This window comes from Miniopterus natalensis, chromosome 17 (genome assembly GCF_054644295.1).
Source record: "Miniopterus natalensis isolate mMinNat1 chromosome 17, mMinNat1.hap1, whole genome shotgun sequence".
Taxonomy (NCBI): domain Eukaryota; kingdom Metazoa; phylum Chordata; class Mammalia; order Chiroptera; family Miniopteridae; genus Miniopterus; species Miniopterus natalensis.
In genome coordinates this window covers 18041987-18112588 of record NC_142097.1, presented here as the reverse complement: position 1 = coordinate 18112588, position 70602 = coordinate 18041987, and the positions used below count along the sequence as shown (strand labels likewise).

General features: G+C 52.2%; 1 protein-coding gene, 1 long non-coding RNA gene and 1 other non-coding gene across 3 annotated transcripts; all 3 read right to left on the bottom strand.

The window, feature by feature from the left end:
* Positions 1-18342: 18342 nt before the first annotated feature.
* LOC107533040 (uncharacterized) lies at positions 18343-22196 on the bottom strand. Its single transcript, XR_001602817.2, has 3 exons — positions 21071-22196; positions 19234-19333; positions 18343-19010 (listed from the first exon to the last, which is right to left on the bottom strand). It is a non-coding gene; the product is annotated as an uncharacterized LOC107533040 (long non-coding RNA).
* A 21365-nt stretch (positions 22197-43561) lies between these two features.
* On the bottom strand, positions 43562-43633 carry TRNAT-CGU (transfer RNA threonine (anticodon CGU)). The gene has a single exon. It is a non-coding gene; the product is annotated as a tRNA-Thr (tRNA).
* Positions 43634-56265: 12632 nt separating this feature from the next.
* On the bottom strand, positions 56266-68741 carry RAB11FIP4 (RAB11 family interacting protein 4). The gene is made up of 12 exons (XM_016207625.2): positions 68328-68741; positions 65978-66172; positions 65285-65419; positions 64916-64951; positions 63633-63732; positions 63271-63374; positions 61958-62098; positions 59805-59886; positions 59206-59343; positions 58971-59129; positions 57708-57851; positions 56266-56626 (listed from the first exon to the last, which is right to left on the bottom strand). The coding sequence occupies exons 1-12, from the start codon at positions 68618-68620 to the stop codon at positions 56510-56512; spliced, it is 1644 nt and encodes a 547-aa protein (XP_016063111.2). The 5' UTR covers positions 68621-68741; the 3' UTR covers positions 56266-56509.
* Positions 68742-70602: the final 1861 nt, after the last annotated feature.

Genomic DNA, 70602 nt, shown 5'->3' with positions numbered 1-70602 from the left:
TGTGTCCAGTGGATCTATGCAAATATCTATGTGATATCTATGTGAATATCTATGCGAATGCTGCTTCCTGGAGTTGTGCAATGTAGCAACTGTATCCCAGAACCTAGAATATGCCTGGTACATGGTAAATGCTCAGTAAATATAGATAAATAAGTGGGATGGATGGAATAGATGGTGTTATAATATAATCCTGACTGAGAGGAGGCTCATGTCAGTAGGCTCTGGTTGGGGCAGAGATGTGCTCTAGAATCCAGACCCCATTTATTGCCTTCCCTCTACTATTTTAGTTCTCAGTTAGGTTAGAAAACACACACAAATCTAGCTTTGAAGCCCCTGATGATTTCATGATCTATTCCTATAATCCCATGTGGCTCCTGCTGCAGTGGTGCGTTCTGACCCAGACACCCCACCCTGCCCTGGCCCATGCAGGCCACTGGCTGCTCATGACTCTGCCTTTAAAAATGTTGAAGAAATAGCATCCTAGAACTAAAATAATAACAATTACTATAATAACTAGCATCTCTACAGCACTCTACAGGTTGCAAGGTGTTATTTGTATAGATTATCTCAATTATTCAATCTGGTGACATTATCATTACTATTATGTCACTGATGTTTAGAGGGGACCTTAAAAAAATGACCTAGTGCAGGGATAGCAAGCCCTGACGCATGAGCCAACACCCTCTCATCTGCACCCATGGCAGACATCATTAATCAGTTAAGGTACTCTCTCCTGTTTAGCCCAGCCTCAACCCCAGAATTCTCAACATTGTGACTCAGGCAACCACTTCCAATCAATCAGAATGATGCACAGAACAGAAAGCATTTCCCCACTGGGTTGGCCCATGTCCCACACTTTGCATGAGTGGAAACTGGGGACTAGAGATTCCAGTGCTAGCACCTTAGACTCTTGGTCCACGTGTAGCCAGGGGCCTGCAGACTGGTCCCTGCATATGGTTCAGGATGACCAGGATTCTGATTTAACTTGGCCTTGGCTTTTAAAGGTCCCCAGAAGACTCTACCTTGCAGCAAAGGTTGAAGGTTTTTTCTGTCTATAATAGTGTTGACCATATTTTCCTGATGTGAGGAATTACCTGTTAAATGTATAATGCGTGTAAATAGGTCTCTTCCCTGGAAAATATGATTCAGGAGGTCTGCCCTGGGGCCCAGGAATCTGCATGTTCATAAGCATCCCAGGTGGTTCTGATCACCTGGGAAGTTGGGCCATATCGCTCTGAACAGGCTGAGCTGGGACTTTCTTTGGAAAATCCAAGAATGAAGCCAGTCAGCCCCTGAGTGCTGGGAGGCAAGGAGTGATCTGGGCTTTGTCTCTTTAAACAGTTGCAAAGACTTCTGTCCATTTACCAAGCAGTTGCCTTTCTTTTTCAAGTTTCCAGTCTAAGTTATTACATAATCCATCTTGAGAATTTATAAGAATAATATTGTCCTCGTGCCTGGCTTATGTAGAAAAAGGGCCAGCAAGGAGATAGATAAAGTAGAGCACAGAGGCACAGATGAAATGAAAATTATTTGTCTAAAATAGACAAGCAATTTTCTCTAATGTTCTGTTCTCTTGTTTGGTTGTCCTTCTGAGAGCTTAAGGGCCTTTTAAGGTGGAGCAAATCTGGGGGTGGTTTTGAAGGAGGCAGTTCGCCTTGAGTGGCTGGAACTGGGGGCAGAGATCTCTGGGAGCAGAGCCCGGGGGAAAGGAGCGTTCAGTGCCGACACCTGGGCCCGGAGACCCCCTTGCACAGCACCTGGCCCCGGGAGGGGTGGGACGAAACTAAAGTGCTGAGTTTCATAGTGTGTCAGACATTGGGCTGGGTTCCTTTCACCAGCAAAGTACTGTTAATATCTCCATTCTACAGATGAGCAAACTGAGGTTCAGGGAAATTACGCTGTCTTTGACTCAATCTAGGAACTTCTTTTCTCACCCTAGAAGGAAAAAACAATTATTAACCCAATTCCTAATACTCACAGGAAGAGCCAGGCACGCTGGAATATCAGAGTGAGAATGTTATTAGCATTTTAAAAATGGAAACTAGAGTCCTTTTTTATCTCTCTCATCATACATATTAATGTAAAGAAGTGGTCTAGAGAATCACAAACAGCAGATTCACCACCTACATTTATTTGTCCTTGAGCTAAGGCTACAGTGGGAGGCAAATCTAGAGCGTGAAAGAAGTAGGTCTGAAACCAAGAGCGGGCCACAAGTACGCGCCCAAAGCCTTAGAAATGCACATACCCTCTGATCCAGCAGTTTCACCTCTAGGAAGTTATTTTCCCAAAATAGCTGAGCAAATGAGCCACGAAGTATTGACAAGGCAACACTGTTGACATTCTGAAAAGCTAGAAATAACATAATTGTCCAACAACAGACTTAATGCAGTATAGCACATTCATAGAGGCAAATACCATATGACCGTGAAAAACAGCGATAGAGATGTGTGTCTGTTGACACAGAAAACCCTCCATCGCACATTTGCCGAGTGAGAAGAAAAGCCTGTGTTGGAGTAGCACGTAGGATATGATCGTGGTGTGTCAAACACACAAATATTCCGGTAGCAATTACAGATATATACATATATCACATATACACCAAAACTTTGACAGTGGATTGTTGAATCATTACCTCTATATAGTGGGATTAGAGAACATTTCGATTTGCTGCTTTTTTCCCCATTCACCCTAACAGGCTGACTATTTATACCTAACTCTATTTTTCCCCAGTTTTATTGAGATATAATCGACATAGAGCACTGTGTAAGTTTAAGGTGTACAGCGTAATGACTTGACTTGCACGTACTGTGAAATAATTACCACAGTAAGTTTAGTTAACATTTCTCATCTCATATAGATTTAAAAAAATGTTTTTTTCCTTGTGATGAGAACTCTTAAGATCTGGATCACGCATCAGAGTTAGCTGTAGTTTTCCTGTACATTACATCCACAGGACTTACCTTATAACTGGAAGTTTGTACCTTCGACCATCTTCCTCCAGCTCCCCCACCCCCACCCCACTCCCACGTCTGGTAACCACAAATATCTCTTTTTCTGTGAGTTTGGTTTTGTGGTTGGTTTGTTTTTTAGATTGCACTTATAAGTGAGATCATACAGTATTCTCCTTTCTCTCTCTGACTTGTTTCCCTTAGCATAATATGTCCTCAAGGTCCGTCCATGTTGTAGCAAATGGAAGGATTTTCTTTTTTATGGCTGACTAATATTCCCGTGTGTGTGTGTGTGTGTGTGTGTGTGTGTGTGTGTGTGTGTATACCACAACTTTCTCCATTCATCTGTTAGTGGACACTTAGGTGTTTCCTGCTTTTTTTTCTTTTTCTTTTATTTTTTTTAACTGTTTATTTCCCCCTAATTTTTTTTTTCTTCCAGGAATATATGTCACTTGCATAATTAAATGAAAGTTTAAAAAGTCTTTCAAAGATAAGTGCTCACAAGATCCTGCATAACTGACCCTTGTCCATGTTTTCTCCAGAAAGAAAGTGCTGGACTGGGCCCCTGGGGAAAGGGCTTATTAATGCCACCAGTGAAGGGGGGACAGACCTGGGGGAGGGAAAGAGTTGGGGAGTCTAGGCCGGACCATGAATAGGGTGGTGTGGAGGCCTCATCCATGACCATGGGCCCACCTCACAGATAACCCAGCCTACGAGCCACATGCTCACGCTACATCGTGTCCTTTAAGCTGGTCCCTGGCCGGTTTGTGGCATGTGGAGTTTGGTGCGTGCCACACCCCTGTCCCCAATTATGTATCTGTGTGGATCAGCTGGTTTCTGTAGGGGCTGAGAAGCCTCGGGAAGAAACACATAAACCTTGAACCACTTAGCATAATGTACACAGGTCGGGGCGTTCATGCTGGAGACGATGGGCTGGGTAGAGAACGGGGATCTTTGAGGAGAGTTCGTGGAGAAGTGCGGGCCTCCAGCACAGGGAGCCCCCCTTCGAAACAGCCTTGGTGGCTGGCGAGGGTGATCCCGTGCATCACACGGCAGCCGCTCTAGCCTGGGGGGTCTGCGCTCCAGAGCGAGCATGTGCGCACGTGTGACACTCAGGATGGGGAGGAACCCACTGCCGCTGTTTCTTAAAGGCTGCAAATGGTCATTGCTGGGGTGAACGAGCAGAGACCTCCAGACTTTGGGGCTCCCCCGGGGAAGCCCATGTGGAGACTGCGGCCAGCAGAGATGGCTGCTGCGGAGTCACCAAGGAAGTGGCAGTGGCCCAGCAGGAGAGGCAGAGGAGGACAGACAGGGCGGCCTAGGATGCATGTGAGTGGCATGTGTCCATGGTAGTGTGGACAGTATTAGTTTCCTGCTGCTGCTGTAACAAACCACCATAAACTTAGTAGCTTAAAACAACACAAAGTTATTCTTTTACAGTTCTGGAGGTCAGAAGTCCCCAGATCAAGGGGTTGCAAGGGCTGTGTTCCTTCCAGAGGCTCTAGGGGAGAATCCGTTTGCTTGCCTTTTTCCAGCTTCTAGAGGCTGCCCACATGCCTTGGCTCATGGCCCCATCCTCGGATCACTCTGACCTCTGCCCTCTCTCCTCTGCTCCTGTCATTACACCGTCTTCTCTAACCCTAACCCTTCTACCTCCTCCCATGAGAACCTTTGTGATTGCATTGGGCGCACCTGGTGATCACATTTGCAGATTTTCTTGCACCGTATACAGTAACATATTCCCTGGTTTCAGGGGCCATTATTAAGCCCACCACCTAACCTAAGACAGCAGGGGGGACATCTCCTTGGGGACGCTCAAAAAGATTGGAGGCATTAGCACTGTAGGGAGTAGAAGTGGGGGCTTGGAGTCAGTAGGCTTTGGGCGTAAATGTTAAGTGGTCATTCAGACTCACAGGTGAGTGAAGCTTCGGGGCACAGGGTTCAATACAGATGTGGAAACTGAGGCCCCAGAGGAACTAAGGATCTGTCCAAAGTCACAGAGCTGGTTCTCTAGCTTTTCCCAATGCTGTCTCACTTAAATGACACTCAAAAAAGGTGGTGGTGGTGTTTGTTGTTGCTGTTGTTGAAAGAAAATAGGATAGAATCTACCAGGCTTTGTTTTGGGTAGGGGTTGCTTTGCAAGGGAAAGCCCAGAGCCCGCTGAGTGTGAGCATCCTGCAGAGACTTGCTGTGTCTGCGCTCTGGAAGGTTCTCCCGCACTGGGGCTGTACACAGAGGGGCCAGGGGCTCCCAGCGCTGCCTCAGAGAGCGGTGGCTAATGGTGGGCTCCCCTGAGGCCACCTGGCCGCTCTTGGTCATCCATCGGCTATTTCTTCACAAAGGGAGCTCTTCCTCCTGCTGGAAATGTGGATCACGGGGTGGGTTCTGGGGACGAAGGGAAGGCACTTGGGACCCACCCAGCAAGAAGGCATTTCTCTCCTTGAGCCGCCGAAGAACCCACACGTGCGCGTGCCTGGGTGGCGAGTGGGAGGGAGATGAGACCCTGTGCTTTAATTTCTCCTTTCTCTCCATTCTTGACTCAGCCAGTTTCTCAGTGCGTTTGTCAGAAAGAACCACCAACATCGAACACCTGGGTTTAGGCCTGCCCCTGCTTCTCCCTCAGCACATGACTCTCTGGGCCTCAGTTTCCCCATCTGTAGAATCCAGGGTTGGACTGGAAGAGCTTCAAGATGCCCTCTAGGATTTGTCCAGCTCAGGTCTGAATGCTTATGCCAACGTCCCCTGGTCGCCTCACTTCTTCCGGTGCTCCTGGGATCTCAAGCACAGCCGGTCGCTAGAATAACCCCCCTGACCAAGCAGCCTTTGCTCCCCACTGTGCCCCAGTGGCTGGCCTGCTGCCTGGCCCTCCACGATCATATAGGGACTGACTCAGAGGACGGGGTCGGGGCCCAGGGGCCAGTGCCACACTCACCGTGCACAGGGAGGGGACACCCTTCGCTTCGGCTCGTTCCGCATGGGGACTGCGGGATCCCAGGAAACTGGTTGTTAGGGAGCCGGCAGCCAGCTACCAAGTTAGATAATGAGAGCTCCGGTTTTCCTACCCTGTTTACCCTGTGCTGAGTACACGAAAATGATGTCATTTCTGCACCCGTCCAGCTGGCACAGCTGACAGGCTCTCTCTGGGCCCTCTCAGGGGCTCCTCCCCTCCCCTCCCCAAGATCTTCACCCTTGAGTCTCCTTCATCCCTCACACTGTCCTCCTCAGCCTCAGGGAGCCCCTCACAACTCTTCCCCCTGTTCCCCACCCCACCCCTGTTCTCTCCTGTGTGCTTCCGTTGCACCTTGCTTGGAAGAGAAAAGTTCATCACACTTGGAGACTGTCAGAGGTGGTAAAATCTGTGAGGCTCAGAGAAGGCCCCGAGGTCTGTTGGTCACCTTAGGAAAGACCTGCGTGGGGTGGAAGGAAGGAGAGGCTTCCAGAAGGAAGGGGTGGAGCCAGAAATGCAAGAGAGGCCAGGGGAGCCCCTCTGGGGGTCAAGGCAGTGAGAATCCACCTCATGTTGACCCTAATAACCTCTACCAGTCCCTCCCCCCAACACTGCCTGGCTTTGGGACAAGGGCCTGAGCTCTTGGACAAGGTCCTCACAGCCGCTTCAAGCATCCTCAGGCTAAGTGTGCACTGGGTCAGTGACGACAGGCAGAGCAGGGAAGGGATAACCTGCACTTTGGTCAGGGGATGGGCATGGTGGACCAGCAGGTGGTCACAGAGGCTCTGGAGAATGGTCAGATCTGGGCCTGAGGAAGAAACCAAGGGCTGGGGGGTGGCCCCCATGGAATACAAAGGAAGGAGTGAGGGCTCCTTGCACACTGTCTGATGGTGGGGGCAGATTTGCAGGATTTACTGTGGCCCTTGGCTGGTTTCCTCTCAAGTGGCCCTGGTAGGCTCAGTTGGAAGGGTCTCCTGCTCAGGAAATTGGTTCCCACCAGAAAGACCAAGGGCCTGGAGCTCACAGCCTCTCTAGGAGCTGCGTCCCTTCTTGGTTTTTGAGTATCTGCTCTGTGCGCAGACCCCATGCAGCAGAGCCCCCCGGAAGAGGCTGCTGCAGTAGAGGCAGTCCCAGGATGGGGACCCCCCTGGGCCCACAGGAGGAAGAGACGAGAGGCAAGAGGCTCTCCTGAGCACTGCTCTGTGCCAGGCTCCAGCCAGGCCTGGAGTTACAGGGGGAACAAGACACTCTCTCCACTCTGTCCAGTGCATACACAAATACAAAGCACAGGAATCCTTCAGTTGGATCAGAGATGCAAGCTCAGCCAAGTACAGGTGGGTGGGTGCTCCATAAAGAGATGGTGACAAATGCCAATGGCTAGTGTCATAATGTTCACTCCTCATGGTACCCCTGGCAGGGTTCTGAGCTCCCATTTTACACACTTGTACACAGAATACACACTTGTGCACACACTCAGAACCAGGCAAGTACCTTACTCATGCTGAACCTCAGTTTTGACTTCTGTTAAATGGGCTCATTGATACCTATGTTACAAGGCTTAATGAGACTGGACAGGAGCTATCCTGGCCACAGGGCAAGACCATAGGTGGGAGCAGGGAATTTGGACAGATGACACAAGTTAGGACCCAGTACAGGAAGAGTAGGGCGTGTTCTCTGGGGCCAAACTTCAGGATGCCAGCCAGGCCTCACTACGTTCACCTGCCCTCTTCCCACCCTTCCAGGCCCACCGCCTCCTGTTGCTCAGTTCATGGGTTGTGTGGGCTCTGGGCTCATTGTCCCGGCCTGTCCTAGCCTTGATTGTTCTGAAATGGGAGAGCTAGCCCAGTTCGCTGCTGGTCTGCAAACCCTGCAGGCAGGCAGAGGGGCTGGTGAGGCCTCCCTTCGTCCTGGTCCTGGACCTGCTGCTCCCATTCCCCTGACTCTCCGGCAGCGGAGGCCACTTCCTCCCCACCAGGCCGGGCCAGCAGTTACAATGCCTATAAATAGAAGAGTGAGATTCCTCGTGGCCCAGGGAATGGCCCTGACATCCTGCCTCGCCTGACTGAGCCCTGAGTCACAGCCCCCGCAGGAGGCCCGCCCGGGGTGGACCAGGGCCTGCACCACCGACCTGGCCTCAGAGGAAGCGCTGGGGCGGCGGAGAGTCCCTGGGGAGGCTGAGAGAAATGTGGCTGGCATTTCCTCCCTGAGGTGCCTGCCAGGCCGGGCACTGGCTGGCTCAGGAGTGAGTGTGCACGGGTGTGTGTCAGGTGGAGGTGCCCGGGTCTGGGAAGCACAGCAGCCCCTCTCCTGAGTGCAATGGGCAGGGGGATATCCTGGGAGCCTCACTGTTCTCGGGGCACTCTTGCTCTGGCTTTGCTAATGTCAAAGCCAAAAGCAAACCCACACAGAGACAGACACATCCACACCGGCTCAGAAAATCAATGGGAAGCCTGGGCACGGGTAGGAACCAAGACAGCTCAGAGGGCCAAGTGGCAGGAAGGGCGGGCATGGACCCAGAGCAGGAACCTGTGGCAGGAGGCAGTGGGGTCACTCTGCCCGAGTCAGAGAGAAGGAGGTTCTAATTGGCCATGCTGGGGTCCCATGTCCACCGTGTGGCTGGGGTAGGGTGGAGGGAGACTGGTAGGCTCTGTCAGTGGGAAAGAGGTAACACCCCAAAGAAATCAAATGTCCAGGGTCAATTCTCAGCTAGAGTGCCGCCGTCTCTGAGAGGTCTTCCCAGCCCCACGTCCAGCAAGTTCACCCCACTCACACTTCGCTATTCTCGGTCCCCCACTCCAGTTGTTGTCTTTCTGGCCCAGGCCACCATCTAATTTATGGGATGTGCCTGGTTTTGTTTTCCTGTTTATTTCTCTCTCTCACTAGATCCACTAGATTAGATGCTCCCTGAGCACAGGGGCTAGGTCAGTGCTTGGTTACTGCTGTGTGCCGGGCACGGACTTGTTAGATGAATGAACGAACAGCCTGTGTGCTTGGGGTGCACACACTCACCCTCACACCATTCACCCACTCACACTCACATAATCTCATACACAGACTCACTTGCACACACACTTGCACTTCTCACATCCATACACACACACACACACTCTTGCTCACACAGGCAGGCCTCTTCAATTATTTGAGAAGCTTGAGCAGCCCCCTGTCTTACTGTCTTTCCCACCTGGGTGCCACTGGGGCAAGAAATCCCAGCTGAGGGATTGCATACTCTGCAGTTTTGACCCCGAGTCCTTCCTAGGAACAGTGACACATTCTCCTGACTCATATATGGGAAGTCAGTGATTTCTCAGTCCAGAGGGACTATGGGGCTGGGAAAACCTGCTCCTGTGCCATCTGGAAATCCCTGCTGGAAATCCCATCCCTGTTATCTACAAGTTGTGTTGCACCCCTGCTACACCCTTGGGTTTTCAGCCCAGGCCACAGCTTGGGGCTGCAGGGGACATTTGCACTTCTCCAAACAGGCTGATCCTTCCACATAGAATGTGTTCAATGCCCCCCACCCAATCCCCATACCTTGCTCACCTTGCTCACCTTGCAAACTCCTAGTTATGCTTCAAGACCCACCCAAATATCACCTCCTTGCAAGACCGAGCAACATTAACAATTTTTGCCCCTTCCTTCTCCAAGTTGTCCTGAATTCTCTAGAAACACAGGTGCACAGAACTATGGTCTTGGCGATGTCCTTAGAGATCCATAATAGCATGGAAATGTGTTGGGCACTTTTTTGTTGCCACAGTGACAAAGACTTATGCTGGGACAGGAGTGCTAACTAGGAAGTACTGTCCATCCCAAAGGTCAATAGCAGCCCACTGAGAAACACTGAGCTGCCCCCTGTCAGATGGGAAACCCAAGGCCCAGGGAGGGAGGTGTCTTGTCATGGTCACCAGCAAATGGGGTTCCAAGGTGGTTGATGCCCATTCCCATGGGGGAGCACTCTGACCTTCCAGGTCCTCGGGTCCTGGCCTGGCCACACTGCAGTGCCAGGGATGCCGTGAGAAGTGTGACTGGGAGTGCCCGGAGCTCCCACCGGCTGCTGCACCTTCCCCCGCCCATGCTGGCGGCCTGATGTGGCTGTGGCCAGGGATGTGCCTGGAATGTGGAGCCAGGATCCCCTGGGGAAGGGAGAGCCGGGCTTGTGGGCTGTGGCCAGAGGTCTACAATGAACAACGTCCAGCTCTGTGAGCTCATCTAGACACTGAGAAAGTCACCCTTTAGATCTGAGCCTGGGCACTAGTGAACATAACACTCCAGGGCCCAGACTGGCCACGGGAGGTGGAGAGGGAGAGGCAAGACCTGGTGTCCCCTAAATCAGCCCCTAGCCCTGCTCCAATAAAGAGTGGCTATCCTTCCCCCGATCTTCCACCATCAGCCTGGGCCACCTTGGACCCCTGGAGGAACTTCTAAAAACTTTCTAAAAACTGCAAATTATACACAAAACCAGAGACTATAATACAACAAACCCCCACATCCCTATCACTCAGCTGTGACAATCATCAACCTGTGGCCCATCCTGCCTCATCCAGACTCCCCCCCCCATTATATCATTTTGAAGTAGATCCCAGGCATGACATCATTTCATCCATAAATATGTCAGTGGGGTGTCTCTAAAAGGACTCTTCCTTATAAACAAACAAAACCATAATCACATCATCATTATCACACACAAAATTAGTAATAATTTCTATGTTAACAAAGAGCCAGTAAATGTTCAAATTTCCAATTGTCACACAATTGCTTTTTTACAGTTTGTTTAAATTTCAATCCAAATAAGGCTTGCGCATTGCAATTGGTCAGTATGTCTTTTGACTCTCTATTGGGCCTAGAGTTTCATTTTGTTCCTTTTTATTTATTAGTTGGAAGGAACCGGTGTTTGTCTTTCGGCATTTTGCTCCAGCTGGACTTTGCTGATTGCTGCCCCGTAGCTCAATCTGTTCCTCTAGCTGATAAATTGCTAGTTAGAAGCAGAGTCTTGATCAGATTCAAGTTCGATTTTGCTTTTGGCAAGATTATGTCAATTGGAGGTGTTGAGTTCTAGTGGGTTGTACACGGTGTGTGATTCTCTCTTTTTTGTGATGTTGGCAGCCATTCACGCAATTCATTTATTAGGGACTGCAACATAGTGTTATATTCATTCTCTCTGCATTTATTAGCTGGAATCTGTCTATAGAAAAAATTAACTCTTTTCTATTATTTGATTATGCAGTGATTCTGTTTGAAATGACTTTTAAAGTTTATCCACTCCCACATGGCCCCTGGGGTGAGTGGTCTAGAGAGGGCAGATCCCTCACTAAAGGACACAGCACATTGGGAGCAGGCCTAGAACTCAAACCCAGGGGTGTGCGGGGCACTGGTCTGGAGGCGGTGTGCTGGAGCCGAGAGGCGTCAGTTCTGGAAACGAGAAGCCCGGCCTTGAATCTAGGACCTGCCACTTAGAACCAATGGGACCTTGGGCAGATCACTCAGCCTCGATGGTCTCTGTAATGCAGGGATAATTCTATCACCCTTATGCAGCCCAAGTTCACCAACTTTTCCTTCTGTAAGAAGGGACTTGGGGAAACCCAGCCTCTCCAATGGTTACATTCACAAACCAACGCTAAGGTCCATGGCCTCTCACTTTAATCTCATGGCTGCTTCAGGGCCCACCTAAGGACCATGACTTTCCTCCCAAGTGCCCAGCAGGTGCCTGTGGAGAGACTTTCTCAGAAAGCTAAGGCCTCTATCAGCACAGTGGTGAGCTCAGGACTAGCCACATGATTGTGGGGCTTTTGTTGAAAAATGATTATGAATTTTGAGACAGAGCAAAGCATCAAACCAAGCAAAGGGCCCTTCTGGGACAGACCCTGTGCAACTTGCACAGGCCATTGGCCCACGAAGCCAGCCCTGGTGGAGCTCTGTCCCCGTGGCATGTGGGTGCATCACATCCAACTCAACAGAATATTGAATGTGTACGGGGGGACACTTCAGCCATAACCAACTTAAACCCCAGTCTAACTAGCTTTGGTTAAAATACAGTCAACAGCTCTGGTCAGGTGGCTCAGTTGGTTGGAGCATCATCCTGTGCACCAAAGGGTTACAGGTTCAATTCCCCGGCAGGGCACATACCTAGGCTGCAGGTTCGATCCCTCACTGGGGTTCCTAGGGGAGGCAACTGGTCAACATCTCTCTCTCTCTCCTTTCCTCTCTAGAATCAATTTAAAAAATATCCTCGGGTGAGGATTCAAAGATAAGAATAAAACACAGTAAATAGTATTTCACAATTACGGTCATGCAAATGCTTTTTCATGGTTTTCAGTCTTTTGAGTCAACATGGGGACAAAGCAGGAAAAACTTGTTGTGGAGAAAACATGAACGTCAATGACACAGAATGAAAAACCTATCTCCAACCAAGGTGGCAGGTAAACAGGCAGAGGAGGTGGTAGGGACACCCATATTTATTCTTAACCTAAAGAGAGCGGGCCGAGAAAAACTGCCTCGAGTCAAACAAAAGAAATAGATATCTATATACAGGTAATCAGTAGATATCTACTAGATGTACTTTAAATTTCAAAGTTGAGAAGGGGGGGTAGGGGTGTAAGTGAGCTTAAATTCTCACGTACCTTACAGAGAAGTCAGTAGATTTGGTCTAAAGTTATAAATCAAGAAATAAGCGTACAAGCATATTATCTAGAGTTATGGGGGTAACTAACCATCAGGAAAAGATAGAAAAGGGAACGTGTTGAATAGTTTAACTCCAGGATGAAGACGGAAGAATAGGGTGGAGTCTGGGGCTTTCTTTTATAAGCTCTTTTGTACTATATTTTGTTACCATGTTCCTATATTATTTTGATGATAATTAAGAGTTGTAAAGCTGGTGGGAATCAATTGCCGGACAGAGAAAGACAGAGGGACTGACCTCAGCTGACTGCTTCAGGGCCTCTTTCTCCCAGGCCACTGACAGCTCTGGAGTCAGATAATTATGGCTCATGTTCCAAGGGGGAAAATGCAGAATATTCCAGGGAAGGACTCTGATTGGCTCACATGCCCACCTCTTGGACTGTGATTGGCTTCACCAGGATCATGTGACCAACTGGTTGCCAGGAAGGTTGAAATACTCCCAAGACCAGAGCTTTAGAGGAGCATTTCTGGAGGGAAGGGCGAGGCTGTCATTGGAAGAAAGGGGGAAAGAAAGGATGCTGGGGGACAAACTAACACATGCCCATGACGCTGAGACTACATGGGCCAGACTGTGGTACAAGGTGTGGAAGACCTAGTGGAGATGACTGCAACATGGGGCTCTTATTGGGAACTGGGATGAGAGATGGAAGCAAGGAAATGATTTGCTGTTACCCAAGGGAGAGTGTGGAAAGAGCTCCATGATATTCACAGACGGTTCCATGGGAGCCAGCAGACGATCATGCACACTGCCAACTGGGGCATCAAGAAGTCTTATCAGTCCCAGTGGCCTCCCCGAGGTTCCCAGCGTCAGCACAGTGACTTGGGTCCAGATTTCATTTCTTCTCAGGGAAGCTTCTTCACCTCTCTGAGCCTGTTTCTCCAGAAGAATAGGACAAAGATTTCAATGTAGCACTTAGATTGGTTTGGGAAGCTGCAGTATAGAGCTTGGCACATAGTAGGCACTTTCTTACCCTTCTAGTGTCCCAGGGTCACCCACCCACATTGCCAGTTTTTCTTTGAAGATGGATAAACTGATTAGGTCCAACTTAGCTTAAAACCAAAAGACAGTCCTTAGAGTCGTTTCAGTATCCAGCCTATTATCCAAATGCCTAAAATAACCTAATTGTACAAAAATTGTCAACATACATCCCCACGAGAATAGAAGCTCCCTGAAGGCAGGCAAAGTGTTATTCATTTTTGCATCTCTCCCTGGTGTACCTAGCATAATGGAACCCCTCCCCCAAGTTGTGTGGGTTTTTTTTAAAATAAATCTTTATTGATTTCAGAGAGAGGAAGGGAGAGGGAGAGAGAGAGAAACACCAATGATGAGAGAATCATTGATCGGCTGCCTCCTGCACGCCCTCGACTGGGGACCAAGCCCGCAACCCGGGCATGTGCCCTGACTGGGAATTGAACTGTGATCTCCTGGATCCTAGGTCGATGCTCAACCACTGAGCCGCTCCTGCCAGCCCCCCCCCCCCAAGTTTTATTGAAATATAACTAACAGCACTGCATAAGTTTAAGGTGTACAGCATAGTAACATATATATTGTGAAATGATTACCACAGTAAGTTTAGTAATCATCCATCACCTCATATAGGTACACACACCGAAAAGGGGGGGGGGAGTTTTCCCCTTGTCATGAGAATTCAGGATTTACTCTTAACTTTCAAACAGACCACACAGCAGTGTTAACTATAGTCGTCACATTGTACATAACACCACCAGCACTTACTTGTCTTATAACTGGAAGTCTGTACCTTTGACCACCTTCCTCCAATCCCCCACCTCTGTCTCTGGTAACCACAAATCTGATCTCTTTTCCTCTGTTTTTTGTTTTTAGATTCCACATGTGAGATCATACAGCATTAGTCTTACTCTGTCTGATTTATTTCACTTAACATAACGCCCTCAAAGTCCATCTATGTTGTCACAAATGGCAGGATTATGGCTGAATAATATTCCCTTGTGTGTACACACCCACTCACACACACATCTTACAAGTTCTTTATTTATCCCTTGATGGACTCAGGTTGTTTCCATGTCTTGGCTATTGTAAAAAATGCTGCTATGAACGCGGGGGTGCATATATCTCCTTGACGGAGTGTTTTTGTTCCCTTTGGATATATTCCCAGAAGTGGAGTTGCTGGATCACATGGTAGTTACATTTTTTATCTTTTGAGGAACCTCCACACTGTTTTCCATAGTAGCTGCACCAATTTACAGTCCCATGCACTGTGCACAAGGCTTCCCCTCCGTCTGCATCCTCTCCAGCATTTGTTACCTCTCGTCTTTTTGATGTAGTTATTCTGACAGGTGTAAGGTGATACCTCACTGTGGTTTTGACTGGCATTTCCCTAATGACATGTGATCTTGAGCATCTTTTCATGTATCCCTTGGCCATTTGGTATCTTCTTTGGAGAAATGTCTGTTCAGGTCCTTTGCTTATTTTATTTTTATTTTTCTGCCCATTTTAATTAGATGATTATTATTGCTATTGAGTTACGTGAGTTCTTTATATATTTGGGGCATTTATTTCCTATCAGATATATGATTTGCAAGAATGTTTCCCATTCTATAGGTTGTCCTTTCATTTTGGTGACTGTGCCTTTGCTGAGCAGAAGCTTTTTAGTTTGCTGTATTTCCACTTCTCTTGTTGCTTGTGCTTTAGATGTCCTATCCAAAAAATCATTGTCAAGGCCCATGTGAAGGAGCTCTTTCCTATGTTTCCTTCTAGGAGTTTTATAGTTTCCGGTCTTACATTTAAGTACTTAATACGTTTTGAGCTGATTTTTGTGCGTGGTGTAAGGTAGGGATCTACACTGGGCATTTTAATAGATTTTTAAACTGAATATATGAATGGGTAAAGGGATAAATGAGGCCCTAGAGAGAACACTGAAAATAAGAGATCCGTTTGCCAAGACAGACTCCTGGCAGGCAGCCCAGTGGGTTCAGGTGTCAGCCAAGGACAAACAGAGAGGACAAATGTGTGCCCGGTGTGGGGGCTAGGAGTCAGAGCACGCTGGAGGAGACAGTGGGCAATGGGCCTACTTCTTTGTTCATTCAACAGATGTGATGAACCACCTACCCTGTGGTGGACCCCAGGCACCTGGGATTTACCAGCAGCAAACATGAGTCCCCCTGCCCTCTGGAAGCTGATACCCAAGGCATTATGTGCGAGAGCAGCAGGGGGCCCTGGGGACCCTGGGCGATGCATCCCCGTAGCTGCATCTTCCTGCTAATGCGCTTCTACTACTACTAACTACAGTCACAGCAGCAACACTTACAGGGAACCAAGTGTCTTAGTCAAGATCATTTCAGTTTTAATAGAAACTCAACTTGAACCGGCTTAAGCAAATAAAAAAGACATGTTTGGTTTATGTATTAATTTCTAAAAATACCAGGGGCTCACTAGATTCTGGCATGACTGGGTCCAAGGGCTCCGAAGATATCATCGGACTCTGTATCCGGCCCCATCTCGTGGCTCTGCTTTCTCCAACTTCACATTGCTGACTTCATTCCCAAACGGCCACACAGTAAGAATGGCCTCTGGTAGCTCCAGGCTAACGATCTCAGCAAAGAGGAAGCACCTCTTTCCTTACTGCTCTGCAAACTTCAGAGCACTGTTAGAGGGACCCGTCCAACTTTGGTCTGATGCCCAGGCCTGAGCCAGTCCTTGCAGTCAACACTGGGATGTGCTGATTGGCCGGGGTCTGGCGGTAGGGGTGGGAAAGGGGGCAGGGATAGGGGACAGGGACTGAGAATGAAGGGAGGTGGTCTCCAAAAGAGAGCAGGGCTGTCACTTGCTCAGCAAAGCCCCACACCTCCTAGGCTCAGGCACAAGGCCAAGTGTCAGTTGAGCCTCCCAGCAGTCCTGGGTGGTGAGGCCATTCTGATCCCCACTTACAGGTGCAGGAACTGGCTCAGGGAGGCTGAGTACCTTGCCAGGGTCACACACCTAGTAAGTAGAGGGTCAAGGAGCGTGGATTCTTTTGTACCAGACAGAGGAGTTAGTGGGGAGGCTCTGAAGCACAGCAGGAGGTGTGTGTGTGTGGGGGGGTGTCACTGATTCAACCTAGTGAGCGGAGGGGGAGATAAATGGGAATAATCTGATGAGTGCGGCACTACCCTTGTCCCCCAGCCCCACGGCAATGACATTTCTCCTGTTCACCGTTCACTGAAGCAGGCGATGCAGACCCAGGCTGCCCGGAGCCCCTAGAAAACACACAGCCTTTGGTAGGGGATTGAGTGCCGACGCTAACTTGGAGGCGGAATTCCAGGGCAGCGAGGGAAAAGGGGGGGGGAGCAACGCAAGATGATGTATAACCGCACTGCCACGGCGTTACAACAAACCGCAGATGGAAAACGTGCCTCAAAGGGTCCAAGGTGGGGAGAAGGAATATCGTCCTCCCACCTGTCTCCTCCTGCTCAAAGGTCGTCCCCAGAGCTAACTCCCTCCACGCTCGGGGTTGAGTTCTCCAGCCCCCTCACACCGGGGTGCGGTCAGGGAGGGATCAGCTGCTGGAAGGCAGCTGGTCAGCTTCCACTGTGGGCCTGTGAGGACCCACAGAGTCCTTTACCCACAGAGGCAGAGCAAACAGGAGTCTGATGGACCGGGGAGCTGAGAGAATCTTCAGGACACAAGATGTGACACTCACATTGTAGCTCTGTGACTTGACTTCTCCATGCCCCAGTTTCTCTGAGTAAAATGGGAATACCAGTACGTCCCCTAGAGTTGCTCAGAGGATTTGAGATAACTCATGCAAAGCACTGTCTGGCCCCTAGGCGGTCAACTGGGCTGGCCGTCTTGATTGTGCCTGGAGGAACTCGGGGTGCTGTCCTGGCTGAGCTACATTAGCCTGGACTCTTTCCATTGCAACGTGGCTCATATGAAGGAAAGGATGTATTGGCTCACAGAACTGGAAGGCCTGGAGGTGATGGCTTCAGCACAACTAGACCCAGGGGTCACTCAATCCCAAGGGATGTGGCCCACAGTGAGCTCACTACATGAGCTTTGGGAAAACACTCCCACCTCCAAGGGCTGGCCTGAGCAGAAAGAAGACCGAGAAGGTCTGGCTGAAGCACCTGTGAAATGAGAAGCTGGGTCTAAATTGGGGGTTACCAATTTGACATCCTCTGGACTTCTAGGATGGGTCCATGATTTGTTGGTCCCAAGCCAAAAAAAAACCAACCCAAAAAGCAGATCTCCGTTTTTTGGTGAGATCTCAACTCATACAAGCTTGCTCATAGTGATTGTCAGCTCAGACACGTAGTTCGTCTTTACAAGTTTAAGAAATACATTTGGGGAAGTGGATTGTGGCTTCACGAATGCAGTATGTTTAGAAGATGTAATCTTTCAACCCGCAGTATCCACAGGGGAAAAACAACTGACATCAGTCCAGGGAGGTGAAAAGGTGAGGACCATGGCTACAGCTCATCTAGACAGTCCTTCCCAGCAACCACATTCTTGGATACCAGGATTTGAGGAGCTCCTTCCCCAAGCAGTCCCTGGAGGCCCTTTATTAAGGAACCCAAATACCATGCTCCATTTCTCCAGCCACATAATTGTCCTTACTGTGTTCCTGATGTAAGCCCCAGGGCTTATCAGCTATGTGACCTTAGACAAGTCATTCTACCTCTCTGAACCTGTTGCCTCAACTATAAAATGAGACTGGTGTCTAGACACAAAAATCAAAACATGCCCACACAAAAGACTTGTATGTGAATATTAAATCAGCTTTATTTGAAACAGCCCAAATGTTCATCTGATAAATGAGTTAACAAACTGGCACATCCATACAATAGAACATTACTTGGCAATAAAAAGGACTGAACTGTGCACGCAACATGAATACATCTCCAAACCATGTTGACTAAAAGAAGCCAGACACAAAAGAGCACACTATATGATATTTATATGAAGTTGTAGAAAAGGAAAAATGAATCTCTAGAACAAAGGTAGGTCAGGGTTGGCTGAGGTTAGAGGAAGGAGGGAACTTGAATTAGTCTTGGTGGTGGTGGTAGTTGCAGGGGTGTACATGTCTGACAAAACTTATGAATTGGACACTTAAAATGGGTGGAATCTATTGCATGTAAAGGATACCTCAAAGTTGACTTTTTAAAAATGAGATCAAAGGAAAACATTGCCTTTATTAGGACCCTTTCTAAGACAGAAACCCAACTCCGGGTAGTGTTGGGGAAAAAACTGCATTGGCTCATATAATCAGGTCAGTCCAGAGGTGCAGCTGGCTTCAGGTATGGCTCAATCCAGGGGCTTACTGACGTCTGGACAGTGGGTGCACTCGCCTTCTCTTAGCTCTCTTTACTCCTTGTTGGCTTTATCTTCAAGTAGAGAACAGGGTGGCCACCAGTAGTTCCAAGCTTGGCAACTTCTGTCAACTTGGCAACTCCACAAAAAACGAATGCCTCTTTCCTCGCAGATGCTGTAAAAGTCCCAAGGGTGAGTCTCAGTGTCCATCCTGGGAAACATGCCTCTAAAGCTAGGGGGTGAGATTGGCCCCACCTGAACCCCAAGGGTTCAAGGCAGGAGAGGGGTGGTCCCCTGAAGGTATTATCAGAAGGGCCATGGATGCTGGGAAGGAAAAGCCACCCAACAGCTAGCACCTCTCTCCACATACCCGGGGCAATGCCATCACCTATTCCTACCTCCAGACACGCCTCTGCAGTGGCCAGGTCATCAGGGATAGGGCTCCAAATGCATTCGAGGTCCAAGGCTGCCTTTCTGCGATGACACAGGGCTCTTTGCCTGTTAGATACAAGAGTCAAAACAGAAATCAAGTGCTAATCTCTTCCCCACCAGCCAAGCCAAACAGAAAGCCCTTCCTGCTTGTGCTGGGCTGTCTGCACCCTGAGGAGGTGGGCGGGGGGGGGGGGGGGGGGGACACACACACACACACTCTGTAGCGGCTACTCTGGCCCAGAGGCAATGCCTTAAAACGGAGCAGCCGGACTTGTAGGATGAACCTTGAGGGGGCAAAGGATGCCTCCCCCTGGGCCAGACCAGCAGGGAATGCAGGGCAAAAGGGTGAGGAATATAGCTTCTCAACCCAGACCCACCATCCTGACAGGGTCTGGCCAGGGCAGGAGGGCCAGAGAGAAAACTGACGAAAGGTAGTCCCTGCAGAGATCAAGGACAGGAAGGTACCATCCAACACCCTGGAACTCAAACCTCACTTCCTGAGCTGTGCAGTGCAACTAGCGTTAAAAGAGCATCTTCTCCATGCCAGACACCACCCCGAGTTCTCTGCTGAAGGGGAGGGGAAGGGAGTGACTTCATATCTATAGTCAGAATCAGCCTACAACAGAGACACCTTCCCTCGGGGCACTACTGTGCCCAAACAAACGAGGCAACAGGCTCAAAGAGATGGGGGCTTTACCTAGGGCCCTAGCTAAGTAGCTGCCCTTGGTCAGACTCCTGGGCAAAGGCTTGTCTCCCTGCCCTACCCCAATTCCAGGAGCTCAAAGCTCTTGGCTCAGTCTGACTGCTCAAGGCTGCGAGATGAGCTGAGATTATTTCTGATGTAGGTAAGCAAGGCAGTTTAGGACTATCTCCCGATCAGCTCCCCAAGGGATATGGACAAGAGAAGCAGGAACTGAGGCCTGCCGCCCTGTTTTCCATCACGGGGCTGGCGGAGTCGGCCTGCCCGGTCATCCTGCTTTCTGGGAAGCAGGTTAAATGGGTGTCGTTGCCAAGAGTGTATGCTCTGCCGCAAAAAGCTGGGCGGGGAGCAGGGCGAGAGCCAGGCAGAGGAAGGAGAGCCAAGGCCCAGCGAGGGAAGGTGGTGGCCAACGCCTGGGCCCTCCCTGCCAAAGGAAGCCCGTGGGCCTGGCTCACAGCCGCTGGGCTTTGGGAAAATGGTGTTCTCAGCTCTCAACTGCCATCTCTGCCCTCCATGTCTAAGGCAGGCTGGCCCTCCGGCCCTACAGACTGGCCGGGGGAGCAGCCAACCACTTCCTGGGGCTGACAATGTGCCTGCCCATTAGTTCCCTACACTGGCATGCTGCCCAGCTGCCCCTCAGGCCAGGTCCTTGGAGTCCAGCTCTGTAGGAAAGAGGGAGGGGTAGGGACAGCCTTATGCAGACCTAGGCACCTCAGCAGGGGTCCTGATCCTGAGGGCCACCAGCTTGGAGCAGGGCCCAGATGAGCAGGAAAATCAGTGGCCCCCTGCCACCCACAGCTGTGGGACCTGGGCCACACGCCTCTTGCATGTTCTGAAAATGGGGCTAAATCCTGCCCTCCCCAGAGCTGGGATCATTGGCAATGCAGAAGGCTGAGGGTCCAGGAGCACATTCAGCACTGGGGAAACTGAGGGACAACAACCCAGACCCCCTGTGGGGCAGATACCTTCTCTAGGAGAGAGTAGCACCCACCCACCTCAAGTATTTCATCATCACAGTAACCTAAGTATTAGTAAGCATTGTGATATGATTATAATTACATGAGCTAATTACAAATAATAATAATTACTGAAAGACCACTGACCTTGGTAGTCAGGAGCCACAGATCTAAACCCCAGCTCCGCCACGTCCTAGCTGTGTGCCCTCCGGTAAGTCTCCTGATCTCCTTGGCCTCGGTCCTCCTGCTGTAAAATGAGGATCTAAGGATGACTCTGAGCAGCAGAGAAAATAAAGGGAGTGAAAATCTGCCAGCTGCAAATAGTCACATCGCCTGATCAGGCTCCGAAGGCAGAGCTGGAGGAAACCTCTCCCGTCTCTAACTTGTGGGCATACAGTGGATAGTTCTCTGCCTGCTTCAACAGAATCAGCTGAGGAACATCAGAAAAACAAACACAGATAATCCCAGCGGCCCCAACAATTCAGATCCAAGTGGCCTGGAGTGGGGCCCAGGCTGTGGAGATTTTTTAACACTCCCAGGGATTCTTAGGTGACCTTGGTGGACAAGCAATGCAGTAGCCCACTTAGAAAATCAATCAGGACGTAGCCCGCATTTCTAGCTTCCTCCATCTGTTTGGGGAGAGATGCAGTGTGCTGCTGTAAGGTCTCTGAGCTCCCTGGCTGGAGGCGAGCTTCAGACCATGGTCCATCCACTTGGCAAAAAGAAAATAGAGACTTTCTGGCTCCCGAGGGCAGAGAGCCATCACTCAAAAGGGTTTCGAGCCTCGCCCATTTTAAAAGCCCCAATCCTGCTACCTGGATGGGGTGGGGGTGGGGGGGGTTCATGCACAGGGAAGAAATGCTGGGAGAATATATTTCATTAGCAGACATTATCCGCACCTCTGAGCATTTATGAGCCCTACCATACTTTTGGTATTTTCTAAATGCTCTATAGTGCAAGGCAGTTCTTTTATATCTTGGGAGAAACAGTACTGTTTTTTGATGTATTGCCTTTTTAAACATTGATATAGTGCCTTCTGAAAATGTTTTGGGGGTAGAGACTGAGGAACATGCTCAGGAACGAGGAGTTTTGCAGGGGAGGGAAGGGCAGGGCAAAGGGGCCTTAGGAACAGCTGGCTTGAAAGTAGCAAATGCTGCGCCGATGAGAAGGGAACGTGTTGTATCGCCCCGTGCCCGCTGTCAGCCGTGGGAATCTCATGCCACGGAGCTCCACCCTCCTACCAAGGAGGGACGAACATCACTCCCCCTCAGCCCCCTGATGACTTTACCTTGGAGCTGCCCCTTCCCTTGGGCAGAAAAACGGCGAGGATCGGGTGCAAACCCAGTCCCTTACATGGGCTCCGGGAGAGCTGGTGTGGAGCAGGCTCAGAGGGCCAGAGCCCAGGCAGCAAGGGGCCTGGCTGGCCAGGACTGAGGATCAGGGTTCCACAGACGGTCATCTTCTTGAGTGATGAGAGCTTTCGAGTCAGAACCTGGGAGGGAACCTGAGCAATAACTGGAGTTTGAATTTCCCCTGCTGACCTGTGAGATCAACGGGACCACAGATGGGTCTTGCAGCCTCATCTGTCTGTCCATAGGCAGGCCACGGCTCAGCCTCAGCAAGCAAGGAAGATTCTGTTGCTGTGGGATATGGTGACATTAAAAATCAATAAAAACATTTTGAGAGAAACAGCGATTGGCTACCTCAGGTACACACCCCGACCAGGGATCGAACCTGCAACCTGGGTATGTGCTTTGAATGGGAATCAAACCAGCAGCCTTTCGGTGCCAGGACAACGCTCAACCAACTGAGCCAGGGCAGATTTGGTGACATTCTTGTGGACTGGTGTTCTTGGGTTAAGGGGTGGGTATGTCACAAATTGGTAATTTGGCTTCTTAACAATCCCCCAAGAATCCCAAATCCACCAAAGATAAGGCCTTGGCTTAGCCACTGTATCTGTGGGGTGGGGATAGAAAACACCCAGCAAGCTCCAGGGTCACAGCAGGGGGTTGGGGGGGGAAACGATCTTGAACCCACTGCAGGTGTATTTGCAAAATGGCCAGCTCCCTGGGTCTCAAGGAGTGGTCTGAGGCCCTTTCTGTGTTAAGGTACAGTGCAAGTTCCTGCCCAGGGGCCCCTAAACCGTTCCAGCTTCTCAGGAAAGGCGGGGCACCTGGCCAGCCGAACACTGTGGCTCTCAACATAAGTGGCCCAAAGCTGTCCTTCCCTGTGCCCTGCATGTACAGCTGGGCTCTTCTGAATCTTTACCACACAAACCAGGGAGACCCTCCAGTCCACAAAGGAATATCTTGATGCCCAATCCTCCACCAAAAAATTGTAAAAATATATGCAAAGCAATGCATAGGCCCAACAAAATTGTTTTCATAATCAGCAAGTCCCAGTTGGACCCCAGGAAGCCCTTCCCATCCCCTAGCGGTAAGGTGAGTGAGGGGTGGGTCGCCAGCCACTGCTCGATGCCCACTGCAAGAGCAATAAGGATTTTTAGGGGCATTATGACTTGAGTCAGAATACACAGCTGCCCCTGAAAGTCCCTTATTTTTCTTGCTGTCCTTCAATACTCCAGGTGAGTCAGCAGTCGACTGGCTGGCCCAGGTGAGTGAAGATGGTGTCCCCTCACCTGACACTGGCCCACCTCCCCACAGCCCAGGGGAAGCTCTATGGTGGGTGGGTGGCTGCAGGGTCTCCACAGTGACAATTTTCTCCAGTGCTTGGTCTGGCCTCACTGCCCCTAGGACATGCCCAAAAATGACTAGCCTTTGTTCCACCCAGAGACAAGTCAAAACCCAGTGCCTTCTGCCCATGGGAAGCCATGGATTAGGGTCCTGGAGGAATCTCGAGTGGACAGGTGCAGCCCACGAACCAGGGAATGCAGTAAGACCAGGAGAAGAGTCGTCAGGACCTACCCTGCAGAGACCGAGCTCCTAAATGACAGTCACGGGCCTCACACTGACACATGAACAGAAGAGAGCCAGCGTTAACTGCCTCAGATGCCAGGCCTGGTTCAGGTAGAGAAGAAAACCCTGGGAAGTGCCCCAGAAGACCAAACCGAGCCAGAAACCCTGGGGGGGAGCCGCTCCTCTCCCTAAACCCTCTTAAAACAACAGCTTAAAGACACAAGATTCTGAGCAGACAGGACCTGAGCTCTGGCTCAGCTTCCCTCCAGCCGGCGTGGCCTCGGTCACCCTGTCTGTAAAACGGGCCCAGAAGGAGCTAAGCTCCCACTTCAAAGGAAAGGCAAGAGGAAATGAGAACATTGCAGCTGTCACATCCAAAGGAACTGTTCCTGAAAAGCTTCTAGTCACGATCCTCTGTCTCCAGTGGGAGGCAAGAGGCTGCAAACTGAGAACAGCGCGCCCTGGGGGAGCTGCAGCCTGAGCCGATCTCAGTCCAGTCCCACCCCCATCAGAGGAGCTCTGGAAAAGGCAACAGCTTCCCGAGGGCCTGAGTAGGAAGGCAGGTCCGCCCCCTCCACCAAAACAGCCTATGCTGAGCAAAGATTTGTGTGTGTCCCCACAGTTTTCAGGCTCAAATCAATGAGCTGACAGGCTCTGCTGGAAGACACGGGCAGGGGGAAAGGGGGGGTCAGAGAGTGGCCCACAAGACAAAGGGCTGGTGACTGACTACTTACGAGAGGGATGAAAGGGCTTCCGGAATCAGAGCTGGTTTTGGGTCCTCCTCTATGGCATGATCCCCTCTGCCCCCAGGTCTCCAGAGCATCAGAGGCCGTGATCAGGATGACCCCAGCAGGCCACTCCACAGACCCCAGGACTTTGACTCCTCTGAACTCCATCACAAGGAATGCCACCCACTGACAGGTAACTTGTCCCCTGAAGCCAGGTCATTCTATCCAGGGCCCCGGTTTGGCTGAAATCTGCTCAGCTGACCACCAGGAGCCTACCCACCCAGCCTGGCACTGTGTCCACTCCTCAGGGGCTTGGTCATCCTTCCGGCTGTGTGTGCAGGACCTGAGGCCACTCAGGACACAGATGGCTCCCCTGCTGTGGTGAGAAGCACAAGCCACAGAGGACAGACCTGGCGCCACTATCTGCTTATTACCTTGATTCTCAGCACCTCCCTCAGCCTTTGCATCTGTAAATAGGAATAGATAAGCCCACTTTGCAGGGTGATGTGAGAATTGAAGGGAAGTTTACAAAGCCCTGAGCTGGCTCCTTAACAAAATTGTATTTCTTCTCCAAGTACCTTTCCCCCTTCCCCTTCAGACTCCCTGGGGGTCTCCAAGGACTCAGGCCACGGAGCATTAGCACTACCCTGCACCTTTACCCCACACCCCAGGTCCTGTCTTGTTCAGACTGAGAGGAAACCGTGCTGGGAACCCCAGCTCCCCGGCTATGGCTTCAGTCCCCTCAAAACATTATGGCAACTGTCACCTTGCCCAAAGTTTTCTACCCTAACCAAGATCACGGCAATATAGGCCACTAGCAAAACCCAAGCTGTCCACACACACTAGGATCTGAGCCATCTGAACCCTTCAACAATGTCACCATATCATGCTTTGCCTCCTCTACAGCCCCAGGTCTGAGCAGCCTCTGCATGAGCTGGTGCCGTGGCCTGGGGTACCCCAGCCCCAATGCAGTGGAGGGGAGTAAGAGGGCGAGACCTGGCTCACCACATACTAACCACACAACCTTGGGCAAGCTGCCTCACCCCTCCCTGCTTCAGTCTGGTCCTTTCTGAGATCAATCGGGTCGTTGGAAGATTAAATGAGTTCATTCCCATCAGAGGCTGAGAAACGCGCCTGGCACAAAGCATTTGATCGGGTTAGCTCTCATGGTGGTCCCCTGCTTTGTCCTTCAAGATTCAGTTCACCTCTTCTGGGTGCTTTCCCTGACCACGGCTAGAGCCCCTCCTATCAGCCCACAGGCAGCATGGTCGTGGGACGACCTGCATCACATACACTTCTTAATGACGCTGAGTCTCGAGCCCCTGAGGCTGGCTGGGGGGCCAGGGAGTCTGCAATCCTAACAGGCTCCTCCAGTGGTTCTGAGACATCTGCGTTTGAGAACCACTGGTCTGTACCACTGTATCACCATGGTACAGGCAAGGCAGTGCCTGGCCCAGGTGCTCAGACGTGAGGTCAGGGGGGCTGTGCCGGGCTGTGGTCAGAGGATTCCCCCATGCCGTGCTAGGTGAGTAAAGGTGACCCACCTGGCCTTGGTTCAGACAGCAGAACTAACCCATCACCAAACACACCAGCCCTCTTTCCAGCTCCTCGGGCCTTCCCTGAGCCCTTGCTCTGCCTGGCTTCTGCTGAACACACATTGATGACCAAGGGGCTGCAGCCCCCTTCTATCTACTGGGGTAGAAAAGCCATCAGGGCTTCCAGGGGAGCTGCAGAGTGAGGAGAGATGCGTTAGGGTCTGAACACACAGACCCTAAAATAGCCAGCAACCCACAAAACCACGATGGGAGGAAAAGAAAGGCCAAGCAGATATATCACCCTTGTTGGGCATTTTCTCTAGAAACGAAACTATGCAACAGTCCCACCCTTACAAGGAAAGGAGGTGGTTGGGCAAAGGGTAGTAGCCCCAGAGTGTCTTGGAAGGAACCCCTCCTACAGAGAAGCTGCTGGGCACACAGAGGCCAGGCCTGCTCCTAGTTAGGGGCCAAACTTCCCTGGCACAGAGAGCTGGGTAAGGCTGGGTGGAGGGATGCTGGCACTCCCAGCACTCAGCTCAGGGGACTGGGCTCTGCAGGGTCCTGCCCTCCTCCCAGCCCACTGGAGGTGGGAGCCTCTGCTAAAGTGGAAAGCCTTCTTGAACTCGCTGGCCGATCTGGACCTAAGATGAACAAAGCCTGGAGACCTGAATCTCATCCATCAGAGCCCCTGAATTTATGATAACGCATCTCTCCGCCAGAAATTCTTTTGGTAAGAACACCTTGGCTCTTAAACCCTCACTCCCACCCTCTCAGCATCACCCTCCCACCATGCTCTGCAAACTCTCCAGCCCTGCCTGGCCCGATGCTGACGGCCAGTGTTCCTTGGGGTTGGCTCAGCCCCCAAAACTCATCAGTGGGTGGAGGTCCAAGTGCCCCTCAGCAAGGCTGGACTGGTGCCCAAATACATCTGTCCACACGAATACACACTCCCACCGATGAGGCCAGGCCAGGGAGGGCAGTGCCTTCCTCTGGCCCATATTTCCAGACTGTCCAGGAGCCAAAGTCGGGTGAGTGCTGGTGTTACAGCTGCAACTTTTATCTCCTTAAAGGCACCTCCACTGGGGGAGGGAAACCAGACAAGCAAACGGGTGCAGATGCATGGCTAGCATATGAGGGAGGAAAGAGTCTATTGTGAAGGACACATTTATCCTCACAAAGAGTCAGCAAACTGTGGACCCACAGACCAAACCCGGCCCACCGCCTGTTTTGATAAAGTTGATTAAAACACAAGTGTATTCTTGTATGTATTATCTATGGTGGCTCTCATGCCACAAGTAGAGCAGAAGAGTTGCAACTGAGACCCTGTGGCCCTCAAAGCCTAAAGTATTTACAGTTTGGCTCTTAACAGATGTTTGCCAACCCCTTGCTTCTGACCAGTACAGCACTCACTCGGCACCGAGGAGACACAGTTAGCAAGACTTGCTCAGCCTGCATAGAGCTCAAGGCCTGGTGAGGAAAGGCCTCTCAGGACCACCGCTCAGCTGGCCCCTTATTCAGCCCCCAGACTGCTCCTATAGCTGAACAAGAAAAGCCCTGACCAGGCTGCAACTCTGCCCCCACTGTGGGGCACAGAGCTGCTGGCGGGCTGCTATCTATTACCTTTCAGAATTTTTCAGGTTTTATAAGGTAACGTGGTACATATACAACACCCCACCAGCAGGGCAGCAGACATAACCATTTACTGTCTCTGCAGTGAAACCATGAATATTTACACTCCCCAAGATAAATATAAACTATACTACACTGAGTCTCAAGTCAGGGTCAGGGTTCCCCAAGAAATTAGCTACAAAAACAACTTTTGGTTTTCATAGTTTTTTGGAGTTCAGCAGCAACAGCAGTTACAGAGGGTGAAAGCTGAGTCCCAACTCCATTCCCGTGTCTTCGTTGGACATCCCCAACCCTGCAGACCACCACGGTGGCCACCAGCACACACACAAGGCACACAAAATATGAACTGAATGAACTCACGTCACCAAAATTTTTTCTCCAAAGAATAGCTACTACCATTTTCGCTGAACACTAGCAAAACATTACCTGGCTTCTGCCTGATATAGGCAGGCATATAGGTACCTGTTTTGGGGGGAGTAGCCAAAATAGCAAACCCTTGTGTACTTTCCTCCGAGCCTCCCTGTGGCCAAAGTTTCATTTGAAAATCTGTATTAATTGTATAATCTGGTGTCATATGCTGTAATTATACTCTTTTGGGTGGAAAAACAAAAAAATTGTATATATATATGTATGTATATACATATATATAATTTAATAGCACCTCTTCCAAAAAGGGCAAAATATCCAGAAAGTCTAAAGTAAATGTCTTATCTGAAACTAATATTGAATGTCAACTGTAATTGAAAAAATATTTTAAAAAGTAGAAGGTAAAAATAATCACCTCAAACTTCAGATAGTGATACTGAGAAAATATCTTAACACACACTATCCACAGATAAACACACCACCTCTTATAAAGTGCAGCTCTTCTGTGTTAAAGGAGATCTGAAAAGATATTTCAGCAATCAGATATTTCAGCAAAAAGATATTTCACCCATCAGACGCCCTGGAATTAAATGGATTTTCCCCCTTTTAAACGTATCTCGTTTTTAGCATTCTGAAATGCCATGCCCTCTATTTCTTAATAGAGCACTCCTACAAATGACTCCCAGAAATTTCCTCAGTGCCTGAGATTTCTAAACCCCAAATTGGGAAAGAGGTCCTGGACTCCACTGGTGCTCCCTACCTAACCCTGGCACTGGGAAGATTTCGAGGAGGGACTGGACTCTGCGATTGGGCAACTCCCCTTCCCCGCCCCCACCTGACCCAAGGTCTCCTCTGCGGTAAGAAGTTAAGGGGGGATGACTGTGTGGGGAGGGGGCCCGCATCCCTCCCAATGCCAAGTGCCGGGCAGGGGCCAGGTAAAACCCTCCCAACCACCGAAAGCTGCCCTTGGCCTCCAGGACTACGTTTGGTAAGGGCTGCCTGCTGGGATAGGTGGAGAACTGCCACCTGCTGCCTGCCATCACGGAGGCCAGGGACACATGCTGGGAAGTCACAGCTCCTGGTGGAGAGGACGCAGGCATCCCTCTGGCATTTCCTCCAGCCCTCTGCGGGGACACGTGCTACCCATCTGGCTGACAGGCAGTGTGGGGACCACGCTGAGCACGCATCGCCCGGGCAGGGCTGCACTGACACTGGCCGGTCAACTTAGTTTCACTTTCTGGTTTTTATCCTGGGTCACTTCTCACCCTGATGGCAGAAAATGTCCTTTAAATGCCAAGAGAAAATTCTCAAAAACGTTCCTTGTTGTTTCCTTTTTCTGAGGACACTGTTTTCCTCTGAAGACCGGGGAACAGGCTTTGGTGAAAACCCTAACTACGTAACTTCAGTCCCCGGGGCTGCTTAGTCTAATATGATTACACATCTAAATGCAATAAACGGGGCAAAGTGGTAATATTTTTCTGGGAAAAACCAACATCATAAAAGGGTCTTTATTGAATCAAGGGCCCGTGAACTGTTCTGTTGCCTAATTATGGCTCCCAAGTGAAAGAGGCTGGGTTTCCAGGCAGGACTCCTCACAACTCCCCAGCCCAAAGGGCAATGGGATATTTGTCATGACTTGTCTAATTACAACAAAATCCACCAAAAGGGAGGATGTCAAGGTTGGCAGCAGCCCCCTCCCCACTCCGGCTCCAGAGGCAGGGGGTGCTGGTTCTCTGGCTGACTTCTACGGAGCACGCCCCTGTTCCATCTTTACCCTGTACATTCAAAGTCGGGACCCTGCCCCTGCCCACTGTCCATGCTTAAGTGGTTTTCCAGCACCCTGGCACTGCCCCACTCTATCCTGGTCTATACAGAAAAGGCCCATTGTTGAAATGTGATATTTTGCCAGATGGTTTAACGTTCAGTGATCTGGCTAAGGTTAGCATGCGCCCAGACCTGAGTGACAATGGAAGCTTGCTATCACCAGGCACAGGCGGGGAGAGACTCGGGCCAGCGGAGGGTGAACCCTCCACACTTTCCAGCTGGGAGCAAGTGGTTGACTTTTCCCAGATATACAGTGGTCTGGCCCAGGCAAGTTGGAGACCAACATTTTGCTTATATACAAGTCCTGGTTCCAAGTATCTATTTAATCGCCCTCAAAGTTCTAGAAGCAAGAACACATTTTCTTTAAAAAAAAAAATTTTTTTTTTCATGTTCTTAAGCTCACAACAGCAAGCTTGGTACGAATAAACTCAAGAGAATGTTACCCTGACTCTCTCACTAACCTGTCCCCCCAGATAGACTGAGGCACAGTGATTGCATGAACCCACCCCTGGAAAAGTGACTTCTCTACCCCTCCCTCCCTGCCCCTCCTAGGTTGTACCAGGTGTGTTCTCTAAAGGAGCAGGAACTCCCCCCCACTCCCTAGCACACACAGCAAGGACTTGCTTTTCTTCCAATATTTTCTCCCCAGATACTAAGCCAGCAGGCAGGCTTGCCAGGCCTAGGGTGTCCTTCCTTGACCTCACTGGGGTTTCTTCACTGGCCCCACAGGCCCTCGGATGAGCTGTGGTGTCCCTGGAGAACAGCTACCATGGATTCCCTGCTACCACATGTCCAGCATTTCACACAGGATTCTCATCCAATTCTCGTAAAGCCCTACAAAGTGGGCATGTATTATCAAACGCGGGGAAACAGTCTCAGCAAGGCACATCACTGGTCTAAGGTCACCCAGCCAGTCCATGTGAGAGCCAGGTTTCCCAATGCAAAGCCAACACCCTTCCCCTAATGCCTGCCTTAAGCAGGAAAGCATTTTCTGTCTTCTACCATCTCTCCTAGGCGACCAGGTACCATCAGCATAGAAGCAGCAGAGCCGTTTAATCGCTTTTCAGAAGGGTGGGGGAGGATGTCTACTTTACAATGGACATACAGATATAGAGGATTATTTCTTAAACCTTTACTTGGAAAGACCAGAATTTATGCCTGTCACCAAGAAGGCAGAAGGAGAAGCCAGTATTTTCCCTTGAACCCCACACACCCCAGGGCAGAAATCCAGTAAGAGGAAGTGAGTTTCATGAGAACGAACCACAAAGTCTTCGCAGACTGATCCAAATTTCCCAGCTGCACATCTCTGAGTCCTTCCCCCGCCCTTCCACCCCTCCAAACCACAGCCCCAGGTTCCAACCTCGTGCGTGCCCGTCTCTGCACCTCCTGGCTCAGAATCTTAAAAGATTCTACAGGGGTGCACACTGGATTTAGGCCAGCACCCCAGTGAACAGAGAAGGGGGATCTCGGGCCCAAAGTGGCAGAGCTGAGATTGAAATCAGCCAATGGTTCTTTCCACATAGCACCTCCCTCCCCAGTTCTCCTGGGCAGCAAACACTATGGGTCTGGCTACAGGGCGATTTCAAAATTCCCCACACAGTGCCAGAGGGAGGAGGAAGGGAGCTGTGCAGTGGGTGAGAAGTCACCTGCTCTGCGTCTGTCTCTGTCCTGCCCACTGCCCAGGGCCAATTAGAAGTACTAAAGGCTGTAAAGCACTGAAAAGATAATGGTCTATCTCCACCTCTAGTTTGAAATCCAAAATGAAAACATCACTGGGCCATAAAAAAGTATAAGGAAGTCCAACGAAATTCTGATTTTGTTTTTCCATGACGATCACTCTTCAGTATTTTTTTTTTGGAATATCAAATTATGTCCTTCCCCCACCCCTCCACCTCTTCGATTTTGTACCCTGATTGACTGGTCCCACTGGAGTGTGTTTAGCTTGCCCACTGGGTCAATGAGCAAGCAAGCCAAGAGCAGCAGTGGCAATTCACCTTTCCTGGGGACCTTTCATGAAATGTGCTGTGTCAGAACCAGTCTTTGGGCATTTTAGGCTGGCTGCACTGCAGAACAGATGTGCAAGGTGACCACATCTGCACGCCAGGGCTAATTCAAGCCTATTCACTTCCTGTTCCACAGGTCAAACTTGCTGGTTTCCAACTTAGGAGGCCCTCCTGCACCTGGAAAGCTGGGCGTCAGGCTCCTGCAGCACCAAAGGTAGCTGCGAGGTCCTAGGGGAACCTTTCCCCCCTGAGTCTCAGCCTCAGCTACCACAAGAGGACTCGCGATATTCCTCATTGCTCTCAGAGCTAGGGTACAAATGAGAGTGGGCAGCGAGAGACCATGCCTGCCTTATACAGCCTGGCCCAGTCCCTGGCATGTGGTTGGTAGACAATAAAAACAGAGGACTGAGACTCAGAGGAAGGGGTTTCCAGACATTATCCCAGCCTTATGATTACAAAACTGCTGTTGCCAGTGGGTTAGGTAACTTGCCCAAGGCCACACACTAGCAAGCAAGAGACCCACAAGCCCTAAGTCTCAATCACCCTGCACCCTTGTCAACCAGCACGTATATCCAGCAGATTCCAAATGAGAGAGCTGAGATGAGGGCTACCAGTGAAAGGTCTACTGTTGGGTGCCAGGCACTGTGCCTATATTTTTTCATATAAGCCTCACCACAGGCTTACAAGGTGGGTATCGTAACCCTCATTGGCAAGGGAAAAAATAGGCACAGAGGAGTTACTTGTCAAAGGCCACCCAGCTGGCAAGTAGCAAGTTAGGACTCCAACCCCAGCACATTTGGACCCAAACTCCACCTTCATGGCCCTCACCCTGGGCTGCTTTGAGAAAAACCCTTCACGGACCCCAAACTGATCCCTTGCTTCTGACAACTCTTTCATAGACTTGTCACTGATTAGGAGCACTCTTCTTTTGTGTCAAAGAACTGAGACAGGCCAAATATTTACCATCCCGCACAGAGAGGAGCAAACTGGCCTGGCAGCAGAATCCACTCCGTGCAGGAATGAAGGCCAGGCTGTCACTATACCAGTCGAGGGACAGAATCGAATCCTGACCATCACGGAGGGTTCAGACAGCTTGGCTTTGGGCAAACAGGCACTGAAGGAGATCTGGGGGCACAGCTCAGAGCACTCTCTCTTCCCCACCACTCCCCAGAGCCACCAGTGAAACTCTGGAGGGATTTTTAAGTATCAGAATATCTGGAGTTGCTAAGACAGGGGTGGGGATGAGAGGGTCAGATTCTCCCAATACCTCCTTTGTCAATCCAGTTCTCCAGAGCAAAAATTGATCTCTAATCTCTCATAGCTTGGGATTTCATTTTCTTAAAAAATTAAAATAAAAAACAGCTACAAGGGCGAGGTTAATTATTGACCAGGTTGCAATTTACTTAAGAGTTGAGGGAACACAAGTAGGCAGGGCCGGGAGTCCAGCTGGATTTCAGGAGTCCTCCGTGGGTCCCCCCACGGGTCCGGGTAAAATCCTTCCCTCTCACCAGCTTTCCACCTTGCATTTAGCTGCTTCCTGAAGCTGACTCCAGGGCAAACAAGTCTGACTTCACTGAGCCTAGAGGTGCCCAGCTTAGAGGAATGGATTGGGGTGGGGGTGGGGGAGGAAGGAGGCATGGGCTCCAGGAAACTGTGAGAATTTTTTTCAAAAGGGACCGCAAAATCAAAAAGCTCTCAACTAAAACACAATTCCTAAATACAATAACTTAAGTCAAAGCACAAATCAGCTGCTGGAGGCCAGGCCTGCCTTCTGTGTAGCTGATTCAATCACATTTTGCAAAGGAAAAATCCCAAGAAGGAAAAACCTAATCGCTCCCTTCCCCCAAAGAAATGATACCAAGCCAATTCCTAAAAATCCCTAAAACCCTAGTGAGCCCCAGAGCATGGGGCACAGCCTGCTGCCTGGACCAGGGCAGGGACACTAGCCAGGCTCCTTATGCCTTAATTCCTGAGATTGATGTCCCTCGTCCCCAGGCCTGTCCCCTCCAGGGTGGGTGCGAAGCAGCCACCTCTGCCTGCTTTTCGGCATCTTGCGTCTCCTTGCTCCAGCCAGTTCTGCGGGTGTTTTATGACCACGCGATATTCTGGAGATTTCCACTTCATTTTCTTTAAGATACTGATCCCCCGGGCGGGAGAGGCTTGGGTTCAAAGGGAGAACTTTGTTTTCTCAGCCTGATTCAGTACTCTGAAGAGAGCATTTTTCTTAATTAGGGCAAGGCCTCCACTTTGAAGCCCCCCATCCCACCCCCCGTCCACTCTTAGACGATTTTGCCTCAAATCTGAGAATGAGTCAAGATGCACGCATGTGGCCAAAGAAATTCTTTTCTCCCATAATCCTGGCATCGGCACGTTCCACCGACTACAGCCTGTAGGACAAAACTCACACTTAAAAAATGCGGGCCAACTGCAGTATATAGGGCTGTGCCCTCTCCTGGGCTCACAGGCCCAACCCTGCTTCAGTGACCCCATAGCCCATGTGGCCCCCCTCCACACCCCTCAGTTCCAGCGCCCCACATGGCCACCAAAATGGGGACAGAGGCGTCAAAGGGTTCCTGCAAGGTGTACTCCACACTGGCCCACAGAAGTCAGAGAAGCCTGTGGAAGAACCTTCCAGAATGGATCTGCACAACTTTGAGAGAGGTGGGCCAACCTGGCTGAGCTGGATTTTCCCTCTTCTTCCTGCCTACACCTAGAAACTTCTGTTTTCCAAAGCCAGGAAGAAGGGGAACCAAGGCGAGCTGTTTTGTCAACTTGCCCTCATTCAGTCCAGGTCACCTCACTGCATGTTTCCACATGTTTGCCAAGGCCCCCCACTGCCAAGTCAGCCAAAACACAATGCAAAATAAATAAAGGTCCCGACACCAAGCAAACCGGAGGTGTCAGGGGTTGCTGGGGTTTTTCTTTGGCGGGGGATAGAGAAGTTAACTTATTGGACAGAGCAGTGATTTTTCAACCTTTTGCATCTCATGACACACATAAACTAACTACTGAAATTCTGAGGCACACCATAAAATATATTTTTTGCCGGTCTGACCAAAAAATAGGTATAATTTTTATTCATTCACACCAGACGGCTACGGCTGTGTTGCCTGTCATTTTTTAAATTTATTTGACAACCTAAGGGAAAGAGGCCAGTGCCCCTGACCAAATAGTCAGGTACTTCATGTTTTAAACATTCTTTGTGGCCAACCGGTTGAAAAATCACAGGGCTAGAGGGTTTAAGGAAAGAATCTCAACATAAACCTTGAGGAGGACTCAGGGCGGGTCACGTTATGTGGCACAGGCCAGGGAACAAAAGACCAGCCATTAGGCACATACCCACAAAGATGCATTAAAAAAAAAAAATATGGTGAAGGGGCGGAGAGGGACTGGGGAGGGGGGCTTCTGGGCCTACAGGGGCTAACCCTCGGAATCCCGTCCCACCTCCCCAGGAGCAACTCTAGAAGCCGGGAGGTCCGCCTGGGCCCCCAGCTCAAGGCTGCCGCCTGGGGCGCGCAGCAGGGAGGGCCTGTTCTGCCCCGCGGGGATCCCCCTTCACCCCGAGGACGCGGAGCGCACACAGTGACCGACTCCAATTTTCCAGCGCGGTCCCTTCGCTCCTGGGAAGCGCAGGGATCCCTGCAATCTCCGCACAGGGTCGGCGGCGGCGAGCGTGCCTTGCCACCCCCTCTCCAGAGTGGACCCGGGAGCTGGCCGCCCGGCCACGGGCCACGGGCCACGGGCCACGGGCCACGGGCCACGGGCCACGGGCCACGTCCCAGCCTGGGCGCTGAGCTCGCGCGGGCCGGGAGCTCGGAGGAGCCGCCGGTCCCGGGAGCCGAGGACTGGGACTTTGTAGGCCAGTTGAACCGACACCCTCATCTCGCCCGCAAAGACCCAGCCCTCAGCTCCCGCCCGTCTTGTTGTTCGGAGTTGGGGTGCGGGCGCGCCCCGGACAGGTCTCCCTTGGGTTGGGGCCGGCCGCCCACTTTTCACGGCGCGCGCGCGCGCTGCTAGCCCAAGGCTCCGGGTTTCTTCCGAGCCGCGTCCCCCAAAGAAGGCACCCGCCCCGCCCCGGCCCACCGGACTCCGAAACCAGCCTGGAAGGGTTCCCCCACGCTCCGCACGGCAGCGTCCAGGCCGCCGGAGCAGGACGCGGGGAGCGGCTCGGGGAGGTGCGGGGACCTAGCCTTCCCCGCGCCCAGCCGAGCGCCAGAGTCACACCAGAAACTTCGCCAAGATCCCACGCCGCGACCTCGAGGCCCTGCTCCACGCCGCCTCGGTTACCTGCACTTGGATCCGCGGGGCGCGGGGCCGGACTGGCCCGCACAGCCGCCGGGGACCGCGGAAGTCGCCGGGAGCGGGCCCTGCGCCCCGACGTCCCGCGAGCGCGCGCGCGCCCCCCGCGCATACGGGTCGAGCTCACCACTCAACCTGCCCGGGACCCGCCGCCGCCCCTGCCCCAAGCACCAGCCGGCGCGTCACGGAGAGGAGCGAGGTGTCCAAGGACCTCTCGAAAGTTGGGCGAGTTCTGCCCGCTCGGCTCTCTCGAGCGCCGGTGCTGGCTCCACGTGCTGGTGACACATCAGGAAGGCTCCGCGCCCCACGGCTCCCGGAGGGCGGACGCGGCCAGCGCCCGCCTGCACCACCTCCGGGAGCCAAGCGCACAGCGCCCCGCCCCGGCCCGCCCTCCGCCCGCCCCTCGGTGGCGCCACCCGCCGCTGCCTGCGGCGCCCGCACCAGCCTGCAGCCCCAGCCGGAGGACACCCCGGCCAGGGGTGGGGGGCGGCCTCGGAGCCGTCTCCCCGCTGCTCTAGCCGCCCCTGGGAGCGAGGCTGGACGCGGGCGGCCCACCTCGACAGCCTCCAGCGCCTTCCTCTTAGTCACGCAGCCCTTCCCGCCGCCCCCGAACTCCAGTAATTTTCCCCTTTCCTCTGACCAGTCCCAGCCGCTGCCAGGGCTTCCTCCCTCGAAGGCCAGAGCCCGGAGCCCCCTGCTGGCAGCTCGGCTCCGCTCCCGGCCGCGTCCTGCCCCAGGGGAGCGCTCCTGCCCTGGCGCTCACCCTCCCCATCTCGAACCCGGAGCTGGCCAGGCCCTTCAAGCGAGGCTTTGGTGGCAAATGAACGAGATAAATGTAAAACGCCAAGCACAGTACCCGGCAGCATGCTTTCTTTAGGTGTTAGTTTTGTGTTTTCCATTTCCCATTCTAGTTGCCCCCAGAGAACCTCTCTTCCTGGCTGTGCTTTCTGAAAACCTGGGTTCCTTCAGCGGGACTCAGGAGAGGGAGGGTGGCACAGAAGAGCTGGGAGGTGGAGGGGAGCTTTCCCAAGATTAGAGAGGGGTCAGAAGTAAGCGGAGTCCCTTTCCTGAGGACCTGCTGCCCCTCTCTCTGGAGACCAGGTAGTGGTCGCTGCCTCACCTGAGACCAGTCTGGAGCATCCACAGGCCTCTGCCAGCACCTCCATCCTCAAGACGGCCAGGACTCCAGGGACGTGGGGGGGGGAGTGGAGGGCAAGCCTGAATAACCACCGAGATTGAGCGCACTGGCCTCTCTTCAGATGGAGCCCTTGAGTTAGATTTAATTTAAAGAAAACATTGAAACATACCTGTTTGTGGCCTGACATAGATATCGGCTATGCTTCTGGCCTCACCAATCCAAATCATGCCTTAAAACCTCACTGCTATGGGGGCTGAGTGGCTTCTCTACTAAATTTGCCAGCTCCCCACACGCTCCCACGGAGATCTCAGGGCAGGAAGGCAGATGTGCAGGATCAGGTGCTCGCAGGACAGAGCGGCTCCAGGAGGGATGGAGGGCAGAGGTGCCCAGTGCTGGGACAGAGCAGGCCGCTGGCCCCAGGCCTCTGTAATCCCCATTTTGTGGGAGCCCAGGATTAAAAAGGAAGAAAAAAGAAGATGCCCTGACATTGCTGGTGATGCTGCTGGTGCTGGAGGGGGTCTGGGGTTCGAGCTCTGCTTTCTCTTCCCCTTTTATTACCCTCTCTAAATCTGACAAACCCTTTGGATCTCTGAGACTCCAGGAGCCTGGAGGAGCGGGTGTCCTGGTGGGATGAAAGGGCAGGGATGTAATGGGTTTACCCCGGCGCTGATCTTAGAGAAGCCTGTGGAAGATTAAGATTTGCTTCCTGAGTTTGAAATCTCACTGCTACCCCCTGACCACATCAAAGGACATGGTCACAGGGGGCACCTAATCCCATCAATGGAATCAAAACTGGACAAGAAAGGAAATTCTGCAAACTTGGGGCAGTGGCAGGGCACAGCTCACAAGAGAAAGATAGATACTTAGGGCCCTGGCCTCTTCCACTGGGGTTTACATCCCAAGAAATATCTGTAGCCAGTCCATAAGTAGACAGGGCCTGTCCCTTGCTTCTTGAGGTGACCACCATGGAAAGGTCAATTACAAGAACTCAGAAAGCTGGGCAGTGGGGCTGGGCCAACTCCAGGGGCAGAAAGGGACTTTGAGGGTTTGGGTGCTGTTGGCTCCCAGCTTTACCTTGAGCCTCACAATCACACTTCTTAATGCCAGTGTTTCCCAAAGTGTGGTATTCAGGTGCAAGATGGTTTTAGGTTTAAAAAAAAATTAATATATATTTTTAAATGTAAATTTCATGATTATTGTTGTTACATTGTGGCTAAAATCAAAGGCAAGTATTTGGTAAATCTACAAGTGGTATTCTGATATGGCAAAAATTGTGACAGTCTCATGCAAATCACTAACGTCAGAAAAACACTCCTTATGACCATCTTTAGAGAAACTTTGCCTCAGAACAGTGGCTTTCAAACTTTCAGTTATGCCCCCTGGTAAGGAAATATCTATATACGTATATGAAGTGTTTTATGAAACAATTCTTATGCACACAAATCTGTTTAGATCATCCTGTTCTGTTCCACTTTTTAAAATGCTGCTTGCAAGCTGTTAAATTTCATGATCTGCTGATGGGTTATCTCCTGAAATTTGAAAAATACTGCCATAGCCCTATCCGTTTTGCTCAGTAGTTAGAGCATCGCCCCACGGACTAAAGGGTCTCGGGTTCAATTTTCAGTCAAGGACACTGCACGTACCTCAGTTGTAGGCTCAATCCCTGGCCCTGCTCAGGCTGAGTGTGTGAGGCAACCAATCAATGTGTCTCTCTTACACTGATGTTTCTCTCTCTCTCCCTCCCGCCCTCCCTTCCACTCTCTCTAAAAAATCAATGGAAAAAAATATCCTGGAGTGAAGATTAACAAAAAAGGAAGAAGGGAAGAAAAATACTGCCATAGAGAACATGCCATGATGATGATGGCTCTCAGTCAATGAAAAATGTCTAGGTGCCACCAAGACTGTGTGCTAAGAGCTTCTCCTTACCCTCTCACAATGACCCTAGGATGTAGGTATTATTATAACCCACATTTTACAGGTGAAATTTCTTGCCAGGATCATTTAGCTGCTAAGTACAGGCCTGAGACTGGCCCCTCTCCACCCAGCTCCTCCCTGGTCTAGGGCACTTTCCACCAGCCTCTCCGAGTGAATATCTCAGAAAGGCCCAGTTTCCAGGGCATTCATGCCACGTCTGCCCTTCCTACAATGTAGTATACCTCTCCAAATCTGCCCGGTGGCGTGGGTCCTTTTCACCCCCTAAAAAATCCCCAGGAGTCAGGCTCCTTAACAAGCTGACTTCAGAGCCCCTGAGGTGAAGGTGTGGTGTGACATGGACAATCTTAACGTCCCAGTCACCCTGCCAGGTTGTTGTGCATACCCATCTCTGTGGCTGAGAGGGATCAACCTGCCTTGGGGACAAATTCCTAGAGAGCTGGAGACATTGACCTTGTTCTCTGGCTCCCCTTATTCTGGCTTCTTCCCTAGGCCTTCCCTGGCTGCTGTTTTAAATTGCAGCCCCCTTCCTCATCATGTCTTATCCCCCAACCCAGATTTCTTTTCCTTCTATAGCCCATGTCTCCTACTAATATGCCACATATTTTACTCATTTGAATATACTTTGTCTCCCTGCTACTGACCTCTGCCTCTGACTCCCAGAATGAAAGCTCCACAGGGAGAGGAATTTTTGTCTCTAAAGTACATGACTGTATCCCTGTGCTTGACACATAACACATACTCAGTAAATATTTGCTGAGAACCCAGCTTTGCCATGACTGGGTGTGGCTGCCCCAAACCCTTCCCACAGCCCCTGTGGGCCCGAGCCACACAGACAGAGGCACTCCCTCCAACACCTGTTGATTTCACCAGTTTCCTTTCAGAGGGTGACCACATCCCCCAAGGGCAGGAGGGCCAGCATTCACAGTGGCCCCCAGTCCCCAAACTGTTGGAGATATTTAATAGCAACACCACGGGGTACAGTATTGATCCCCTGCTCATAATGAGCACCTGCCAGATCTCTAGCAACACAAAGTGCTGTGAAGTGGACGGGAGGAGAACCCCTGCTTTACTGATACAGACACTGAGCTTGGGGAGATGAAATGATTTACCCAAAGTCACTCGGTACTGAGCCCTTTCCACTCAGCTTCGGCCCCAGGACCACCCAGCCTATCAGATGCCACTTCTATAGTCACGGATGTGCTGAGTTCTTTTCAGCTTCCTGTGATCAGTTAGAAAGAGCTCTGATACAGGGATCTCGGGGACCAGAGGGAGAAAAGGCCTGCAAATAACCTGGAGCATTTTGTACATGGAATTTATAGGCCTAATTTTCTCAGCCTATTTTGCTTAGAGCAAATTTATATGGATTTTGTTTCTCCTGGCCCAGAGGGAGACCCTCAGAGCTCAGGGGAAAGACAGGCTGGGCAGGAAATCATCACTGCAGAAAAGCCACACTGGTATCGCTGGCCTTATCAGCGTTCCGTGCCTGTTTCAGTTCTTGACTCCTGTGCAACCTTTGATAGGTTATCTCTGCCTCTGGGCCTTCATTTCATCACTGGCAAACATGGAATGTGATTTTTCTCTGTGATTTCTCCCAGCTTGACTGTTTCATAACCATAGGAAGATAAGTTTTTGAAGTGTCTGACTTTGTTGATGACCTTCATGCATTCAGCCAACTTATAAAGAGCCCTTTATCTATCTAGGTCACTTGAGAAGACATGTCCCTTGCACGCAATCAGCAGCAGAGGGGTAAATTCCCCAGGAAGAGGTCAGTTCTCTCCAGGTAGAATTTTTCAGCAAGGCTAAGGCAGAACTGGATTTGGTTGTCCTGTGTGATAGCAGGTGGGGAGGAGGCAGGTGGTCTGGCTCTCTCTGCTTGGGCTGCACCCTCTGAACATGACCTAGGCAGTGCGGCTGAGAGGGTGGTGGGCAGCAAGGTCACACAAGGAGCCCCACTGGCCCATAGTCCCAGCCATCTCATTCAGGAGTCTCTGAAAGGCTCAATGGGCAGAGTAGGTGCCTGGAAAATGTTAGAGCACTTGGTACAGAAAAACCAGGAGTCTGTCTCCTGGGGAATCTAACCTGTGTCCCTCCCCTGCGTCCACAGCCTGAGTACTGTGGTCAGGCCTGGTGGCTTTGGTTACTATGTGCTCCTCCTATTGATCAGGGTGAATATTAGACAAGTGAAATGGCTGCTTGGCTCACAGGCTGGCAGAGAGATGGGCCACCTCCTGGATTTGTGTCAAGTAATAATGAAGATGACTTTTCCAAACAGATCTGAGCTCATCCTGCGGAAGAGCTTAATCTATGTGATAGAGGTAGAGCTTTCTGGATGGCCTTGTTTGAACAAATCACTTCCTTTTTCTTTGCCTGTTTCTGTGGCTGTAAAATGAGAGGATTGAATGGTGGCTGTCATTCCTAATTGGTAACTTTGTCCGGAAGCATGGGTTTAGACCTTTTGTGTTTACTAATAAAACTATTGACAGAGAATGAGTATTTGTTTCTTAATTCGAAATTCCATTTTACATGCAAGGTCAGAAAGTCTACAGGAGAAAGAACAGCACCCTTGCCTGCTTAACTGCAACCTAGGTCATAATATTGGAGTAGCAAAGATGATTGAATGAGGGCAGAAATACACAAGATCCTGTGGTGCTCAGGCAAATTCCTGGTCAGCCTCCAGAGCCCAGCCACGATGTCACCTCCTCAGGGAAGACTTCCTCAACCCCTTAAGTAGGGACAACCTCTCTTGTTCAGGGCTCTGTCTCTGTATCAGGTGCTGGAAACAGACTTGAGTGAAACACTGTCCCAGCCCTAAGTGCTACCCAGCCATGATGAGAGACGCACAGAGGGTCCCTAGACAAGAAGCTGACTCATTACGTGTCTCCTTCTGCCTCTGAGCTCACCCTTTAAGCCAATAACCTATCTCCAGCCCCATAGAAGTGAGTGTAGATACCTGAAGGCTTTCAAGGTAATTACAAGACCTCTCTGCTCCTATGTTCACCCTGGTGCTTGTATCTGACCAACCTTGCGCTGGGATCCATACTTGACCCCTACCTCTGGGGGCCCATGTTTCCCCCAACATCTGTGTGTTCACTTCTTCTGTACCTTGACCCTCTTTTATTGACTTTGGCTTGGCTCATCCATCCCCCTCTGTTGGGATGGAATTCTCTCTTCCAGCTACTGCAGGAAACCCAATGTCCAGCCTCAGAGTTCCGAGGATGAGTAATCCAAATTAAGGGATAGGATTTAAGGCGATATCTAATAGTTCAGGAAATTTCCCCTTTCTATCCCTGGATATTTGAATCTGCCTTTATATGCATTCAGTAACAAGTCCATGATGACACTGACACCCTAGCTCAGCCATTCCCTTCAAAAGCCAAGAGCATCTCTTCCATTTATTGGAATCTTAGGGAAAAGATCAGTATAGTTCCCTGCTGCCTGAGCCTCACATCCTATTTTCTGATAACCTAGATACCATTCCAAAGAGACTTCGGCCTCCAGAAAGATAATGTGACTTTTGGTCACATTAACAGAAGTATGGAATGTAGAATGAGGGAGGTTAAGTTCCATTAATGAGACTATAACTGGAGTACTATTTTCGGTGCTGAGTGTCACAGTTGAAGAAGGGGACAGACAGGCTGGCATGTATCAGAATGGGAGGCACTCAACATAATGTCATATTAAATCGGGTGGCTTATCCTAGAGGTGACTTGGGGAGTGCCATAGCTGGCTACGGTCAGACTCAAAGTCTCAGTTCACAAGGGCTGGGAAAGAAAGAAACGCCCACCACCTGAACAATATGGTTGATTTCCTCACCTAGACGAAAAGGCAGGGGGCAAGCATGGTGTGGATAATTCACTTTTCAAGAAACAAATGGAAACCACAAAACACATCTCTAGGAACCCAAATGCCCTTTCTGGGAAGTCCTCCCACCCTCAAGACATGTAAAAACCATCATAATGAGACCACCCCTGCTGGCTACTCCAATGCCTAGTGTGAGCTGTTCACATCTGGAGCCAGTGTCCTCTCCAGTAACACGGGGACCCCAGACCAGTCTGCCCTGTGCAGTGCGGGTGGGGGAGTGGAGCTGGCGGGAGAAGATGAGGGCGGGGAGTCTGGTCAGCAGAGCACTGGTGACTGCACAGCCTCAGTAGGGACTAGAGGACGCCTGAACAAAATCCGAAGAGGAAAAAAACGCCAAGTAGCAGAAGGAGGGGGACAGCGCAGAGGAGGTAGTAACCTTACTGCCAAACCCCAACCTCAAAGCCGAGGCACGGACGGGGTTCGAACCCGCGATCTTCGGTTTACGAGACCGACGCCTTACCACTTGGCCACCGCGCCTGACAGCCGAGCGGGCGCTGGAAGCTCTCAGTGGAAGGGGAGGCGGCGCAGGCGCGAGGGGCGAGGCCCCGCCCCCGGCCCCGCCCCTCCGCGCTGCCAGCCGCGCCCGCTCTCCTGCCCACTAGGGCCAACAGGGCGCCTGCACCCTGCTGGCGGCGGGGCTCGAACCCGTGGTGCTAGAGAGCCCAGCCCGCCGCCCCGCCAGCGCCCCCAGGGGCAGGGCGCCACAGAGAGCCTCGGAGGAGGCCGGAGCCCTGGTGCAGAGAAACCACGACCGATGCCAGTTACCACCGGAGCGGGAGCGCAGGCCGCCGCCCCCAGGGAGCCAGCCCAGCGGCTGCACTGGCGGCTCTGCCCGCTCCGTGAGCCACCATGCGACCTTGGCCGGGTCATTTCCGTGCAGAATGGGCAAGCATGCCCGGGACTGGCCCTGGGAGTAAGATGCAGGGAGCCGGGAGGGATGGGGCCCGGCTGCAGGGGTCAGGGCATGTGACCTTCCCCCACTGACCCACGCGGGAGTGGCCCTCCGGGTAAACAATCTTCCCTGGCTTGCTTTAGCTCCCGCCTTGCCCTTCAACCCCTGGCACTAGCCTTGTGCACGAGACTCTGAATAAATATCATTTTTGACAAGATGGCCTTGCCCAGGAGGAACCCATGTGGGTGCACAAGGACATGCCTCAGTGATGTGCCTGGCCACAGTGCTGGAGGCACCTGAATGGAAGCATCTGAGCCTATCCATACCACAGGTCACTATTAAGTGGAGATGATCTAGATTCACAGGAATGATTATCAGCATAGAGCAAGCACAAAAGCACATATAATTTTAAAAAGCAAGATGTAGGACAATACATACCATTTATTAAAGTAAAGGGAAAGACAAAATAGGGTATAAGCAAAAGCATATAAAGGAGACTGGATAGAGGACTTTATTGGTAATATTTTTATTCTATGAAAGAGCTGAAGTAGTGAAAATATGAGTACTTATTATGATACTGTATATTTTTGTAGATTTTGTATTTTCTTATAAAAAAGATTAGGTCCCTCTGTGCATGTTTGGCCTATGGCCACAGTCGTGGGGATGGGTGGGGGAGGAAGAGCCCTCCTCTCAGGGTGGGTGGGACAACTGCCATCCTCCCTCTGGGCCCAGCCTTCTGTGCACCACAACCAGGGAGGGGACACAATGGACCAGACTAATTGGGCCATTGCCCACCCTCCCACTGCCACAGCCATTCTGGATTATTTGTAGAACTTTTAAAAAAGTATAGATTGTGGTGATTTGGGAAAACCCAGGAAAGCTATTTTTGTGTGTCGTAAAAAAAACACATAACAAAGTTTACCATCTTAACTATTTTTAAATGTACAGCACAGTAGTGTTAACTACATTTCCATTGTTGTGCAACAGATCTTTGGAAGCTGGCGCTTTCATTTTAAAATAAATAATCAAAACATATAGTATATCAGAGAGTGGTAAGTACCAGGGAGAAAAATTAAGTAGGAAAGAAGGATAGGAAGTTCTGGAGGTGCAGATTAAATGCAGTCACAAATTCTTTGCTGCTTTTCCCACCTAAAGGTGGAGTCTATTTCTCCCCTTTGGACGTGGGCTGGCCAGCTGGCTGGCCTTGACCAACAGAATATGGTAAAAGTGATACTGTGTAAATTCTGAAGCTTAGGTCTCAGGCGATCTTACAGCTTCTGCCAGACTCACCGCCTTAGCACCCTGTCCTGAGATCACTGTGTAAGGAAGACAGTCTCTAGCTACAGTTTCCCAGCTGAAAGCCAGCACACCACCTGCCAGCCCTGTGAGTGTAGCCACCGTGGACCCTCCAGCTGACACTTCAGCTGAATGCAGCTACAAGCATGGCCAGCAGAGAACTCACCAGCTGACCCACAAAATCCTGACAATAATAAACTGTTCCGTTGCAAGCCGCTACATGGGGAGGGTGCTTTGCTACACAATAATAGCAGTTTGTTAGTTATATACAACTAACACACTTTTTGGTTCTAGGTTTGTAGGCTGGTATTATTTGCGTGCAATAGTTAAAACTTTGGAGGTGCTGGATGTGGCAGGGGCTGTGCCTGGTGCCCCCCAGTGGCTGTTCAGTGTGTTTCCTCACCCACGCAATGGGAGAGCGCGTTCGCTGTTAGCTGCCACCCTGCATTAATTAAACATGGAACAGCCTTCTCTATTATCCTGCTAAAGTGAGCAGGGGAGTGAAATGCTGGCTTGACCCTTTTTCCTTGGGTACAGTAGCAACATGACATTTGTCCCTTTGGTCAAGTTCCACAGTCCCTTTACCAGCACAGAAGCTCTAAGTTAAGGCTGCCGTTAATAGGAGAAAAAACTAAATGCAGCTTGACACCTTTTTGGGACAGCATGTGGCCATGTGTGTTGACATTTAAATTAAACCTGATTTTCATACTCAGGGTTAGTGCAATTTGGGTTTTCTTTCTTCCCCTCCTCGTTGTTTAGCTCAGTTACCTTTTCCTGACCCCTCCACCTGTTTGTATTCACTCTTAACAAAATGCTTACAGGTGGCTGTGTAGTTTAAAGGGGCTGGAGAGAGCTCACAGGTGGATCATGGGCTGAATAAAATCAGGCTCCTCAGAAACCCCCAAACAAGGCAGGAGCCTCAGCAAGCATCTCCCCTGAGCAGCTGCAGCCCCTGGGACTCTTTCCCCGAATGTGATCCTGCTTGCGTGGACAGTCAGGGTTCTCCATGGGGCTCCTGGACAGTGAGAGGTCTACCTGGTTGAGGTCAGAGGACTTATGGACCAACTTATCCCCCAAGATGTGTTCTGCTTGAGTAGATTCCTTTTGGGAAAGATGGGCCTTCTGAAAGGAAGCCTGGAAGAGAAGAGACTGCTGAAGACCTACTGTTTCATGCATCTATTGCTATGTAACCAACTATCTCAAAAAATAGAGGCTTAAAACAAGAACTCAGTATTTTTCATGGTTCTCTGGGTTGACCAGGTAGTTCTGCTCCATCTGGTGTTGGCTGGGGCACTGCAATGGCTGGAAGGCCCAACATGGCCCCACTCACTAGCTGGGAGCTTAGCTGGGGCTGTTGGCTCCGGACCTCAGTTCCCTATGTGACTGTTGGGGCTTCCTCAGCATGGCAGCTGGCCTCCAAAAAGGTGGATTTCAAGACGAAGGAAGTAGAAGCTTCCTTCAGGATACTTAAGGCCAGAGCTGAGAAATCCCAGAACGTTGTGTCTGCCACTCTGATACATTTTTCTATCTATTGATCAAATAATCACGGGGCCAAATTCAAGGGGAGGGGAAGTAACACCTCCTCTCAATAGGCAGTGGCCTGCATATAGGGAGAGAATAAGTTGATGGTGGCTGGAGACTCTCCCAGAGCTGTCATTTGTTGACTGTGACTTTGAGTGTGGACACTGACTGATACTCAGCCCTGGGGCTGGGTCCTACAGAGGATGAGGTGGGTCTCCTTTGTCTTCATCTCTACCTCAAAAAACAGTGACTCATCTCGAGGGCTCTCTAGTGGGACAGGTCTCCTTCCAGCCCTGACAGCCTCCAGAGTTGATATTCACCACACCCCCATCCCACAGTTGCAGGCCAAAGCACTGGGGGCCTGGCCCAGACACTGCCAGGGCCCAGCAGAGCCCAGCTTCTGGTCTGGGGTAGCCCGCCAGGCTAGACAAGCTGGGAACACCAAGTGGGAGCAGACGGGGCCAGCTGGGCTAGAACGCAGGGGAGGAGGGTCTCAGGGAACCCAGAGTTTAGTGCCATCCATCAAACAGGCTGTAAAGTGGTTTCAGACCTCAGCACCTTTGCTCTCTGGGTTTGGGCCTTTCAGGAGCACCAGCATTCTTTTCAAACCCAGAGGCCACACCAATGTCATGGAGCCCCAATCAGAACCCAAGAATACAGTCAGAGCTTGGAGGGAAAGCCAGGGCCCAGCCAGGGCTAGCAGGAGACAGAGGGAAACTTCCTGACCACCTGGTCAGTTCTAGGCAGGGCTGGCTTGAGGCTGGCTCTGGACTTCCTGGGGCCTAGAGCCCACACCCTTGCCCCATGGGCTTGGAGCTCTATTGGCCCCTTAGCCCACCTTAAAGTGCAGCCCAGCCGGCGAGGCTGACGCACAGTGGAACCACCGTCCTTCCTGGGCCTCTGCTCCTGCCCCTCAGCAGAGCAAACAGGGTGTGCGAGTTCCCACATCTGCACTACTGCTCCCACTGTGCCCCGGCCAGGTCCTCTGTACAGCCCCTCTGCACGCGGTGCCTCCTCCCTGAAGCCTTCCCAGCCTGCAGGCACCTCCCCGCAGCCTGAGCAGCCCGCCTCTTGGGCAGGGCCTGCTCTGGGATGATGCTTCCCCACACCAGCCACCTGTGAGTCCTGGGTGACTTGCGGCTCGTTAGGTCACCTGTGGTGGCTGAGTTTCCTATTCTGTAAAATGGGGATATTCCTACCACCCACCTCATGGTTGTCGTGAGGATTAAGTGACGCAAAACATGGCGGGCACTTAGAACCCTGCCTGGCACACAGCAAGTCCTAAGCAGGTAAGCTAACCTGAACCACCTACCTCAGTGCAGCCTCTTGTGGGCCACACAGGGAAGAGAGGCGGGGGGGGGGGGGGGGGCATCAGGACAATTCCCACTGGCCAGGGCTCGAAAATCAGAGTGCAGACCTTCAGACGGAATGGCTGGAAGGGAACCTGCCTTGATCCTCAGCGAGCACCCCCCTGCTGACCACTGAGCACCCCCTTGCTGACCACGGGCCTCTGGACCCAAAGAAGGCTGCCCCTGAGACCTGAAAGTGAGGAGCTGCAGGAAGGGCTTTTTCTACTCTTGGCTGTAGTTGAATCATTTTCTGGAGACGGGCTGGCTGGGGTAGACCCTCTCAGGAGGGCTCTGAGAAGTCTGGCTCCCCCGCTCAAGTGACCCCCAAAACCTAGTGATTCCAACTCCCCGTGTCACGCAGCAAAAAACAACAATAAAACCGGGTCTTACCTGAGTCCAGGCTGCCTTCGTCTCTCGCTTGTCCCTCAGCAGCCTGCCCAGTGCCCCTGCTGCTCTGAGCTGGCGGCTCCAGGCGTAAGGCCCTTCTGTCGCGGGGTCCTGCTCTTCTGCTAGTGCTCTTACCTTTCCACCTCTGCTCCTGCTCCCGCGCCCTCCCCGACCCCCTCACCTGGCAATCTCCGCCTCCTGCCGTCCTCAGCTGGTCTCCGACTCCTCAAATGGTTTCAGGAGTGAGGATGCCTCGGTATTCTCACCCCTGCAATCACCTGGGGACTTTGAAAAGAAACAGAAAACAATAAAAACCGGTGTCCAGCCCCACCCTACTGCCCCAATCCACATCGCTGGGCTGGGCCCCCATACACACGGGCGCACCTCCTTTTGTGCTTCCCAGATGTGTTTTTACAAAGGAAGGCAGGACCCGCCACCATCAAAAAGATTACAGTGCACTTGACTGCCATGCTGGCTTGATTGCCACGGCCTGGACCCGAACCTGCAATGGCTCCGAGGTCTGCCTCTATCCACGTGCTTTAAAACTCCCCCAGGGGATTCGCATGTGCAGCCAGGATTGAGACTCTCCCATCCAGCATTCCAGAAGCTCCCAGTGTCACGAGTGTGGGAGTGGGTCTGCTTTGCTCAGCGGCACAAGCTCAGCACCTAGCCCTACACCGGGTGTCTATTAGGTGCGGATAAAACATTTGCTTAATGGATGAGTGAGAGCCACCCGTAGCCCCAGCCTGGGCTCTGTGCTGCCTCACCGGTCCCATCCCCCAGACACAGTACCCCGAAAAGGCTGTGCTTTCTACAAGCCTCCCCCAGGTGTAGCTCCTGAATGCTCCAATCCTCCAGGGTTTGCTGAAACACCCCTTCCTTGGGGAAGGTGGCCCTGACCCCCAACCGGCCTCATCCCCTTGCGCCCAGCTCCCACAGCCCTCCGGGCTTTTCACTTGGTGCCTCTGCCCCTCCCTGAGGACAGAAGCCTCTGCTGTCTTTTTGTACCAGTTCCCAGGGCTGGGCAGAGCTTAGCACACACAGTGCCGCTCAGCAGATTAAGTTGGTTGGTGGAGTGATATGGGGCCCAGACATTTTTGATCAATTCAGGAGGCTGACCTGGTCATGGAGGACCCTAAAAGCACCTAAATTTGAGGGCCCAGTGAGTTGTCAGGACCTGACAATGAAACACTTTGCCGGAACTGTGACCTCTAGGAGCCATGGGGATGACATCACCTGTCATAGTGGTCAGGACACGTTCTCCTAGGCTGGTGAGTGGGAATGTGTCTGTGCAGAAGGCACGGCCTGTGCACACAGCAGTGAGTGCGCCCACCTCTCTCCAGAATAGTAAACTTAGTTGAATTGTGTCCCCATTAAGATATGTTGAAGTCCTAAGCCCCGGTGCCTGTGAATGTAGCCTTATTTAAAAATAGGGTGTTTGCAGATGTGATCCAGTTGAGGTCATACTGAATTAGGGTGAGTCCTAATCCAATGTCTGCTGTCCTTATAAGAAATCAGAATTTGGACACAGAGGGAAGATGGCCATGTGAAGGTGTGGCCACAAGCTAAGGACACCAAGGGCTGCTGGCAAATACCAGAAGCTGAGAGGCGCCCGGAACCAATGCTCCCTAAAGCCTCCAGAAAGAACCAACCCTGCTGATACCTTGATTTCGGACTTCTGGCCTCCAGAACTGTGAGAGAATAAATTTCTTTTGTTTTAAGCTATCCAGTTTGTTTTTATGACAGTGCTAGAAAACTAATACAATAGAGGAGACACTTTGATAAGAGTCTTTTGGGAAAGATGAGTCTTACCTCCTAAAATCCAAATTTTGTGTCCTGGCTGGTGTGGCTCAGTTGGTTGGGTGTCAACCTGTGCACAGAAAGGTTGCTGGTTCGATTCCCAGTCAGGACACGTGCCTGGGTTGTGGGCTTGATCCCATGCAGGAGGCAGCCAGTCAGTGTATTTCTCTCTCTCTTCCTCTCTCTAAAAATCAATAAAAATATTTTTTAAGTAAAATCCAGATTTTGATTCTGTGGGCACTTACTAGATCCCCATCTGGGGCCTGGGCACATGCTACTCAGTTCTCCTAGTCACAGCTTCACTGAAGGAACCATCATTTCCTTTGCCTTATAGTCGAGGCAACTGACCCAGAGATGAATAGCTTGCTCTGTCTATAATAGGAAGGCAGGGAGTGGGGGCCCAAACCTAGGCCTCTGGTTTCAAGTCCAGGAAGCTTTCAGTGAACAGTCAGTGCTTAGAAAATGGTTAATGGCTCATTAGAAGTTAATACTGGGGTACTTTAGCAATGCCCCTGTCCCCACCCTGGTCCCCAGGACACCACTGTGCTCCCCCTCCACTTCTTTGACTATACCGAGTTCACCTCCATGTCAAATCCTTTTTGGGGCTCAATATTTCTTACACACATCCCAAGGCAGGCTGCAGGGGGCTACAGCTCTTGGAAATGCAAGCAGTTGCTTCTGGATGGCTAGGGTGGTAACGGCAGACAATCTCAGAGAAAGTAATGTCCAAGTAAGAAAGAACCTGTTTCTGAAGCTGGGGTGCAAGGCAAGCACCCAGGAACTGGAGGCACCTCACTGGTAGTAGGGGGGCCCTAGAAAGGGTTGGGAACAGGGTTGCCTGATTGGAAAAAAAAAAGTGCCCAGTTAAATCTGAATTTCAGATATACAGTGAGCAATGTTTTAGTATTGCAAGGGACATACTTAAACTAAAAAAATTATTTCTGAGATTCAAATTTAATTGGGACCCCTGTATTTTTATTTGCAAAATCTGGCAACCCTAGCTGGAAAGGAAAGAAGGCACATTAGGATGGAGGGAGTAAGGTCTGGGAGAACACACAACCCCCAGTGTTGGGAGACGACTGTCCTAGAGCCCAGCAGGCCATGTAAGTCCAATGAGCAGCGAGCCGTCTGCTGCCCTGCCAGACCCATGGCACGAGGCCTTGCTGGAGAAGTGCGGGACTCTGGTCCTGCCTGTCCTAAAGGTCTGGCCAGCAGGAGGGCAGATTCATCTCCAGAAGCTGGGCCTGGGTGATCTATGAACCCCTTTGACACCTGGAACCCTGTAAGAACTAGGGGGAGGGGTAAGGCGAGAGTAGAAATCTGGGGGCCTGGGTCACTTAACCTCGGGCCACCTTGATACTTTGGGGCTTGGCAGGTCAGTGTGAAACCAGGCTGAGCTGAGGACTTGGCCTGTGACCCAGGGGAGTCACGGTGGTTGGCATGGAGGGAGATGGCCCTGGGACCTCATTAGAATGACCAGAGTGAGCTGAGACCCCTGGGAGAGGGAACATGGCTGCAGTGAGGACAAACTTTTCAAACTCACAGCCCCGGGGTTGGAATGGTGGTGTTATAGGAGCCCTGGGGTCCCACCGCATCTCCTAGGACAGCAGGCTAAAACCAGAGTCTGCAGGTGACCCGCAGCCCCCAGAGGACAGCACCAGCCACCCTGCACACAGGGTGAGGCCTGCTCTATCCCAGGAGCCCCAAAACCAGGCCTCACCTCTTCCACCCTCCCTCCCCCACCACAGAAACTCACCATCAAGTCAGGCAAGAAAAGCAAACTGTTTATTTACACCTCAGTCTGTACAGTGGTTCCCAAAGGAGCCCTCCCCTGAGAGCCTGCCCCTTTTTGGCTGGAAGCAGGCGGGAGGTGGAGAGCTCGGGACCCTGGGACACAGCCTTGGGGCCTCCCCCCACCCTGGGGCCTGGAGGCAGAGGTCTCACCTGAGCCCGAAAGCTAAGCCTGCTTCCAGATGGAGGCTCCTGGGGCAAAAGGCTCAGGTGGAACTCCACGGAGAGTCAAAACCAGCTAACCAACCCTGGGGCCTGAGGCCACAAGCACAGCTTACTCCATTTGGGCTCCCCCGAGACCCAGCCAAGGAAGCGGGATGAAGGGAGCCAGCGGGCTGCGAGCGAGTCCGCAGCAGCGCACGGTCTGATGGTGGTCCCGGCGTCTGTCGGGTATTTAATGGCACCCGGTGTGAGCACCTTCAGCAGGCGAGGAAGAGCTTGGCAGTTGTTAACGGCAGACACAGGCGGCAGCAAGAAGCCTCCGCACCTTCTGCCCACCTGTCCGAAGCTGTTCTAGACACCAGATGGCAGCAGCTTGAACCCAGGCCCGACGCCAAGTGCTGGGCGCCACACAGCCGGAGCTTCCTCTGGGGCTGGAGGTGCATCTCCAACGGGCCCACGGAGCTGGCAGACCCGGGACACCCCTGCGGGGCTGAAGCCCAGGTGCGGGAGGTACACTCTGCTTTCTATAAATATCGACACCAACACAGGGAGAGGTTTGTGAGAGGCTGCTTTACACAGTCACCCTTTCCTGGTGGGCACGGCGTCTAAACTAGCAGCAGGCTAGATGAGGGACCAAGTGGGCCCAAGCCCCCTAAGCTTAAGACCACAATGGAAAGTTCTGTACAAAGTGACCGCGTTTGCATGACTGAGGGAGGGGAGGGGCAGCAGAGCCTGATCCTCGTGGGGAGCGCGCGGGGAGGCCTGGTGGGGGCGGGCCCTACGTGGTGGAGGCACCTGGACACAAAGTGGGAGGGACACTATGTACACACTTACAGGGCTCGGGAAGGGCCGGGCAAACGAGAGGGTGTAGAAAAGGGGCAGTGGCAACGTGGAAAGTCCTGTACAGTGGAGACGGGGAAGAAAAAGGCACAAGGACAATGACCCCAAACCATGCACACAAAACACAGCTGTGCAGCACAGCAGAGCAGAGGGTCCAGCAGGAGGCTCGGGCTCCTGGGATGACAACACTTGGATCCTGCAGGGGTGGCCCTGGGATGCCATTCCCAGGCAGCCCGTCCTGGTGGCTCGGAGCAGACATCCCTCCGTTACAGTTGCAATGGTAATAACAGCACAGGGTCGGAGCATCAAAGTCATGTGGCATCATGCTTCGCCAGGGTTTACGCTTTCAGAAACACACCTTTCTAGAAAGTAGCCTATTTTTCCAGGTGGAGAGCAGAGTGTGGCAGAAGGGCCTCCGAGCTGCCCTGCCATGCAGGTGGGCCGGCCCATGGTCCCGCCTCTCCTGCTCTTTGCCTTTTCATACACACACAGAGCAGGAGGCCAGGACCTGGAGGTCCCCAGGGTCAGTGAAGGGAAGGGGCTTGCTCAAAGTGACCGGGGAGGGCGTGGCACCCTAGCTTGAGGCTCCTCAGCAGGCATGCCTCAGTCTCCCTAGCCTGAATCACAGCCCTAGAGGGGCTGTCCTAGTCCCAGAGGAAGAAAGGTTGGGAGGATGACAGCACTGAATGGCCCTTCTCCTCAATCTAAAACCCACTCAGCCTTCTAAGAGTCACTGTAGATCTGTCAGGACAACACAGTCATTTCCTTGGCATGGTGACCATCCAAAAACTGTTACAATCACATCTAAAATTAGCTTTTAGGTTTAAATTTGCTAATGCATTAAACACCCTCTACCCAGAGCACAAGAAGAGGGCTAATTTCTCCCTGATCCACAGCCCCCACATGTCCCTGGAGGCCTCTGTCGGTTACTTAGTCCCTCATTGTAACAGAAGGGCCCACGCTGTGCCCTCCTGACTACCAGGACGCGGCTGGGCCAGGATTCAGACTCGCCGGTGTAGTAGCGCCTGGAGCCTCCTGGCTGTGGGCCGGGTGTCGGTTTGGCTACTAACAGGGGAGGAGCTGGGCAACCCTCATCTGCCCAGGTGAAAACAGACCAGAGGCAAACCTCACAGAGCCAGTGTTCCCTCCTGCTCAGCTGCAAGAGCAGGTGACTGCCGTTTCTGAGGCCGCCCATCAGCTTCCTCCCCTACTCTGTTCTAATCCCACTCCCACATCCCAACTCATGCCACCTGCTGACTCTGTGAGCATCAGGCAGACGCGCCCACTCAAGTTTGCTAACCCCCAGGCTAGTGAGAACAGCTGGATTCACCAGCTCCTGAGGGCATCTGGCCTCCCATCCTAGGGGCAAGGGATCTGCTAACCTCGTAGTATCCAACATCCCCGGGGCCCCCAACAGACCAGGTCAGGATATGGCTGGCCTCTCTGCGGGACTCTTTCCCATGTAAAACCCACACCAAACCCATGATTCCTCTTTCCTTTCCTTCAATTTGTCGCCACTCCTTCCTATTAGCAAATTCTCAAGAGACCCACTCCTTATGCCTTCTTTCCACTGCCACTTCTCACATCCTCAGGGGAGCCCAAGGAGACCAGTGTCCTAAGGGGTTGAGAAATTCCCAGAAGACGGACCCCTGCCCTGGTCTTCCTGGTGTGGGTGGCCCTGAACTCCTGGATCAATCCAATGCAGCCCCATGATTTGCGGCATGAAACAAATCCCGAACATATGCTTAAGAAGAAATCACAAAATCCAACAAAAACAAAAGCTGACTGGACTGGAACGAAGGCCGGTCTTGGCCACAGCCCTGCCTTTGTGAGCAGGGAACACACCCAAGCCCCCAGGAGCCCTCTTCACTCTCTACTCCTGTCTTCTCTGCACACTCCCCTCCGCTCCCTCCTCAACGTGCCCAAACCTTCCCTTTTATACTAGAAGTGCTAACGAAAGCAAACTGCAGGGGAAAATAATAAAGACCATACGTGTTTATATATATTTGGATTAAGGGCATGAATCAGCCACACAAAATTGAGAACCACTGAAAAAACTCAAAGGAAAGTACCATATCTATTCCCAGCTGCCAAAGCAAAAGACCCCATTAAAAACCCAGAGTGTGAACTCCAACACGTGTCACGGGGATGGAAGACTAAGGCTTCCCTGAAACTTCCCCAAATGTGTCTCCCACCTGGACAGCATTAGTTTCCCACTGGCTGAGGCCCGAACGCAGGTGTGTTTCTAAAAGCTGGAATGCAGGGGTCTCCCTACTAGCTGAGCAAGCCCAGGACCCTGGCTCTGAACACCCAAACCTGAGGCCTGCTGTCACCAGGCTGTGTGAACAGGGTGGTGACCAAGGCGCACTCCCAGCCCGCAGAAGAGCTGGACGGCCCATCCTGGCTTCTCTTTTAAAGTGCACCCAGCAGAAGGTAACTGAGGAGAGGTGAGCTTGCTCCTCCCTGAAAACCAGGTCTTTGGTTGCCCGATGCCCACACTTACCTTCAGCACCACCACCACCAGCCCCCGTCCCTCAGCCTCTTCCTCCCTTTTAATCCCTTCACTTTACAGACAAGTGAATACTGCTAATTTTTCATGGCCTTAAAAACAAAGCAAAAACAGGAAGGGAGAGGTAGGTAAGCAGGGAAGGGGAAGTGCACAGAGGACTCCAAAAATGCCAAGAACTCAGAGTGAAGGTGGCTCCGCGGCGAGCCCAAGTCCTTTGGACACATGGCGCAAAAGCATCCTGGGGGCTGCCGGCCGGGGAGGGGACTGGTGGGGGTCCCGCCTCACGTTCCCCCTAAATGCCCCTTCCTTCTCTCTGAGCTCGAGCACCTGGACTTCAAAGGGTGGCCACAGCTGTTGGGCATTTGAACTCCTGGAAAAGGTCACAATTTTGCTCCTGCTTCCAGAAGGAACGGGGTGGGGAGAGGGAGCCAGTCTCCCTAGAGTGTTTCTTAAACTTCATCCCCAGAGGTAGAATCACTTTATCCAGTATTTGAAACACAAGCTTCCAGTTCTTGTTATTACAGTAACTCCTGATTGCAGACCTTGCCCCCCACAACCTGCCCCTGCAAAGGGACCACGAAGTGCACGAACAGCTAACGGCGCTCACCCTACACATGGCCCCACGCTCACCCCCTGCTGTGCACACGGTGTCCCCACATCCACGCCAGTACACATTACATGGTGGCCAGAGATACATTTACAGTGTGTGTCTGAGGCCTGGCCGGGGTTGCATCCTCAGGCAGGGTCTGCCCTTTCGTCCTGGGGTCATGGGGTCCCAAGGCCGTTCTGCAGCCAGTTCCCTTGTCTCAGTGTTTGATCTCAAGGATGGAGGGGTTGTGGTCCAGGATGGCGAGGATGATCTTGTCCATGTACTGCCGTAGCCGGAAGTTGATTTCCTCCTGCTCCTTGAGGGCTTCCATGAGCTGATGGTAATGAGAGATGGTCAGAGGCTGGCCTGGCTGGAGCCAGGTGCCTGGGCTCACAGTGAGCCAGTGCCCAAAGACAGAGCTCAGGAGACTCCAGGTAAGGTGGCCCCAATGCCAACCTCAGCACTCGGATGTCAGGACATGAGCCTAAAGCCTGGTTCGGCTCACACTCGAGGAGTGTGAACTATGCAGATGCCCAGGCCCCACACCCAGAGATTCTGATTTAACTGGTATGTGGAGAGAGCCAGGTGTGGGTTAAGCTTTTGGTAACAGTTGAGAACACTGGCCACAGGCATTTAAAATCAAGACAGACATCCAAAGTCTCATGGCCCTAAGACTTGTAAGGCTGTCTCCTCTGCCTGGAATGGCCCCCTTGCCACCCCTGGCCCTGCCACTGCCCCTCTCCAGGTCAACTCCTGACAGTTCTTTAGGATGTCACTGAAATGCTGCATCTCTCTGGTTCACCTGGGTGCTCCAGAGGTTAGGGGTCAGCTAAACTCTGTGTCCCAAACACAAGGTAAGGGGTTTAGTGACTGTCTTAGATTCATGTTAAAATGTAATGGGAGTATTTTGGAGACATGAACTTTTATAACCATGCCCCAGTGGGGCAGAGAGCAGGCTCTGGTGCTAGAGGCCTGGGTCCCTCTCCCGCCACAGGCTTGGTGATTGTGTGTCCTGGCCCCCAATCTGTTCAGACAGCCCCTGAAGGTTAAGTGAAGAAGGTTAAGATGTCCCCCACTCCTGGCTTAAAGGAGGGGAGTTACAGACTCCCCTGGGCTACACATTAATGAAATCAACTGGCCATTTTGGCACACTTCTGGCTAAGACTCAAATTCCACCCAGATCCCAAACCGGAGCTCCTCCCACCACATGCAGGAAATCAGAGCTGACTTAACTTCCTACAGCTCCACCCTGTCGCTTAGGGTAGTTGCAGATGGGGACTCTTGGGGGCCAGGCCATGGTCTGCTTTTCCTGCTCTGGGCAGCCTGGGGCTTGACATCGTGGCAGGTGGGGATGGGGCAGGACTCAGAGGAGGACCAGGCCCCAAAGTGAGAGCAAGAGCCAATGGGCATGTTACCTCATCACGCGAGGCTGTGTCTATTTCCGCAGCCAGAGACTGGGCTTTGGTCTGGGTGGCAAAGAGGTTCTTTGCTTCGTAGAGGCTGAGGCTCAAGATCTGTCCATTCAAGTCATCATTTTGATCCCGCAGCTTATGATTCTCCTGTGAGTGGGACACAGGCCATATCAGCTCCTGGAAGCATCCAGAACCCACCAAAACCCACTTGTCTGCATCCACTATCTCCTGGCTCCCATCAGCGCCCTCTCATCAGGCGTGCGTCATGTCAGGACACTAATAGATGATGTGGCCTCTGCCAGGTTGGGGGACGGGGACTGGGTCCTGGGGGTCATAGGGTTCTTAGAAGTCACAGCCCTGCTCAGTGGAGCCAAGTCTCCAGGCAGGAGCATTGTTTCTGGCCACCCCTTCCTCCCTGGGGGTGGGTGAGCCAGAATGGAGCCCCTGAGGCCTTGTGTGGGGACACTGCCCACCCGCTGGCTCCTCCAACACTGGCCCTTGGTGAGGAAAAGCAATGTTCTAGGGTCTCTGGGCTGGCAGGGTGGCTCATCTCCTTGGCTCCTCCTGCAGCCGGGTCAGGAATCCTGCTCATGGGAGCTCTTTCCAGGTGCGCCCTCACTCCCCAGCACGCCGCCCACAGTGCCCTGCCGACTCTGTTCACCTGCCCCATGCTCTAGCTTTTGCCTAAAGGCTCCTAACAGCTCACACCTGGTACCTTGGGCGCCCCCTTGTGGATGAGAAGAAGAGTGGGTTTTAGGATTGCTGTGGGAGAGTGAACACCAGCATCGCTGCCTTGGTGGAGCCAACTCAGGGGTGTAATTTATATATCGCTCTCCTGCCCCCAGGGCCAGGATAAGCTAGGTGACTGCCCCTCATGATACCATGTCCCCCACTCCTCATTGGTCTCAATTATAGGGGTGTTCCCAGAAACCATATGAAATGGAACGTTGGGCTAGGGGTCTGCTAGGAGACCCCACACAGGGAGGCACTCATTTTCAGCTGGGGAGAGTCTCATTCTCCACCCCACATGCCCAGGACAGAAGAGTGGTGTCTATTTCTTTCTATGGATGCCAAGGAAAGACCCAGAAATTTCCATCAGCCATAGCCTAGACATAAGCCACCTTGCCTGAGCTGTGAGAAGAGGGCGAGCAGCCGTGACAGCCAGGTTGTTGAGTGGAGCAGACAGCGTGTGTGGAAGGGTGGTGCTACAGCTCTCGGTCCCCTCACAGGAAACCCACCCCTGGGGCCTTGGACACTGGATCCCACCTGCTTAAGCCGCTTGATCTCGTGCTCCAGCTCCACCTCGCGGGCCCTGGCGTTGAACTCGCCCAGGCCGGAGGACGAGCTGCGGCCCCTGCCCGGCCGCTCGCAGTCCAGCTTGTACATCTGCAGGTGCTCCAGCTCCTTCCGCAGGTCCTCGATGAGCTGCGTGGGGGAGAGGCCGGTTGGCGGGAGCAGGGGCCCGGGGGGGAACCCCGGAGCCCTCTGGCCTGGGACCCACCTCCTGCGTCGCCTCCCGCTCCTTCTGGAACTCAAGGCGGTTCTGCCGCAGCTTGTCCATCACGCGCTTGTATAGGTCCGTCTCATCCTTAAGCCGCAGGCTGGTGTCCTCCAGCCGGTCGGACATGCGCTGCCGCTCCTGGGGCCAGGGAGACCAGGTTGGTGGGAAGTTCCCGGAGGGGCCCACTGGGCGGCCAGGCCAGCCCCCCAGGCGGAGCCTTCCGAGTCACAGCTTAGAGAAACGTCCGGATCCCCTAGGATTCTAGAAACAAGGCTGGGAAAACCTCCGGCCTCTGAAGTCCTTCATTGATGCCAGATGAACCTTGGCTGGAAGGTGGCAGCCCGAACGTCTAGAAGCTAACTTTTTCTCTTTTTTATTATTTTCCCCTATTCTATAAGGAAATATATTCACTGTAGAAAATTTGGAAAATCAGAAATATAGAAAGACGAATTATTATTTATATTTTATTGCCTTTTTTCCTAGGGCAATTTTATTAGAATTTCAGAAACTAGAAACTAAAAACCTCTGATGGCCAACACTGCCGCTCTGTGGATCTGTCTCAGACCCGAGCCTGAGAGAGGCCCGGGCCGGCTGCTCACCTCATCCAGTTTCTCTGTCTGCGATTTGAGCCGAGTCACTGTTGTTCTAAGCTCTGTATTTTCTTCCTCTAGTTGCTGCACCCTGGGGAAAGGGGGACAAAAATGTCAGAAATGGAGGTCACCTGACGGTTTGACAATCTGCAGCGATCCTCCGCTCCCTGGAGGGGGAAAGATACCAGAAAGTGAGAGAGAGAATAAAAATAATTATTCCAGATGATGACAGCCTTGAGCTTCCCATCCACGGCAGAATGGTAAGGACACCGAATTATTCTTATTTTTCTTGATAAAAGGAGACACTCCGTTTGTAAGAACATAAGATTCTCTTTACAGGCATCCTTAGGCCTGAAACAAAGGAGGGGGCATGTTTTCTCCCAAGGGAGAGAAGTCATCTAGTGGCGGCCGTGACAGGGCCCTGCTGTTGGGGTCTGCAATTTGAAGGCACTGGCCGTATGTTTTCCTTTCTCCCCCCAGGGCTCACCCAGGGCTCTTCCCTCTGAGAGCTCACTACAGCTGCCTCTGACACCCACAGGGATTGGCTCCAATAGTCATAATCCTCTACGTTAGCATTCACCAGGGACTGTCCTACTGTGACCCCATGAAAAGACAGCCCGGGTGACCAGGTAGGTTTTAAATGTCCGAAGAACAGGAGCAGGTGAGTTGGGATGTCAGTGGCACCAGAACTGTGCAGGGTCATTTCTGACACGGATTCTGGCAGAGCCTTCCTTCTCCTTCCCACTGTCACCTCCTTGTTCCTGCAGAGATTGCCTCCTGGCCTCCATGTCCCTCCAGGGTCCCCAGGAGAGGCTCCCAGGCCAGGCTAGACAGGAATTCAGACATGCACTCTGTTGAGGCCACCTCATGGGGAACTTGAGACGCTGGATGTGAGGAACAAAGCACACCGAATGACTCTGGGAGCACGGTCTGCATATTCTATGTGAATAGCACCCCCTGGAGTTGTGCAAGGGGCATGGGTTAGGAGACAGTTCCCAAGAGGGTCGTCTTTCTGCGCTTTGGCCTTTGGCCCACACTCACTGTCTTCTTCCACCACCTGCTCCCAGACACCTCTCAGGCCAGCCCACCTGGCCAGCTGTCAGAAGCAGACAGAACAGTGACGCTTAACAAGGGATCAGCCTCCAGAAACATGCAAACAACAGCTTCTAGAACATGAGTGAAAACTTAGACGAACCCCAGGTCGATAAAGTTAATAAACCGGTCTCAGGCATAGGGGAGTCAGGAGGTCTCCTTGCCAAAGTGTAGAGGGACCCCAAGTGCACAAGTTCCTTTTGGTCCTGCCTGACCTCCACAGGCAGGGAAGCACCTGCTGCTGGCCACGAGTGCAAGGTGGGAGCCTACCTCCCAACCCACCTTCCACCCCAGGGGCCTAGCAGACACTGAGAAGGCTCAGCTCAGGCGCTGAGGCCTGAGGGGGACTGAGGGGGGCGGGGGTAGCTGTCCTCTCTGCCAGGGGCCCAGGTGGCCTCCCCGGCCTGGGTCAGTGGTGAAGGCAGCCCTGGGGCATCATCATAGCCCTCAGTTAGCAGTGTTCTGATGTGCACAGGCTCACAGGCACTCTGTGGGGCAGGCAGGGAGGGATGACAGCTGGGGAAACTGAGGCTCAGGGAAGTGACACAGTATGTTCCAAGCTCATGGAACTGATGGGTGACCAACCCAGAATCCCAGGTCAATACTCCTCTCCCTGCCTGCCTCGGGTTCTAATGCCTATACCAGAGGCCCAGGGGCCCTTACAATGGCCCAACTTTTCCACTTCCCTTGGCCCATGGGGCCCAGGGTGAATGAGGGATCTGACAGCAGGGGGAGCTCCAAGCCTGGGCATTAGTCCCAGCCCAGGAATCAGGGCAACACTGTTGGTTTTGGGGTTTTTATCCATTCTCTGGTTGATAAACATGATGTAGTTTCCAGTTTTACCTGATGTGAACATTCTTTTACACACCTGCTAGAGAACATGTCCACATGTTCAGGTATCAAAAGTAGAATTATTAGGACACAAGGCTTTCCCTCTGGCTCAGTTCTCCCATCTATAAAATGCAGCACCTGCCCCACAGTCTGTCCCAGAAGTATGAGAGAGTGGCAGAAGGCAGAAGGCTCTGTGGGAAGGCGCAGTCCCCCAGGGCGGGTGACCCTACGGGGCCCACCTGGTGTGCAACAGCTCGATCTCGGTGCTCTTCTCCCTCTCCAGCTTGCTGTAGGCCTCGCGGTGTCGCCGTGCCTCCTCCTCCAGGGCCTGCTCGGCCGTTGTCTCCTGATCCTTCACCATCTCCTCCAGCTCGTGCACCCTGGGGAGAGGGGAGCAGAACCCATCCAGTCCAGGGCCAGGTCCCATAGCCGGTGTCTTCTGACCCCAACCCAGGCTGTAGCCATGGGGAGCCCTGGATGCCAAGTCACTAACTCCTCTACTGTGGGAGATAGTGGCCTGTTTGTCAGGCCTGAGGGCCAGCAACTTTGCTGACAGGTGAGTCAGGGAAACTATGGCACCCAAGGAGAGGTGTGTCGGCCACGCATGCCACGGAGAGGCAGACCTGGCAGTGGGGTCCAGAGTGGGGCGAGGCTGTGCCTGAGAAGGTGGGACTCCAGGGGCAGGCAGAGGGAGGGCGGGAGGGATGACAGGCCTCGCCACAGCTGAATGAAACAGCTCTCAGGTCTCACCTCCTCTTTTTGCTCTCTCCCTTCCTGGCCAGTGCCCCTTTAGTCAATAATCCAGCTTTTGGGCATCCTGACTCCTGGCTAGTGGCCCTGAGCATGCCAGACCTGGGAAAGGGCCAGGCCCTACTATGGATGTTATAACCCCACTACTGGTGGCCTAGATGGTACATCAATCTGGGGCACATTTCACTGGCAAGAGTCCCTCCATGAGGCCGGCCTTCTGGGGGTGGTTCAAATGGCCCATCTTTGGGCCCTACAGGTTGAGGATCAGTACCTGGGCGGGGATCAGTTTAACAAGTTTAACCTATCCTGTGAGGACAACTAAACGCTATGTGCACTAACGTATTACAGTCAGTGTTGGGGAACATCGTGTTCAGTGGGCCTCCATGGGGAGGAGGGAACAGCAACGCCGGGACTTTTCCCACAGGCAGCATACTAACTCAGTGCAGGCCTCTCCCTGTGCAAGGCTGGTCCCCAGGAAGGCAGGTCAGGCTCTCATCATTGTAGGACAGAGACAGGGGAGTGGATCCCCAAACTTCTGCCTTAGACATGCTCTGGGGCTGCAGAACTGGAGGGTCAAGGTCAGGTTCCTACCTATCTTCCTGTCCCCAAAGACCTGTCCTCCTGGGCACCCTGCATGGGCAGACCCATGTAGCAAGGGTAGAGCCATGATGTGTCATGGACCCTCAGAGCTGGCATGCAGGTTACCTCCTCTAGCTCCTCTTATAGGCCTTAGCAACAGGGAGAGCCCTCTGTTCCCCAGAGTCACAGCCAATGCCCCCAAAGTTAGGCCACAGCCCCTGACCTGTGCACCAGCTGGGTGTTCTCCTGCTTCAGCTTGCTCTTCAGGTCCCCATTGGTCAGGCTGTCATTCTCCAGTTCTGTCACCTTTTTCTCCAGGAAGCTCACCTACAATAGGGGGCAGAGGTGAATGGATAAGACCATTGAGTCCCCAGGACTGAGAACCTAGAACCATGGGACTGATGGCTAGGCCCTCCAACTGTGTGTGAAGAGCACAGTCATGCTTTGTGGGAGTGGGGAGAGGGGTGGGGATGGATGTGCCCATGGGATCCTGGGAAGGGACAGGTCTCCCAAGCCCCCAGAAGGCATCCCTGCCACCCCCAGGGAGCATGTACACACTAAGTCACTCCTCCACGCAGGGCCCACCTTTTCCGTGATGTCATTGTCACAGGAGTCAATGCTGTCCCGGAACAGATCCTCAGTGCTGCCGTTGCTGCTGCTGAAGTTGCTGCTGTGCATGAGCTGCCTGCGGGGTGGAGGGAGGTGTGTCTGGCTGCAGAGGCCCTCTGGGGATTGGGGCTCAGACTCAGGTCATGGGCTGTGTGAGCACCCAGTATCCCCGGTGACGGGGAGAACCCCCTCTAAGGAGGCTGTCCTTACCCACCCAGGGGAGAAGAGCTGCCTGACCTCTGAACTCACAAGATCATCCAGCACAGAGGATGGCAGATGGGCTGCTACACCCCTGAGCCCTGGAAGACATGGCCAACCCATCATGGCTCTTTCCTGATGCTTCAGAACCCTTTTCACACAGGTGTAGCTACCAAGTGACCAGAACCCCCCACCCCTTCCAGCTGGAAAACCGCCCAGTGAAGGCAGCCTGGCTCCATGGTCCCAGCAGAAGGTCTGGGCCCTGGAGGCCACCCAGTAAGCAGAATTCAGTGCCCTCCACCAGGCCAGCTCCTGCTCTATCTCTGGGGACCCTGGGGAAAGGCAAAAGGAGGAAGAACCACCCAGATTGTGCTGGGCAGTGGGTTGGGGGGTGAGACGGGAAACATGGAAACAGGAAGATGCTGTAGCTCTTGCCTGAGGCAAAACCAAGCTGCCATTCCCCAGGGGCTCCCACTTCCTACTCCCTGATAGGCAGCAGCCAGGGTCCCACTAAGAGGCTGTCTCAGCCCAGCTCCTGGGCCACAGCCTGGGCGCTCACCGGCAACTCCCAGAGCCCTAAGAGTGGACCTGAGGCCAGTTTGCAGGAGAACCAGAGTGGGATCCTGGTAGTCCCAGGAAGTCAGCTATGTGGGATTTAACTCTGAGCAGCTACCACGCCTACCTCTCCTGGCAGGAAGCCCAGGGTCTCTGTTGGTACAGCTGCCAGCTCCAGAGCACAGGGCAGGGCACTGAAAGCTGAGAAGTGGGCTGTGTCTCCCAGGGCCCCCCTCGTGTGCCCGTCTGAGGTTGAGGCAGCTGAGGGTTTGCAGATGCTGATGACTGCCAGAAGGGACAAGGCAGTCATCATGGGGACGGACAGGAGGCTGGCCTTTCTTTTTCTGGTGGCTCTGCCTGCACTGCCTGGCATGCGGCTTTCCCCTCTGCTCATTCAGCCACATACAGGGCGCAGGGCACCGCCTGGGTCTAGACTGCTGGCATGGAGCTGGCCACCCTGGCAGCAGGGACAGCTTCAACCTGTCCTCCCCTGAGGGGGACCTTACCGTCCAAAGGCTGTGCTAGAAATCTTTCGGTTGGGGCTACAGAGAAAGAAAGAAAGAGAGAGGGGGGAGAGACGGTCATTTAATGGCGGGGCTCTGGTCTTCCCTTCCTCTGTCCTGGCTACAAGATACCACAGTGCGGGCCAAGCCTTTTTCTAGCCCACCGGTGGGATTTTACTAATCAGCTTGCTCCTGAGAAGCAGCACCCTGATTTTCCTGTTGCAAAAAACACAGACCCCAAGGATCAACCCCATTCTGAGTGCTCTCACCTCCCTGCTGCTTCCCATCCTGGCCCTCACCCTGGCGTCCTGCCCCCACCTGGCGACCTGCCCCCACCTCGCCACCCACCCCCATGCTGGGTGGGGGCCTCACCTGTTGGCCTTCAGGTTTTTTAGTCGGGCTTCCAAGTCATTCAGCAGGTTGATTTTCTTGCAGCACTGAGAGCAGTAGACATCCAGCAATTCGCTGTTGTACGCGTGCCGCATTTTCCTAGGTGTCTGCCCAGCACTGATTCGTGAGAGAGAAGGTGATCCCTTCTTAATAGTCATCCAGTCTGGTGCCCACCCCATCCTGCTGAGCTTGTTTTACTGGGTTCCCCAATACCTGGGGACCTTGTGTGTGTGTGTTTGAGGGTGGGGAGTGGGAGGACAGCACCGGATCTCCCCTCCTCCAAAACTCTCAAAGAGAAAAAGCCAATGAGTTGTACCTACTTCACAGATAAGGCAACTGAGAGCTAATGTCTGAGTAAGTAATGACTCAGGTGTGGGAAGGTATAAGGTATGCCACCTGGAAGAATCTTTCAACGCCAAGGTTCTAGAAAACAAGACAACAAAGACCCCCGGGCCTGCAGCCTCCCAGGATGGTTAAGTCCATTTCTTCCCCAAGATCGGAGGAGGGAGGAGAAATTCCAGGCCCCCAATCAGGGACAAATGCAGCACCCCCAAACCCCAGGAGCAGAACCCATGTAGCTCAGGACTCTGCCCACTGAACCCTTCGGGGATGAAGTTGGGATGGTTCTGCCACTTTTCCTGAACCCCAAACACCATTCCAGACCAAGGGGCCCACCTGGAAGACACGGAAGACCCCAGGTCCGAGTAGACGTTGGTCCTGGTCTCGTCGTCGGGGCAGGGGCTGCTGGGGGCACAGTCCACGTCATCCCCCTCTCCGTAGTCTTCAAACTGCTCCTCGTTGCTGATGAGCGAGGTGGTGGAATGTGTGGAGAGGTCTGACGTCGTCATGGATGGAGTGTGGCCCTGGGACCTGGTGTTAGAGAAGGGCTGCCCATTATTGGGGCCACAGCCTGGGGTGGGGAAAGCTACCAGGAGGTCCACTGGTCCTACAGAGGCCGGGGGCCTGATTAAGTTTGTACCTTGTGACCTGGTAAAAACACTTTTGGGACCTTATCTTAAGGGAAGTATCTCACCACAGAAACTGTTTCTGTCCGAGAGAGATTCAAACCCCTGCTCCTCTAGGGCAGCAAACCTTGCTTATAGCCTAATGGCTCACCTCCAGCTACCTTAAGTTATACTTATTAAATTATAATACATTAAAATATTAAACTATGGACTATCTGATCATTGTTGAAAGGCTTATAAAAATATTGGCAATGTGGAAAAATACTAGATGTTAAAGTTGGACATAAAATTCTAGATACAGTAAGACTGAGCATGATAAAGGTCTATACAGCGTAAGGAAAAGTTGGAAATAAAACAATTGAAGTGGTAACAGAGCTTGGCTTGGGGTGAGGAAATTCCCTCCACTCTCACCTTCCCAAGTTCTATTTAATTGGCTTGTACTTCTTTAATAATGAAACGAAGTTTTAAAACAAATAACAGTGAGCTACCAGATGAGATGCTTCTCCCAGATTACAGAGAGGATTTCTAGTCCAAAGAAGCCTAACTCCAAGGAACACAGGTCAGAGATCCTGCGCCTCCCATAGGTGACCCATGGTGTGGCCGGTGACAGTATCAGAGCTGGTGGTGCCCTGTCTATAACATAAGAACACAGGGAAGTCCAGCTCATCACCTGCCAAGATATATCTGCCCGTGAGTCATTCTGCAGTAATCCCTGGGTATTACGCATAAGTTAGGGTTTCTCCAACCTCCTGAGCCTCCACACTCACAGACCTGAAATGAGTGTGTAATGGGTTAAGGCAATGGTTCTCAAGCTGTGCCCCAGAGGAACCCCAGGCTCTATCTAAGAATCGCAGTGTTGATGACAAGGTGCTAAAGATGAAGTCTCCCAGTACCTCCACTCAGTTGCATCTGCTTACTTATCTGCCCTCAGGTTCCGTAGCACCTCGGGTTGAGTTAATCACACTCCTTGCTGCATCTATAGATTTTACTAAACTTGGCACCTGCTGCTGGCTGCCTCCTGGTGACTGGTGGCCCCAGGAATCAATGGGAACCATCAAGTGGCAAATGATTAGCCAAAAGGCCAACAGGTGACCAGGTGGTGACCAGGTGTCTGTCCTTGGGTGGTTGGTCACAGGTACAGCTGCGCGCTTCTCCCAGGCAGCACGTGGATAAACTCCACAGGCCCGTCTCAAGAGCTCCCAGAGCCCCGAGTTTGAGAATTCCTGCACTGTGGAACTGTATTAGGTTGAACCGTATGAAACTGCCTTTTTTTAAAGGTTAAAAATGATTAAAAATTGACAGTTTCCTATGGTTTGATTGATATGGGAACCCCTCCCCTGCCTCTCCAAATCTCAAGGTCAGCTGTGACCTTACCTTCTCCTGATACATAGGATGCCAACTCCCAACTGTCACAGCCCCCTCAGCTGCATCATCCCTCCAGGGACAGAGAGAGGGCTGGGAGGAAAGGGCCTCCCTCTGCTGACACTAACTAAAAGATGACACCAACTAAAAGAATGCCAGGGACCACTGTGAAGTCACTAGGTCTTAATATCACTTTAAAATAACATTTCTGATTATGAGAACACACGAGCAATAAAGAAAATACAGAATATATAGCAAATATGGGAGGTAATTAAAACAATCAATAATCTCACCATCCTGAAAGAACTGCTGATTTTCTGGAATAATTTTTCCTAGGCATTTATATATATAACTATTTTATATATATATATATATATATAATTTTTTAACAAAACTAAGATCATACCTCACTGATATCTTTGTAACCTGCCTTTTAAAAAATAATTGAGATCAGATATCCCATATCATTAAACAGTCAATTCAGCTTGACTTTGCAAGGCTGCCTAAAATTCTAGAACTAGCCCTACTGTTGAGCATTTAGGCTGCTTAGAATTTTTGCTGTTTAGAACACCCATGAAACTTAGGCCTGTGATGCGAATCCTGAGTGCACCTCATGTTTACTTCCAGGAGACCCCTCCTGAGAACCACACCTCTGGGCCCAGGGGTCACACATGGGGTCGCAGACAGTTTTAACTCACTTGTCCTCTGGCAGGAACAGGCCCCCGAGACCCCCGTCCTTCTCCTCGGCAGGGCTCCCGACTGACCCCTCCAGGCTCTGGGTGCTCTCCATGGGGCTGTCCATGTCGGACTCTGGGGGACCCTCGGGCGGGGCCAGTGTCATAGCCTCCTCCTCATCCTCAGGAAAGAAGCCAGGCTCCCTGGGGAGCAGCTCGCCATCAGCAAAGGTGGAGCCTGGCACCTCACTGCCCTGGGAAAGACAGAGACACGCAGAATGAGTGAGGCTGGCTCCCCAGGGCTCAGCGCTGGTCATCAGATGGCAAGGACACTGGCAAGGACATGTTACTAATTATGAAGCCCAGGTGGGGAACGGAGTGCAGGGACCCTGAGACCCCAAGTGTGAGAATGCCTGACAGGTGATTCGTCTCGGGGCCTCTCACACTGCCCGTCTCACGAGAGCCCAGGGAGGGGTCAGAACCCCCAGGGACAGCCACCCTTCGAGGCCCACAGCCAGGCCAGCCATATGGTTCAGGGCACCAGGTAGCTCATCAGGATCCCCATCACCAAGTCTGCACAGGAAGCCAATGACCTGGGAGAAGGCTTCTTAGTGATGGAGTTCGGAGCACAGCCACACGGCCCTGACCTAGCAGTTTGCTGCAGCACAGTAGGGACGTGTGTGCAGCAAGACACGGATCCACCCTCCAGACTCTGGGCACTTCCCATAACCTCTCAGAACCTCAGTCCTCTCTGTAAATTGGGAACGGCAGTGAAATCTTACAGGGTCACAGTGTCACAGTGGACTTCGATGAGTAAACTCCAGCCCCAGGATGTGATGCCAGCCTGGGAGGCACGGTCTCCTTGGCCCTGCCACAGCCATGCAGGGGAGCAGCAGATCTTTCCATTCTGAGCTCTGGGCTGCTCCCCAGTGCCTAGCACGCTGCCTGGCACAATGTTGGTGTACAGTGAAGATTTGCCTGAAACTTCTGTTCAAATCTTCTTCTAGGAGAAGAGGTCTGGCTTTATTCAGAGTTTACCCTGGTCTGGGGACAGCTCTCTGCAAGCCATTTCTTGGGATCGCTTTGTCTCTGAGGAGGTAGGTACCTCCCAGGTGGCACTGCTTCTACCTGCTCCCATCCAAGATGTCAGCCTGTTCCCAAGGTTCTAGTGTGGGCTCCTCAGCTGGGGCTGGCAGGGCCCCTCATTAAAGGTGCTCCCTCCAGCCCTGGAACTGCAAGAAGGGTAACAGTGGAAAGCCTCCAAGCGTCTCAGACAAGATCAGGATCAGGGACATCTGAGGAAAGAGGACAATGACAGGCTTGGCTGTGCCCGCCCAGATGTGTGCAGCCAGTGGTGAGCAGGCAGCCCTCCTGGGGTTCTCTCCTTACCAAGAGATCCTGGGCTAAGAAGAGATGATAATTAATGAGCTTGGCTCATGCCAGTGCCATGACTCCAGCTGAGCACCAGATGGACCAGTCAAGTGGGCATCAGGCGGCCAGGCCCCCTGACTGGAGGCTGAGGGGCTGTGTAATTAAAATCACCCCTAGTGCTCACATAACTCTTTCCACCTAGATGTCACCAATTCAATCCCACGTGGCTCCCAGCTTTATCAGATCCTGTACCCTCAGCAAGCTCTTCGTCTGCAAGCCTGAAGCTGCATCCCAGGACAAACAGGGAAACGAACATTTACTGAGCAGCCACCAATTTCCGGAGACATGCTGAGAGTTGACATATTATCCCACTTGGGCTTCGTGACAACTCTTCAGGACAGTGATTCTTATCTCCATTTTACTAATGAGGACATTAAGGCTCAGACAAAAGTCCTCTGGCCTTCCTCTGGAGTCCCCACCTGCCTCTGGCCACATGCTTGGTTCCCCTTATCGCTGATGCAACCCACTCCTCATGGATTTTCAAACCTCCTGGTGACAATGAGGAGAGCACATATAACAGAAACAGATTGCTAATTATGAAGCCCAGGCACCCCACCTAATGCTGCAACTTCCATGTGCTGCTCAATTCTGCCCCCGCCAGGAAACTCTCTTGGCCAAGGGTGGATACCCGAAGGGAAAGCAGGCAGGGGGAAGGAGCCCTCCGAGGGGAGCTGGGGCCCCTGGAGGGGCAACGTGCATGCTGTTTCTTTGCCTGCAAGCTTTTCACCTTCCCAGGCCCACGGCAGGGGAAGCTGGCACTGCTAGAAACCCCAGCTCTGTGTGGCTCACAGGAGCCCTCAGCCACTTTGCAAATGGGCGTTTTTTCCGGTCTTCACAGCCCTGTGAATTGGGTCTCCTCTCCCCCTCT

Coding starts and splice junctions, on each gene's coding strand:
- RAB11FIP4 (XM_016207625.2), bottom strand. CDS start 68,620: ATGACCAGCGCTGAGCCCTGGGGAGCCAGCCTCACTCATTCTGCGTGT. Junction 62,099..63,270: donor AACACCCAGCTGGTGCACAG/GTCAGGGGCTGT, acceptor CCCTCTCCCCAG/GGTGCACGAGCTGGAGGAGA. Junction 59,344..59,804: donor AGACAGAGAAACTGGATGAG/GTGAGCAGCCGG, acceptor CCCTGGCCCCAG/GAGCGGCAGCGCATGTCCGA.